Source organism: Salmo salar, unplaced genomic scaffold (assembly GCF_905237065.1).
Source record: "Salmo salar unplaced genomic scaffold, Ssal_v3.1, whole genome shotgun sequence".
NCBI lineage: Eukaryota > Metazoa > Chordata > Actinopteri > Salmoniformes > Salmonidae > Salmo > Salmo salar.
This window is the reverse complement of record NW_025548036.1, coordinates 23,274-95,362: the sequence shown is the minus strand read 5'-3', so window position 1 is coordinate 95,362 and position 72,089 is coordinate 23,274. Positions and strand designations below refer to the sequence as shown.

The window sequence follows — 72,089 nt, the reverse complement described above, 5'->3', positions numbered from 1 at the left end:
TCTGTAGTTCCTCACAGAGATCTATAGTTCCTCCTAGAGGTCTATAGTTCCTCCTAGAGGTCTATAGTTCCTCCTAGACGTCTATAGTTCCTCCTAGAGATCTATAGTTCCTCACAGAGATCTATAGTTCCTCCTAGAGGTCTATAGTTCCTCCTAGAGGTATATAGTTCCTCCTAGAGGTCTATAGTTCCTCCTAGAGGTCTATAGTTCCTCACAGAGATCTATAGTTCCTCTCAGAGATCTATAAAAACTTCCGGGTTTGGAGCGAGGAGTCGTGCTGCACTTCGCTCCGCAGGTAATATTACATTTCACTACATTACAACGGTTTGATTTGTTTGATCTGAGCAATTTTAGCTAGCTACATAGCTGTCTTTGCTGTCGTTGTATCAAAGATAGTGGTGTAGTTTAGAGAAATTATCGAGGTTAGCTAGCCAGCTATTTTCGTCCGACGCGACGCCGTTTTCCAAACCTAGTCATCACCACAGCCACTGCTAGCTAGCCTACATTACCAATAGCAGCACTGTAGCACTGTAGAAACTAAATACATTACAACGGAACGATTTGATTAGTGTAGTGTTAGCTAGCTACATAGTTGTCTTTGCTGTCTTTGTATCAAAGATAATTGTGTAGTTTACCGCCAACTTTAGAGAAATTATCGAGGTTAGCTAGCCAGCTCGCAGCGGCGCTCGTTTTCCTAACAGTCAACTCCACAGCCACCGCTAGCTAGCCAACTTTACCAATAGCAGCACTGTAGCACTGCAGAAACTAATACATTACAACGGAACGATTTGATTAGTGTAGTGTTAGCTAGCTACATAGCTGTCTTTGCTGTCTTTGTGTAGTTTAGAGTAATTTTCGAGGTTAGCTAGCCAGCTATTTTCGTCTGCCGCGACGCTGTTTTCTAAACCTAGTCAAACTTAGTCAACACCACTGCTAGCTAGCCAACTTTACCGACTAGCAGCACTGTAGAAACTCAATACATTACAAAGGAACGTCTTGATTAGTGTTACGTTAGCTAGCTACATAGTTGCCTTTGTATCATGATAAAGGTGTAGTACAGATAAACTATCGAGGTTACCTAGTCCCTGCGCCGCACAACCCACATGGAGTTCCAGGTCTCCGGCAGCCTCTGGAACTGCCGGTCTGTGGCCAACAAGGCAGAGTTCATCTCAGCCTATGCTACCCTCCAGTCCCTCGACTTCTTGGCGCTGACGGAAACATGGATTACCACAGAAAACACTGCTACTCCTACTGCTCTCTCCTCGTCTGACCACGTGTTCTCGCATACCCCGAGAGCATCTGGCCAGCGGGGGGTGGCACTGGAATCCTCATCTCTCTCAAGTGGACATTCTCTCTTTCTCCCCTGACCCATCTGTCTATCTCCTCCTTTGAATTCCATGCTGTCACAGTTACTAGCCCATTCAAGCTTAACATCCTTATCATTTATCGCCCTCCAGGTTCCCTTGGAGAGTTCATCAATGAGCTTGACGCCTTGATAAGTTCCTTTCCTGAGGATGGCTCACCCCTCACAGTTATGGGTGACTTTAACCTCCCCATGTCAACCTTTGACTCATTCCTCTCTGCCTCCTTCTTTCCACTCCTCTCCTCTTTTGACCTCACCCTCTCACCCTCTCACCCTCCCCCCCTACTCACAAGGCAGGCAATACGCTTGACCTCATCTTTACTAGATGCTGTTCTTCCACTAATCTCATTGCAACTCCCCTCCAAGTCTCCGACCACTACCATGTATCCTTTTCCCTCTCGCTCTCCTCCAACACTTCTCACTCTGCCCCTACTCGGGTGGTATTGCGCCGTCGCAACCTTCGCTCTCTCTCTCCCGCTACTCTCTCCTCTTCCATCCTATCATCTCTTCCCTCTGCTCAATCCTTCTCCAACCTATCTCCTGATTCTGCCTACTCAACCCTCCTCTCCTCCCTTTCTGCATCCTTTGACTCTCTATGTCCCCTATCCTCCCGGCCGGCTCGGTCCTCCCCTCCTGCTCCGTGGCTCGACGACTCACTGCGAGCTCACAGAACAGGGCTCCGGGCAGCCGAGCAGAAATGGAGGAAAACTAGGCTCCCTGCGGACCTGGCGTCCTTTCACTCCCTCCTCTCTACATTTTCTTCCTCTGTTTCTGCTGCTAAAGCCAATTTCTACCACTCTAAATTCCAAGCATCTGCCTCTAACCCGAGGAAGCTCTTTGCTACCTTCTCCTCCCTCCTGAATCCTCCTCCCCCCTCCCCCCTCCTCCCTCTCTGCGGATGACTTCGTCAACCATTTTGAAAAGAAGGTTGACGACATCCGCTCCTCGTTTGTTAAGTCAAACGACACCGCTGGTCCTGCTCACATTGCCCTACCCTATGCTTTGACCTCTTTCTCCCCTCTCTCTCCAGATGAAATCTTGCGACTTGTGACGGCCGGCCGCCCAACAACCTGCCCACTTGACCCTATCCCCCCACTCTCCTCCAGACCATTTCTGGAGACCTTCTCCCCTTACCTCACCTCGTTCATCAACTCATCCTTGACCACTGGATATGTCCCTTCCATCCTCAAGAGAGTGAGAGTTGCACCCCTTCTCAAAAAACCTACACTCGATCCCTCCGATGTCAACAACTACAGACCAGTATCCCTTCTTTCTTTTCTCTCCAAAACTCTTGAGTGTGCCATCCTTGGCCGGCTCTCTTGCTATCTCTCTCAGAATGACCTTCTTGATCCAAATCAGTCAGGTTTCAAGACTGGTCACTCAACTGAGACTGCTCTTCTCTGTGTCACGGAGGCTCTCCGCACTGCTAAAGCTAACTCTCTCTCCTCTGCTCTCATCCTTCTAGACCTATCTGCTGCCTTTGATACTGTGAACCATCAGATCCTCCTCTCCACCCTCTCCGAGTTGGGCATCTCCGGCGTGGACCACTCTTGGATTGCGTCCTACCTGACAGGTCGCTCCTACCAGGTGGCGTGGCGAGAATCTGTCTCCGCACCACGTGCTCTCAACACTGGTGTCCTCCAGGGCTCTGTTCTAGGCCCTCTCCTATTCTCGCTATACACCAAGTCACTTGGCTCTGTCATATACTCACATGGTCTCTCCTATCATTGCTACGCAGACGACACACAATTTATCTTCTCCTTTCCCCTTCTGATAACCAGGTGGCGAATCGCATCTCTGCATGTCTGGCAGACATATCAGTGTGGATGACGGATCACCACCTCAAGCTGAACCTCGGCAAGACGGAGCTGCTCTTCCTCCCGGGGAAGGACTGCCCGTTCCATGACCTCGCCATCATGGTCGACAACTCCATTGTGTCCTCCTCCCAGAGTGCTAAGAGCCTTGGCGTGACCCTGGACAACACCCTGTCGTTCTCCGCTAACATCAAGGCGGTGACCCGATCCTGTAGGTTCATGCTCTACAACATTCGCAGGGTACGACCCTGCCTCACAAAGGAAGCGGCGCAGGTCCTAATCCAGGCACTTGTCATCTCCTGTCTGGATTACTGCACCTCACTGTTGGCGGGGCTCCCTGCCTGTGCCATCAAACCCCTACAACTCATCCAGAACGCCGCAGCCCGTCTGGTGTTCAACCTTCCCAAGTTCTCTCACGTCACCCCGCTCCTCCGCACACTCCACTGGCTTCCAGTTGAAGCTCGCATCTACTACAAGACCATGGTGCTTGCCTACGGAGCTGTGAGGGGAAAGGCACCTCCGTACCTTCAGGCTCGGATCAGTCCCTACACCCAAAGAAGGGCACTGTGTTCATCCACCTCTGGCCTGCTCGCCTCCCTACCTCTGCGGAAGCACAGTTCCCGCTCAGCCCAGTCAAAACTGTTTGCTGCTCTGGCACCCCAATGGTGGAACAAGCTCCCTCACGACGCCAGGACAGCGGAGTCAATCACCACCTTCCGGAGACACCTGAAACCCCACCTCTTTAAGGAATACCTGGGATAGGATAAAGTAATCCTTCTAACCCCCCCCCAAAAGATATAGATGTACTATTGTAAAGTGGTTGTTCCACTGGATATCATAAGGTGAATGTATCAATTTGTAAGGCGCTCTGGATAAGAGCGTCTGCTAAATGTCGTAAATGTAAATGTAAATGAAACCAGGACACTTTGTCCCCAGATAAAACAGAAGATAATTGAACCAGGACACTTTGTCCCCAGATATAACAGAAGATAATTGAACCAGGACACTTTGTCCCCAGATATAACAGAAGATAATTGAACCAGGACACTTTGTCCCCAGATAAAACAGAAGATAATTGAACCAGGACACTTTGTCCCCAGATATAACAGAAGATAATTGAACCAGGACACTTTGTCCCCAGATATAACAGAAGATAATTGAACCAGGACACTTTGTCCCCAGATATAACAGATACTAAGGCTGTTTTCAGTCTGAACTCATCTTTGACCAAATGTGTAGCAGCAGTTTGTAACTGTATAGGAGAATAGCTGTGTACATAATCCTAAAACTATGGACTACATTTAAACACTTGAATATTGTCTTATTTTAGGGCGTGGACTGGTGTGGTCAGATAGCCTAGTGGTTAGTGTTCGTTAAGCCGTCAAGGTAAAAATCTGTCGGTGCCCTTAATTTAAGCAATGCACTTACATCTAATTGGTCAGATAGACTAGTGGTTAGAGTGGTGGGTCAGTAACTGGGTCAGTAACTGGTATGGTCAGATAGACTAGTGGTTAGAGTGGTGGGTCAGTAACTGGTAAGGTCAGATTGACTAGTGGTTAGAGTGGTGGGTCAGTAACTGGTATGGTCAGATAGACTAGTGGTTAGAGTGGTGGGTCAGTAACTGGTATGGTCAGATAGACTAGTGGTTAGAGTGGTGGGTCAGTAACTGGTATGGTCAGATAGACTAGTGGTTAGAGTGGTGGGTCAGTAACTGGTATGGTCAGGTAGACTAGTGGTTAAAGTGGTGGGTCAGTAACTGGTATGGTCAGATAGACTAGTGGTTAGAGTGGTGGGTCAGTAACTGGTATGGTCAGATAGACTAGTGGTTAGAGTGGTTGGTCAGTAACTGGTATGGTCAGATAGACTAGTGGTTAGAGTGGTGGGTCAGTACCTGGTATGGTCAGATAGACTAGTGGTTGGAGTGGTGGGTCAGTAACTAGTATGGTCAGATAGACTAGTGGTTAGAGTGGTGGGTCAGTAACTGGTATGGTCTGATAGACTAGTGGTTAGAGTGGTGGGTCAGTAACTGGTATGGTCAGATAGACTAGTGGTTAGAGTGGTGGGTCAGTAACTGGTATGGTCAGGTAGACTAGTGGTTAGAGTGGTGGTTCAGTAACTGGTATGGTCAGATAGACTAGTGGTTAGAGTGGTGGGTCAGTAACTGGTATGGTCAGGTAGACTAGTGGTTAGAGTGGTGGGTCAGTAACTGGTATGGTTAGATAGACTAGTGGTTAGAGTGGTGGGTCAGTAACTGGTATGGTCAGATAGACTAGTGGTTAGAGTGGTGGGTCAGTAACTGGTATGGTCAGATAGACTAGTGGTTAGAGTGGTGGGTCAGTAACTGGTATGGTCAGATAGACTAGTGGTTAGAGTGGTGGGTCAGTAACTGGTATGGTCAGATAGACTAGTGGTTAGAGTGGTGGGTCAGTAACTGGTATGGTCAGATAGACTAGTGGTTAGAGTGGTGGGTCAGTAACTGGTATGGTCAGATAGACTAGTGGTTAGAGTGGTGGGTCAGTAACTGGTATGGTCAGATAGACTAGTGGTTAGAGTGGTGGGTCAGTAACTGGTATGGTCAGGTAGACTAGTGGTTAGAGTGTTGGGTCAGTAACTGGTATGGCCAGATAGACTAGTGGTTAGAGTGGTGGGTCAGTAACTGGTATGGTCAGATAGACTAGTGGTTAGAGTGTTGGGTCAGTAACTGGTATGGTCAGATAGACTAGTGGTTAGAGTGGTGGGTCAGTAACTGGTATGGTCAGATAGACTAGTGGTTAGAGTGGTGGGTCAGTAACTGGTATGGTCAGATAGACTAGTGGTTAGAGTGGTGGGTCAGTAACTGGTGTGGTCAGATAGACTAGTGGTTAGAGTGGTGGGTCAGTAACTGATATGTTGCTGGTTTGAATACCTGAGCCGTCAAGGTAAAAATCTGTTGGTGCCCTTAAGCAAGGCACTTACACCTAATTTGCTTCAGGGGCGCCGTATGGCTGACCCTGTAAAACAACACATTTCTCTGCATCTATCTGGTGTCTGTGACAATAACACATTATAAAAAGCTAGCTAACATAAAGAAAATGACAGCATTGTTTTTTTTTAATTACAACAGTTAATTTAACAATGCTGGTTATAAATCTTGTTGACATACATCCAAGGACAGCTTGACTTGCATTACACTCTCACTGCAGAAAAATATTCTCATGAAATCACATGATTTCTAGTAAGAGAAAAGGATTCCTGTAAACACGGCCTGCTACAAGCAGGAAACAAGTTATGGACGAAGCAGAAATGTAACATATATGTTTGATAGTAACCCTGGATGATGAATGTGTGAACTATCTTGTCATCTTTGTGGGTAACCACATTGGAACATTCTAGTCTTTAAGGACATGAACTGGCAGAACAGGTTTCAGCAAAGTATGGAGTCATTGTTTTCAGGAAGGTGTACCCATGGCCAGTGGTGTAAAGTACTTCAGTAAAAGTACTATAAAGTACTACATAAGTCGTTTTTTGGGGGGTATCTGTACTTTACTTTTGAATTTATATTTTTGATAACTTTACATCACTACATTCCCAAAGAAAATAATGTACTTTTTAATCTATACATTGTACCTGACACCCAAAAGTACTCGTTACATTTTGAATGCTTAGACAGGACAGGAAAATGGTCTAATTCACTTATCAAGACAACACATTATCTAACTAGATTCTATACATTCACTGTTTCACAAAACGACAGCCTGGTTTGCTGGTTGTTTCAGGAGTCCCTAAAACAGCCAGAATGACAATTTCATACTCATGTCACAACAGCCATAAAGCTAGCCAGCTAGCTGGCTAATGTTAGCTAGTCAGCTAGCTGGTTAATGTTAGCTAGTCAGCTAGCTGGCTAATGTTTGCTAGTCAGCTAGCTGGCTAATGTTTGCTAGTCAGCTAGCTGGCTAATGTTAGCTAGTCAGGTAGCTGGTTAATGTTAGCTAGTCAGCTAGCTGGCTAGTGTTAGCTAGTCAGCTAGCTGGCTAATGTTAGCTAGTCAGCTAGCTGGCTAATGTTAGCTAGTCAGCTAGCTGGCTAATGTTAGCTAGTTAGCTAGCTGGTTAATGTTAGCTAGTCAGCTAGCTGGTTAATGTTAGCTAGTCAGCTAGCTGGTTAATGTTAGCTAGTCAGCTAGCTGGCTAGTGTTAGCTAGTCAGCTAGCTGGCTAATGTCAGCTAGTCAGCTAGCTGGCTAGTGTTAGCTAGTCAGCTAGTTGGTTAATGTTAGCTAGTCAGCAAGCTGGCTAATGTTAGCTAGTCAGCTAGTTGGCTAATGTTAGCTAGTCAGCTAGCTTGCTAAATCGCGATTTTCATAAATGAACTTTACGATTAAAAAAAAGCATAATCGTTTGTCTCTACATTAACTAACATTCCTGTCAACTGTACATGTTTTTGCATGATTCGTTATGACGTTATAATCCCTTACATTTGCTTCCATCCTAGTATTTCTGTCCGCCATCTTTGACCCAGATCAGTTCTGTGTAGGGGTACGCCTCTCTCCTAGTGTTTCTGTCCGCCATCTTTGATCCAGTTCAGTTCTGTGTAGGGGTACCCCTCTCTCCTAGTATTTCTGTCCGCCATCTTTGATCCAGTTCAGTTCTGTGTAGGGGTACCCCTCTCTCCTAGTATTTCTGTCCGCCATCTTTGATCCAGTTCAGTTCTGTGTAGGGGTACCCCTCTCTCCTAGTATTTCTGTCCGCCATCTTTGATCCAGATCAGTTCTGTGTAGGGGTACCCCTCTCTCCTAGTATTTCTGTCCACCATCTTTGATCCAGATCAGTTCTGTGTAGGGGTACCCCTCTCTCCTAGTATTTCTGTCCGCCATCTTTGATCCAGTTCAGTTCTGTGTAGGGGTACCCCTCTCTCCTAGTATTTCTGTCCGCCATCTTTGATCCAGTTCAGTTCTGTGTAGGGGTATCCCTCTCTCCTAGTATTTCTGTCCGCCATCTTTAGATCCAGATCAGTTCTGTGTAGTGGTTCCCCTCTCTCCTGGGGAGGGCGCTGGAAGATGGCGGTGAGTGTAGACGAGATTTCAGCTTGCTCCGAGTAACCTTAACTTTTATCCCTCTCAAACTTACTTAAATGTAACGGAACTTGGCTTATAGTAAACACAATAGAGAACAACACTTAGTTGACCGATAATTTGATTCATAACTTTGAGAAATGGAAGGAAAAAATGTGCGAAAGAGCAAAGGGAGGAGAAGGCAGTTGCTAGCTGAGCACTCATACGTTGGAGAAAAACCGCCACCTGACTCCTCAGGAGAAGAAATGGAGGATTCTGGACATTCGGTTGATTCTGACAATGCAGTCAATAGTCCTGCACCCAAAAAGACACATAAAGAATTATCTTTGCGCGAACTACAGATCAACATAATCGATGCTGTAAACGAAAGAGCCGACGGTCTGGAGAAAATGATACGCGAAAACACATCAAAAATAGTTGACCTCGAGACCTCTCTGAATCATGCATACAAGAGTATCGAAGAGCTTAAACTTGCAAACACTGCTACGTCTGAGAAATGCATTGCTCAGGAGAAGACCATCGCAGACATGCAAGAGCGCTTATCGGAAGCAGAGCGATACCGGAGAAGGTGGGGGCTACGGCTTTACGGTGTCCCCGAGAACCAGGATGAGAATGTGAAGCGCTTAGTAAGAGACATCTGTAACCGTGTGGCACCGGACTTTCCCGATGGATATATGGATATGGCTGTGGATGTCGCTCATCGGATTGGGAAGAAACAAGATGCCATCGTCAGCCGATCGATCATCATCCAGTTTGCTTTTCGCACAGCGAGAGATGCAGTTTGGAAGAAAGCAAAGGAAAGCGCCTTTCTGAAAGAAAGAAAACTTAGATTCGGTGAGGACTTGACTGCAGCAGACAAGGCAGCAAAGGCAAAATTGTGGCCTCTCGTACAACAGGCCCGAAATCAAGGAAACGGTGGATACTACAGGGGAATCAGAGCTTTTTTCGCCAACGGTAAAGAAATACGACCGGGGTGATTTGATTTGTTCTGTCGGTAGGTTTACAAGGTAGTTCCTTCCCCACTGCAAACTGAACGTTCTACTTTTGAAACATGGTGTTACTATTTTACAAGTTAAGAATTCTGTTAATACATATATGAAGCAACTTTTTATAGAGAGGGTAAAGTTGAGATTGCATAGGATTTTTCTTTCTATTCTATAGATATGGACTTGAAGTTTATGTCAATCAATGCCAGGGGGATACGTAACCTGTTGAAGAGAAAAGCTTTTTTTTAGTTTTGTAAGGACTGCAACGCAGATCTTGTATTCGTTCAAGAAACACATTCATGCAAAGAGGACTATAATTATTGGAAAAATCAGTGGGGCAGTGACATTTTTTTGGCCCACGGGACAAATCATTCAGCTGGGGTTGCAATTTTAGCACACAATTTCAAAGGGACATTTTTGTTTACTCAAATGGACTCCAATGGACATTGGCTAGTAGCGGTCATCAACCACATGGACAGATTATTTGTGTTGTGTAATGTATATGGATACTGTTCTAGTCCTCCAAATAACTTACTTCTAGAGGAAATTGAAGAAATTGTTAAAAATCTTCTGAGAAAATATCCATCCAGTCAGATAATAGTTGTTGGAGATTTTAATATGGTTTATTCTAATGAGACTGATAGATTGCCTCATAGGCCTAACATTGGTGTGAACAAGTTGGTGAATTTCTGCCAAAGCCTGGACTTAATTGACATATGGAGAGAAAAAAACCCTGGAGAGATACAATACACATGGAGTAATAGAGATCGTTCCTTACAATCAAGAATTGATTTGTGGGTGATAACCTCTAGTCTTGTGCCCAACACTGTAGAGGTGAAAATACTGCCTGCAGTCCTGACGGATCATAAAGTCATATGGTTGACTGTAAGAATATGCAGTAATGATGCTAAGAAATACTCTGGTGGTTACTGGAAACTAAATAACTCATTGTTATTGCATGATGATTTAAAAAATGTGATTAAGAATCTAATCTCTGTTTACTGGAGTTTAGCTACATCTAATGCAGAATATGGGAAATATTGGGAACTGCTGAAATTTAAAATCCGCTCAGCCTGTATTACTTATGGAAAACGGCTTGCTTTAAGAAGGAGATGTGAGGTAGCTGAACTCTCTAAGACAATTGCCGATATCACAGAGATTGAGCATCTTCATCTTAATGAGAAAGCTAAATTGAATGATTTACAGAATCAACTAGATACATTGTATGAGGAAAAGGCTAGAGGAGCTTTCATAAGATCTAGAAAACAATGGCTTGAAAAAGGTGAAAAGAACAGTAGATACTTTTTTAATTTGGAGAAGAGGAGAGGGGAACTCAACACACTTCGGAAACTTAAAATTAATGGGGTTACCACTGAGGATAGAGAGTTGTTATCAGAATTTACCACTAAATTTTATGAGAATCTTTACTCCTTAGATAACAATTTGAGTGACTCTAAGGATCTCCTTGATTCTATAGAGAATGTTAATTCGATTAGTGAAGAACTCAATCAGTCTTGTTGCCAAGATTTATCCATTATGGACATCCAGTACGGGGTTGCTCAGTTAAAAAAGAACAAATCTCCAGGTTGTGATGGATTAACCTCTGAATTTTACAAAACCTTCTTTGAAGAAATAGCACATTTTTTACTTGAAACCTTTAAGGAGGCTATAAAGAAGGGAGAACTACCTGCCTCTCTGAAGCAAGGGGTTATTACTCTTATACCTAAACCACACAAGGATCTCCTAAGTATTGATAATTGGCGTCCAATCACACTCCTAAATAACGACTACAAAATTATAGCCTTAATCTTTGCAAAAAGGTTAAAGTCTTGCTTAAATGATCTGATTGATGAATGTCAATCAGGGTTTATGAAAGGGCGCCATATATCTAATAATCTGAGGCTGATATTAGACTTGGTTGAGTATCGTGATCTATTAGATGACTTCCCTGTTATCCTATTTCTGGATTTTCAGAAAGCATTTGATACAGTAAGTCACAATTTTATCTTTGATTGTCTTAAGCATTTGAAATTTGGTCGTTTCTTTGTTGATGCTATTAGAACTCTGTATAATGGTGGCAATAGCTGTATCAAACTCTGTCATGGAACATCCTCAAGATTTAACATTTACAAAGGAATACGACAAGGTTGTTCAATTTCACCTTTTTTATTTTTGTTAGTTTCTCAAATGTTATGCTCATTAGTTCATAAAAGTCCATTTGAAGGCATTACATTCCAGTCCAGAGAGATCAAGATATCCCAACTGGCGGATGACACCTCACTTTTTTTGAAAAATGTATCTCAAGCTAGACTAGCATTGGATATCGTGAAGCAGTTCTCCAAAATCTCAGGCTTGACTTTAAATCTTTCCAAATGTGAGTTGTTTGTTGTGAAAGGAGCTGTCAACCCAGCAGATTGTAACATCTCTGAAAAAGATACTGTAACCTACCTCGGTGTAAAGATCACCAAAAATCTTAAGGCTATGAATGATCTTAATTTGAACCCTGTAACTGAATCTGTCAAAAAAAAAAATTCCTCATGGTTAGGGAGGGATTTAAGTCTTCAAGGAAGGGTGCTTTTATCCAAAGCTGAGGGGCTATCTCGTGCATCCTATCTTTTTTCATCTATTGACATTCCCAAATCCACTTGCTGTACCTTAGATAGGCTTTTGTACAACTTCATATGGAAAAACAAGCCACATAAGATAAAAGAGATGTTATCACCAACAGGGTTTGTGATGGCGGTCTAAATGTCTTAGATTTCACTCTCTTCAATCAGATATCAAAGGTCAACTGGATTAAAAGGTACATAAAAAATCCTCATAGCTTCTGGAATATTATACCTCATTTTGTTTTTCAGAAGTTCGGCGGGCTTAATTCTTTACTACAATGTCCATATATTGTGGGTAAAATTCCTGTGAAACTGGCGGTTTTTCACAAGCAGGCTTTAATGTGCTGGGCTTTGTTGTATAAACACAACTTTTCACCTCATAAATGTTTTATTTGGAACAATGGGTCAATATTACATAGAAATAAGATGTTATTTAACCATAAATGGTTCTCGAAAAACATTGTTCTTGTCAGCCAATTGGTTAATAACAGTGGGAATCTATTTACACAGAGAGAATTTATGGAAATATACAACTTTGAGGTTTCAAGCAAGGAATATGACACTGTTATTAAAGCTATACCTAGTGGGATAAAAACTTTACTTCAGAATAATGCATATTTTGGAATATCTCCGATTGTAAGCGATATTCAGGTGAATGGCATTGGTCTACTAGATACGAAATTCAACAATCGTTTAATAAGGGATATTTTCTACAGGAAGTCTATTCCCTCTGCGATATTTTGTTGGGCTTCATCGTTTGATGTAAACTGGCGCCGTGCTTGGCTCACTCCACACAGATTTATGGTGACCAATAAAGTAAAGGAGATCTCCTTTAAGATAATCCATAGATGCTATCCGTGTAATAGCTTGATTTCTAAATATATATTTGACGTTACCAGTGAATGCAGTTTTTGTGAACTAGAAACTGAATCTATTGAACACTTATTCTGTAATTGTTTATATAGTGAAGTATTTTGGACTGATGTAAAACTATATCTTAGCCGCAAATTGCATACAACCATTGTCTGAAAATAAAATCTGATCCTCAACAGCGTTTCCCTCCAGTCAGCAGACGGCGATGTGCGTCTTTCAGGCGATGCTGCAGCGTGACGTAATAATCTAGTGGACGGAACGGATCAACAACAACGAGTCAGCCACCTTGGTAGCCTACAGCCGAAACATTTAGACTGTTTCTGTGCATATTTGCCTCTGTGTTTTAAATATACTTCTGACATCTAGTTAATAGACACCATTTAAATGTTATAGGTACATTGTTAGTCAACTAGCTGGCTTGATAAGTTAGCCTAGCACTAAACTAGTCGCTCATGCTAACTAGCTAGCTAGCTAACATCCCCGACCATGAACTCACTGATGTATTCCTCGCCTGCTAAAGAAGAGGTCTGAACATGAGCTCCCTAAACTACTCCCCTCCTGTTAAAGAAGAGGAGGTCTGCTGGACGGAGAAAGAAGCTCTGGGGCTGAACATTGTCGTGAAAGAGGAGAAGGAAGAGGAGGATGTCACAGTAAAACAAGAAGTAGAGGGTGAGACTGTTACTGTGAAAGAAGAAGAGAAAGACGTTTCAGTGAAAGAAGAGGAAGACGCGTTCAGAGTGAAAGAGGAGGAGGATGTTACAGTAAAAGAAGAGGAGGAAGAGAAAGAGGAGGATGTAGTTTTTGGAGTGAAGGAGGAGAAAGAGGGAGAGATAACGGTCATATTGACAGAGGAGTCAGGAGATCTGATTACCATCAGTAAGTACTGTCTTAAAAACGGGCTCTAACTCTCCAAAGGTTTTGAACGAACGTGTTGTTTTAAAGCAGCATGCTACTGAAATTCTATACTTGAAGATGTTGTTCTGTACTATAGGAATTCATGTTATAATATAATGTTAAAGCTACATTTTAAAATGGATGATTAAAGCCCTGAATGCTGATTGGCTGACAGCCGTGGTATATCAGGCCGTATACCACGGGTATGTCATGTATTTTTACTGTTCTAATTATGTTGGTAACATGTTTATAATAGCAATAAGACACCTCAGGGGTTTGTGATAGATGGCCAATATACCACGGCTAAGTTCTGTATCCGGGCACTCTGTGTTGAGTCGTGCTTAAGAACAGTCTTTAACCGTGCTATATTGGCCATATACCACACTTCCTCTGGCCTTATTACTTAACTGTAACATGTGTATACCATCAGAGTCCCCCCACCACAAAATCACAACTTAATTGTCTCACAGAATGGCAAACATGTTATAAATGAAATTTTTGACGTGTGTCCATTGTAGGCCTTACGTAGAGTGTGTATACCCGCAAAAAGCAGATTTCTAAATAATGTTGGAGAAATACATAAAATAAGTGTCACGTCCTGACCATAGTAACTGGTTATTTTCTATGGTAGAGTAGGTCAGGGTTTGACAGGCGGTGTTTTGTGTTTTTCTATGTTTTCTATTTCTATGTGTTAGTTCTAGGTTTTCTATTTCTATGTTTTTTTGGGGGTTGATCTCCAATTGGAGGCAGCTGGTCCTCGTTGCCTCTGATTGGAGATCATATTTAAGTAGGGGTTTTTCTTCCTGGGTTTTTGTGGGCAGTTGCATTCTGTTTAGTCTCTGTACCTGACAGAACTGTAAGTTGATAATTTCCTTTTGTTATTTTGTCATTAGTGTTTTGAGTAAATAAATATAATAATGAACACTCAACACGCTGCGTTTTGGTCCCCTCTATACGACGCCCGTTACAATAAGAAGCATTATTGAAATGAAATGGACACGTGTTATGGGGAGACTGAACATATTAGCAAAAGGACAAGCGTTTTGGGGAGACTGAAAATATTAGCAAAAGGACAAGTGTTTTGGGGAGACTGAACATAATAGCAAAAGGACAAGTGTTTTGGGGAGACTGAACATAATAGCAAAAGGACAGTTTGTAAGTCTTCAAAATAACAATTTTGAAGGAAAGGTGTGGCTAAACAAAAAAATATAATTTAGAGAGATAGTAATGTCCATTATTACTTTAGAGATGAAGTGGGACACCAACAAAACGTTATTAACAATGGATCAACTGCAGCCTATAACACTGACTGGAATAGTAATATATATTATTATAGAGCTCTGATCAGCCTATAAACATGATCTATTATTATAGAGCTCTGATCAGCCTATAACATGACATTATCTATTATTATAGAGCTCTGATCAGCCTATAAACATGACATTATCTATTATTATAGAGCTCTGTTCAGCCTATAAACATGACATTATCTATTATTATAGAGCTCTGATCAGCCTATAAACATGACATTATCTATTATTATAGAGCTCTGTTCAGCCTATAAACATGACATTATCTATTATTATAGAGCTCTGTTCAGCCTATAACATGACATTATCTATTATTATAGAGCTCTGATCAGCCTATAAACATGATCTATTATTATAGAGCTCTGATCAGCCTATAAACATGACATTATCTATTATTATAGAGCTCTGTTCAGCCTATAAACATGACATTATCTATTATTATAGAGCTCTGCTCAGCCTATAAACATGACATTATCTATTATTATAGAGCTCTGATCAGCCTATAAACATGACATTATCTATTATTATAGAGCTCTGTTCAGCCTATAAACATGACATTATCTATTATTATAGAGCTCTGTTCAGCCTGTAAACATGACATTATCTATTATTATAGAGCTCTGCTCAGCCTATAAACATGACATTATCTATTATTATAGAGCTCTGTTCAGCCTATAAACATGACATTATCTATTATTATAGAGCTCTGATCAGCCTATAAACATGACATTATCTATTATTATAGAGCTCTGTTCAGCCTATAACATGACATTATCTATTATTATAGAGCTCTGATCAGCCTATAAACATGATCTATTATTATAGAGCTCTGATCAGCCTATAAACATGACATTATCTATTATTATAGAGCTCTGATCAGCCTATAAACATGACATTATCTATTATTATAGAGCTCTGATCAGCCTATAAACATGACATTATCTATTATTATAGAGCTCTGTTCAGCCTATAAACATGACATTATCTATTATTATAGAGCTCTGCTCAGCCTATAAACATGACATTATCTATTATTATAGAGCTCTGTTCAGCCTATAAACATGACATTATCTATTATTATAGAGCTCTGATCAGCCTATAAACATGACATTATCTATTATTATAGAGCTCTGCTCAGCCTGTAAACATGACATTATCTATTATTATAGAGCTCTGATCAGCCTATAAACATGACATTATCTATTATTATAGCGCTCTGCTCAGCCTATAAACATGACATTATCTATTATTATAGAGCTCTGTTCAGCCTATAAACATGATCTATTATTATAGAGCTCTGATCAGCCTATAAACATGATCTATTATTATAGAGCTCTGCTCAGCCTATAAACATGACATTATCTATTATTATAGAGCTATGCTCAGCCTATAAACATGATCTATTATTATAGAGCTCTGCTCAGCCTATAAACATTATCTATTATTATAGAGCTCTGATCAGCCTGTAAACATGACATTATCTATTATTATAGAGCTGTGCTCAGCCTGTAAACATGACATTATTTATTATTATAGAGCTCTGCTCAGCCTATAGACATGACATTATCTATTATTATACAGCTCTGCTCAGCCTATAAACATGATCTATTATTATACAGCTCTGCTCAGCCTATAAACATGACATTATCTATAATTATAGAGCTCTGCTCAGCCTAAAATACGACATTATGTAGCCTGGCAGGTAGGAGCCAGTAACCGAAAGGTTGCTGGATCAAATCCCCGAGCTGACAAGGTAAAAACGCTGTCATTCTGCCCCTGAGCAAGGAAGTTAACCCACTGTTCCCTGGCTGCCGATGACGTGGATGTCTATTAAGGCAGCCCCCACACCTCTCTGATTCAGAGGGGTTGGGTTAAATACGGGACACACATTTCAGTTGAATCCATTCAGTTGACTAGGTATCCCCCTTTCCCTATTGTAGAGCTCTGCTCAGCCTATAAACATGAGAGAAAGATTAGATTTTATGTTCTACATTATTATTATTATTAGGGCGGCCACCAAGTTTTTATTAAATTATGTAATGTTCTGAAAACTGACTTCAGGTTTTTGAGGAATCTAGCCTCACAGGAAGACAGTTTTATTTCATGGAGGTTTAATTCAGTTCTCTGTTTAATATTGAACTAAATACTCTGTTTGTCTTTGGTAGGAGAGGGACCAGACTCTCACTCTGACAGCGGGGAGACTCCTTCAGGGGAACCAGACCCAGAGACACCCAAACCAGCGAGACAACACCACTGTTCCCAGTGTGGAAAGAGTTTTAAGTGGTTAAGGAACCTGAAAGTACATGAGAGAACGCATACAGGAGAAAACCCTTACGAATGCTCCCACTGTGGAAAGAGTTTTACCAAGTTAGGGGAACCTAAAAGAGCATGAGAGGACACACACAAGAGAAAAGAGTTTCCAATGTTCCCAGTGTGGAAAGAGGTTTACCCAGTTACGGTACCTGAAACAACATGAAGAAATACACACAGAAGATAGGAAGACCTACCACTGCTCTCAGTGTGGAAACATATTTACTGGGTTAGGGAACCTGAAAATACATATGAGAAGACACTCTGGAGAGAAGCCGTACCACTGTTCCCACTGTGTAAAGAGTTTTACTCAGTTAGGGGAGCCTGAAACCACATGAGAGGGGACACAATGGAGAGAAGCCTTATCACTGTTCCCACTGTGGAAGGAATTTTAGGTGGTATGCGAGCCTGAAGGAGCATGAGAGAATACACACAGGAGAAAAGCCTTACCACTGTTCCAATTGTGAAAAGAGTTTTACCCATCGAGGGGAGTCTGAAAGCGCATGAGAGAATACACTCAGGAGAAAAGCCTTACAAATGTTCCCGATGTGAAAAGAGTTTTACCCGGTTAGGGGAGCTTGAAAAAGCATGAGAGAATACACACAGGAGAAAAGCCTTTCCAACATACTAATACACAGGAGGAGAAGACATACCACTGCTCTCATTGTGAAAAGACATTTTCCCAGTCAGAGGACCTGAAATCACATGAGAGAATAGAGAGGCTGTGTTCTGACTTATGTTTTTGATTGAGAAATTGTGTTTTTGTTCATTCTACATTAAATAATATTGTATGAATGAAATCATACTGAAAAATAGGTCTACATGTTTTCCCAGCTCAAGACATGATCATGTCGAAAATCGGATTAAAAGAGTAAAAAAAAATGTTTTGATTATGAACTTAAGATTGATTGAATGCAAGTGTAAACCCCTAAATGTTGTTCACTATATCATTGGGATATTTCAAACATGTTAATTATTAAATAGATTGATATTAGTATTTCTTCATTCAGATTGTCATTGTAAATGCGTATTGGTTCTCAATTGACATATCTGATTAAATAAATGTGAAATAAAGTAAATGCCATATTATTTTTGGGAAGTCTATTTGGTTCTATGTTGGGACTATAAGAATATTTTGAAGATAAATACACAAGGCAGAGTACGAGAGAGACAGAGGACGAGAGGTCAGTACAGTACTAACAACCAATGGAAATAGTGTTTTTTCCTGTAATAGGGAGTTATTGATCAGTGGTTCAGCAACATGGGAGGATGTAGATGTACACTACCGTTCAACAGTTTGGGGTCACTTAGAAATAACCTTGTTTTTAAAAGAAAGCCATTTTTTGTCCATTAAAATAGCATCAAATTGATCTGAAATACAGTGTAGACATTGTTAATGTTGTAAATGACTATTGTAGCTGGAAACAGATGATTATTAATGGAATATCTACATAGGCGTACAGAGGCCCATTATCAGCAACCATCTCTCCTGTGTTCCTATGGCACGTTGTGTTAGTTAATCCAAGTTTATCATTTTAAAAGGCTAATTGATCATTAGAAAACCCTTTTGCAATTATGTTAGCACAGCTGAAAACTGTTGTTATGATTAAAGAAGCAATAAAACTGGTCTGCTTTAGACTAGTTGAGTATCTGGAGCATCAATGTAACCTCTCAAATTCATAGACAGGTGTCGCGTCTATTTTTACCCAAAAGTAGTTTTTTACCTGGAGACTGTAGTGCTACTTTCTCAAAATGAACATAAATGCTGTAGGGGAGGGTTCTGGTGTTTTACCAGGAGACTGGGGCCGATCCCCATTTAGGAATGTATGTCTTGCTTACTCACACTCTGCATGTGTTGATACCTGGCTGAAAACCCTCACAGTTGTTGGCCAACAGATTTTGTCATGGAGTTTTCATTCAATAGGGTTTAGAGTACATTTCATCTTAAGCCATTCTTTTAAATACGGTAATACCTTTAATTAGAATGTTGTGCCTTTAAATACCTTTTCATTCTAATTTTGTTGACGGACTCAATAGAATACACGGAGTCAGAAACTAGGGATCAATTCAAGAAAGTCATCATTCGTCTCTGTTTCAACACCAACTGGTAGATTTAAAAATACTCTGATCTTGTAGATTATTTAGGTACATTTTTGGGTTAGGAAAGTATGTATGAATCATAAAAACAATAGTCCTATAAATCTACCCTAATTCTTACTAATCATGGAAGTTTGATGACAACGGCCCAATCCTACATTTACATAAGTGTTCAGACCCTTAACTCAGTACTTTGTTGAAACACCTTTGGCAGCGATTACAGCCTTGAGTCTTCTTGGGTATGACACTAGAAGCTTGGCACACCTGTATTTGGGTAGTTTCTTCCATTCTTCTCTGCAGATCCTCTCAAGCTCTGTCAGGTTGGATGGGGAGCATCGCTGCACAACTATTTTCAGGTCTCTCCAGAGATGTTTGATCGGGTTCAAGTCCGGGCTCTGGCTGGACCACTCAAGGACAACAGTGCAATAATATGTAACAACTTCACAACAAATACACACATCTAAAGTAAAGGAATGGAATTAAGAATATATAAATATTTGGACGAGCAATGTCAGAGTGGCATAGACTAAAATACAGTAGAATAGTATAGAATACAGTATATACATATGAGATGAGTAATACATAGACAGATACAGTAGAATAGTATAGAAGACAGTATATACATATGAGATGAGTAATACATAGACTAAGATACAGTAGAATAGTATAGAATACAGTATATACATATGAGATGAGTAATACATAGACTAAGATACAGTAGAATAGGATAGAATACAGTATATACATATGAGATGAGTAATGCATAGAGAGATACAGTAGAAAAGGATAGAATACAGTATATACATATGAGATGAGTAATACATAGACAGATACAGTAGAATAGGATAGAACCTAGTCTGTTCATTATATACTTCTACATTATGTATTGTTACACCATGTAGGAGCAGTATAGACCTAGTCTGTTCATTATATATATCTACATGATGTATTGTTACACCATGTAGGAGCAGTATAGACCTAGTCTGTTCATTATATACATCTACATGATGTATTGTTACACCATGTAGGAGCAGTATAGACCTAGTCTGTTCATTATATACATCTACATGATGTATTGTTACACCATGTAGGAGCAGTATAGACCTAGTCTGTTCATTATATACATCTACATGATGTATTGTTACACCATGTAGGAGCAGTATAGACCTAGTCTGTTCATTATATACATCTACATGATGTATTGTTACACCATGTAGGAGCAGTATAGACCTAGTCTGTTCATTATATACATCTACATGATGTATTGTTACACCAACACAAAAAAAGGAAATTATATTATTTTATACTAATACAATTGCTCAGAGAAAGAGATTTAGTTTAAAATGTAATTCTCAAAAGGTTGGGGTCTGAATTATTGCCTCCCATGTTTTCAATACTCCAGCACCCTCCCCTTGGGAGGATAATGACACTGAAATGTTTAATGAGATTAGAGAACACATTGGGTGGGATCTTAGACCCTTCCTCCATACAGAATCTCTCCATGTCCTTGATTTATTTTGTCTGCGCTTGTGGACTGCCCTGTTCAATTCAAACCACAGGTTTTCATTGGAGTTCAAGTCCGAAGACTGAGATGGCCATTAAAAATGTTGATTTTGTACCCAATTAACCATTTCTTTGTGGATGTTGATGTGTCTTGCTGGAAGATCCCCTTATGGCCAAGTCTCAGCCTCCTAGCAGAGAGGTAACCAGGTTTTTGGCAAAAATATCCTGGTAGTGGGTAAAGTTAATTTATTTATTTCATACAGTAATTTTTGCTCATCATTATCAAGGGTACCAATAACTAGGTGCTTATTTTGATATCTAGTTATTTCACTGAATCAGAAATACAGATGTGGAGTAGATGTAGAGTTTGTTTTAAATTCTCATAAAAAATCTGAACTAATCAAACACTTGTTGCTCTTTGTACTTGTTGATATAATATTCATATTTAATGGAGAGAAAAAAAACGTTTCCCTAAACTGCTTTATAATATTATAATTCAATGAAGAATAAAAATAGTTTTCCCTCCTCAACTGCGTTTCCTCCCTCCAGACAGCAGATGGCGATATGTGTCTTTCAGGCGATGTTTCTAGTGTGACGTATAATCTAGTGGACGGAACGCTTCTTCAACAACTGCAGCCACCTCGGTAGCTCGCTAGCCGACAAAGTCTGAACATTCAAGTTCTTTAGACACTTTCCTGGTTTAACTGTAACTGTGATTTAAACATACTTATGTGTAAACAACTAGCTACCGCATTTAATTTAATATTTACGTTGTAAGTCAACTAGCTGGCTGGTTAAGTTAGCACTAGCCTAGCTAGCTAACATCCCCGACCATGCGCTCACTAAGTTACTCTCCTCCTGCTAAAGAAGAGGGCTGTTGGACGGAGAAAGAAGCTCTCGTGAAAGAGGAGGAGGAAGAGGAGGCTGTTACAATACAAAAACAAGTAGAGGGTGAGGCTGTTACCGTGAAAGAAGAAGAGAAAGACGTTTCAGTGAAAGAAGAGGAAGACGCCTTCAGAGTGAAAGAGGAGGAGGATGTTACTGTGAAAGAAAAGGAGGAAGATGCAGTTTTTGGAGTGAAAGATGAAGAGGGGGAGATTACTGTCACATTAGAGGAGGACGAAGAAGAGAAGACTGGAGAACTGATTAACACTAGTAAATACAGTGAGTACTATCTAATAAAACAGGAACATTGATCTGATTAACACCAGTAAATACAGTGAGTACTATCTAATAAAACAGGGACATTGATCTGATTAACACCAGTAAATACAGTGAGTACTATCTAATAAAACAGGAACATTGATCTGATTAACACCAGTAAATACAGTGAGTACTATCTAATAAAACAGGGACATTGATCTGATTAACACCAGTAAATACAGTGAGTACTATCTAATAAAACAGGGACATTGATCTGATTAACACCAGTAAATACAGTGATTACTATCTAATAAAACAGGGACATTGATCTGATTAACACCAGTAAATACAGTGAGTACTATCTTATAAAACAGGGACACAAACTCTGCAGTTGTTGAACTAATGTGTGATTTTTAAAAGGGCATTCTACACTTGAATATATTTTTGTACGGTATGAATTGTCCATGAAGTCCTCCAGGGATTTTTAAACTTTTCCTGTTGAAAAGTGATATATAAATACAGTAAAGTATAAACACACTAATGGGAAACAAATAAATGTTTTGAGCAAAATAGTGTTTTTTTACAACTGCAAACTAGAAGGAGTGAGTGATGTCATAGTAAGGCCTTCAAGGAGTTGGCTTGATGGGAAGTCGTGATGTCATCCAATAGGAGGCTGATCTTCATGTGAATATTCATTATTCTTTTTAAAATCCTTCCTGTTCTGTCAAGTTGGTTGTTGATCATTGCTAGAAAGCCGTTTTCAAGTCTTGCATTGACTTTCAAGATGATTTAAGTCCAAACTGTAACTAGGCCACTCAGGAACATTCAATGTCATCTTGGTAAGCTCCTCCAGTGTAGATTTGGCCTTGTGGTTTAGGTTATTGTCCTGTTAGGACGTTTTTTGTATTCAGATCTCTGAAATGCTCTCTACCTACGTAACATTTAGTGTCTCCTTATGTTACGCTGGCAAAACAGTTTTTATGGGCACAGAAATCCTAAATAATTTCAGAGTTTGCTAAATCCAATGGTTCTAACCGAGAGTCACCTTAACTTTATTGACAACACCCAAATAGATACTGTCATTAACGTCGTTCTTCAATAATTACACATAATACTTAATACTGTAGCTGTTTAGTTACAGTCACATGTTCAACTATCATCAGCTGATCCAGGAAATCATTTTCTGAATGACAGTCACATGACAAACATCAGGACATGCAACAACAACCAAAGTGCTTCTTCATTCATTACTCTGGTAAAGACAGTTATGCCGTGCTCCACGTTGGATCCAACATCCCTAACAAATTGATGTTTATAAAGTGTTATTGTCTGCTTGATTTACAGTAGGGTCTTGTTAGTCTGTTTGGACACAGAGATACTTAGCTCATAATGTGTAGAGAAATGTTCCTTGATGGATAGGCTATTGTACAACACACAGAGCTATTTTCCTTTATTCAGGACATTTAGAATGACAACACATTACAGAGTAGCCTAGTGGGATTATTCACAAAATTATCTGGTGATCAGGTTATGAAATGTCATGACAAAAACATTTTAGTTTCCATGTTTCACCTGAAATATTAAATGATTTATAGTCCTAGGTCTATGTTATTGTTAGGTGAAGTTATGGGTCTTACAGTAGGTCTACGTTATTGTTAGGTGAAGTTATGGGTCCTACAGTAGGTCTATGTTGTTGTTAGGTGAAGTTATGGGTCCTACAGTAGGTCTGTGTTGTTGTTAGGTGAAGTTATGGGTCCTACAGTAGGTCTATGTTATTGTTAGGTGAAGTTATGGGCCAATTTGTTAAACACTTAGTGTACAAACCCTCATTGTCAGGCTGATGGAAAAGCCAAAGAGCATTTTACTGGTTGAAGTGTTTTTTAAGTATAAATCAGTTGATATGCGACAATAACACAAACATATTAAGCAGGTGATTCAAGCGAGTCTTACAATTATAATCCATATTTAATGTGAAATGCACTCATAAGCAACCTGTAAATGGAGGCTATTTTTACTGTCAGCCTATGAGAACTCCCCCTGAGTTTTCCCCCACGGTGGTGAATTAGTGAATAGACACAGAGCTTAATGTGAGTTTCCTTGAGTAGCACTCCTGATCTTGCGCTGTATTATTCAGAATACATTGTGAAAACTAAAATCTTTGCTCACTATTTTTTGCTCCAGGCATATATACTACATCCATAACTAGTGGTTTCCTCATTACCAGATATACTACATCCATAACTAGTGGTTTCCTCATTAGCAGATATACTACATCCATAACTAGTGGGTTCCTCATTACCAGATATACTACATCCATAACTAGTGGTTTCCTCATTACCAGATATACTACATCCATAACTAGTGGTTTCCTCATTAGCAGATATACTACATCCATAACTAGTGGTTTCCTCATTAGCAGATATACTACATCCATAACTAGTGGTTTCCTCATTACCAGATATACTACATCCATAACTAGTGGTTTCCTCATTACCAGATATACTACATCCATAACTAGTGGTTTCCTCATTACCAGATATACTACATCCATAACTAGTGGTTTCCTCATTATCAGATATACTACATCCATAACTAGTGGTTTCCTCATTACCAGATATACTACATCCATAACTAGTGGTTTCCTCATTACCAGATATACTACATCCATAACTAGTGGTTTCCTCATTACCAGATATACTACATCCATAACTAGTGGTTTCCTCATTACCAAATATACTACATCCATAACTAGTGGTTTCCTCATTACCAGATATACTACATCCATAACTAGTGGTTTCCTCATTACCAGATATACTACATCCATAACTAGTGGTTTCCTCATTAGCAGATATACTACATCCATAACTAGTGGTTTCCTCATTACCAGATATACTACATCCATAACTAGTGGTTTCCTCATTACCAGATATACTACATCCATAACTAGTGGTTTCCTCATTACCAGATATACTACATCCATAACTAGTGGTTTCCTCATTACCAGATATACTACATCCATAACTAGTGGTTTCCTCATTAGCAGATATACTACATCCATAACTAGTGGTTTCCTCATTACCAGATATACTACATCCATAACTATTGGTTTCCTCATTACCAGATATACTACATCCATAACTAGTGGTTTCCTCATTACCAGATATACTACATCCATAACTAGTGGTTTCCTCATTACCAGATATACTACATCCATAACTAGTGGTTTCCTCATTACCAGATATACTACATCCATAACTAGTGGTTTCCTCATTACCAGATATACTACATCCATAACTAGTGGTTTCCTCATTACCAGATATACTACATCCATAACTAGTGGTTTCCTCATTACCATATATACTACATCCATAACTAGTGGTTTCCTCATTAGCAGATATACTACATCCATAACTAGTGGTTTCCTCATTACCAGATATACTACATCCATAACTAGTGGTTTCCTCATTAGCAGATATACTACATCCATAACTAGTGATTTCCTCATTACCAGATATACTACATCCATAACTAGTGGTTTCCTCAGCAGATATACTACATCCATAACTAGTGGTTTCCTCATTAGCAGATATACTACATCCATAACTAGTGGTTTCCTCATTACCAGATATACTACATCCATCACTAGTGGTTTCCTCATTAGCAGATATACTACATCCATAACTAGTGGTTTCCTCATTACCAGATATACTACATCCATAACTAGTGGTTTCCTCATTACCAGATATACTACATCCATAACTAGTGGTTTCCTCATTACCAGATATACTACATCCATAACTAGTGGTTTCCTCATTATCAGATATACTACATCCATAACTAGTGGTTTCCTCATTACCAGATATACTACATCCATAACTAGTGGTTTCCTCATTACCAGATATACTACATCCATAACTAGTGGTTTCCTCATTACCAGATATACTACATCCATAACTAGTGGTTTCCTCATTACCAAATATACTACATCCATAACTAGTGGTTTCCTCATTACCAGATATACTACATCCATAACTAGTGGTTTCCTCATTACCAGATATACTACATCCATAACTAGTGGTTTCCTCATTACCAGATATACTACATCCATAACTAGTGGTTTCCTCATTAGCAGATATACTACATCCATAACTAGTGGTTTCCTCATTACCAGATATACTACATCCATAACTAGTGGTTTCCTCATTACCAGATATACTACATCCATAACTAGTGGTTTCCTCATTACCAGATATACTACATCCATAACTAGTGGTTTCCTCATTACCAGATATACTACATCCATAACTAGTGGTTTCCTCATTACCAGATATACTACATCCATAACTAGTGGTTTCCTCATTACCAGATATACTACATCCATAACTATTGGTTTCCTCATTACCAGATATACTACATCCATAACTAGTGGTTTCCTCATTACCAGATATACTACATCCATAACTAGTGGTTTCCTCATTACCAGATATACTACATCCATAACTAGTGGTTTCCTCATTACCAGATATACTACATCCATAACTAGTGGTTTCCTCATTACCAGATATACTACATCCATAACTAGTGGTTTCCTCATTACCAGATATACTACATCCATAACTAGTGGTTTCCTCATTACCAGATATACTACATCCATAACTAGTGGTTTCCTCATTACCATATATACTACATCCATAACTAGTGGTTTCCTCATTAGCAGATATACTACATCCATAACTAGTGGTTTCCTCATTACCAGATATACTACATCCATAACTAGTGGTTTCCTCATTAGCAGATATACTACATCCATAACTAGTGATTTCCTCATTACCAGATATACTACATCCATAACTAGTGGTTTCCTCAGCAGATATACTACATCCATAACTAGTGGTTTCCTCATTAGCAGATATACTACATCCATAACTAGTGGTTTCCTCATTACCAGATATACTACATCCATAACTAGTGGTTTCCTCATTAGCAGATATACTACATCCATAACTAGTGGTTTCCTCATTACCAGATATACTACATCCATAACTAGTGGTTTCCTCATTACCAGATATACTACATCCATAACTAGTGGTTTCCTCATTACCAGATATACTACATCCATAACTAGTGGTTTCCTCATTAGCAGATATACTACATCCATAACTAGTGGTTTCCTCATTACCAGATATACTACATCCATAACTATTGGTTTCCTCATTACCAGATATACTACATCCATAACTAGTGGTTTCCTCATTACCAGATATACTACATCCATAACTAGTGGTTTCCTCATTACCAGATATACTACATCCATAACTAGTGGTTTCCTCATTACCAGATATACTACATCCATAACTAGTGGTTTCCTCATTACCAGATATACTACATCCATAACTAGTGGTTTCCTCATTAGCAGATATACTACATCCGTAACTAGTGGGTTCCTCATTACCAGATATACTACATCCGTAACTAGTGGTTTCCTCATTACCAGATATACTACATCCATAACTAGTGGTTTCCTCATTACCAGATATACTACATCCATAACTAGTGGTTTCCTCATTACCAGATATACTACATCCATAACTAGTGGTTTCCTCATTAGCAGATATACTACATCCATAACTAGTGGTTTCCTCATTACCAGATATACTACATCCATAACTATTGGTTTCCTCATTACCAGATATACTACATCCATAACTAGTGGTTTCCTCATTACCAGATATACTACATCCATAACTAGTGGTTTCCTCGTTAGCAGGGAGGAGTTTCTACAATCAAATTGTGTGTGCATTGCTCTCGTGCTGCAATTTTAGCAAACACAGAAAGGGGCCTATATTGGAGACCAAAAGTTGTCTGGCACACTGCTTAGAGTTTCAACAACTTGAATAACTTATTTCTAGCCTACAATCATCAATGTTACTACTAATGTGAAAACAAGACTAAATATGACTATTGTTGCTATCTTGACTGTCTTAATTTTCAAATTTAACAGATGACAATTGTTGTACAGTTTCATGGGTACGCTCTGGACATCACCCTTTACCTCAAATAAATAGTGGATTTCTGCTGTTGTGGGCCTTTAACCATCTGTCTGACTTTGTTGTTCACACAGGAGAGAGACGGGACTATCGTGGATCCTCTGTGGAGCCTCAACAACATCATGATGCTGACGAGGCAGAGAGGAGTCTCTCCAGATCAGAACACCTCAAGAAACACCAGCAGAGACCCACAGGGAAGAGAACTCACTGCTGCTCTGACTGTGGGAAGAGATTCAACTCTTCATCAAACCTTAAAATACATAAAAGAATTCACACAGGAGAGAAATCTTATAGCTGTGATCAATGTGGGAAGAGTTTTACTACATCTAGCTATCTAACAATACACCAGAGAACACACACAGGAGAGAAACCTTACGGCTGTGATCAATGTGGGAAGAGATTTATTCTGCTACAAACCCTGAAATCACATCAGAGAATACACTCTGGAGAGAAACCTTATGGCTGTGATCAATGTGGGAAGAGTTTTACTCAGCTAAGCAACCGGATAGTACACCAGCGGGGACACACAGGAGAGAAACCTTTTAGCTGTAGTCAATGTGGGAAGAGTTTTACTCAGCTAAACAGCCTGATAGTACACCAACGGACACACACAGGAGATAAACCTTATAGCTGTAGTCAATGTGGGAAGAGTTTTTCTACATCTAGCTATCTAACTATACACCAGAGAACACACACAGGAGAGAAACCTTATGGCTGTGATCAATGTGGGAAGGGTTTTATTCGGTTACAAACCCTGAAATCACATCAGAGAATACACACAGGAGAGAAACCTGTAATCAATGTGGGAAGAGTTTTAATCAGCTAAACAGCCTGATAGTACACCAGAGAACACACACAGGAGAGAAAAGATTTTAAATGTGATCAATGTGGGAAGAGTTTTGGTACATCTGGATGTCTGACGACACACCAGAGAACACACACAGGAGAGAAACCTTATAACTGTAGTCAATGTGGGAAGAGTTTTACTACATCTAGCCAGCTGACTTTGCACCAGAGAACACACACAGGACATAATCCTTATAGCTGTACTCAATGTGGGAAGACATACTCTGATAAAAGTTATCTGATCAAACATCAGAAAATACATGAAGGAGTTGTTTCATGATATCAATGAAATAATGTCACAATGTAGAATGTTTTAACATTGCAGTAGGAGTATTTTAGTGATGTCACAATGTAGAACCCTAAACGTTTGTCCCCTGTTCTATTGATTTCAACATGATATGGATATTAGCCTCAGGGGGAAAATCCAGGCTCTGAAATGGAAGAGTTACTATTTATGTGATTTAACAAAAAGTGACGAACACAAAAATAGTTTTGTTGGTGACCCACTTGAATCACAATTCAACACTTCAAAATGTAGCTAGCTGTTTTCTACAAATTGTCCTCTAACCAGGGATGTACACATTATTCCCAGATTCCATGTGGTTTTTGAGCTGTTAGTTTTAACAGGACGTGCAACCTCATCTCCCTCCTCTCACCCAAATGATTTCAACATGATATCGATGAGTTATGACAAATAAGTGTTGTGTTCCTTTGTTTAGGGACCCCTACATTTAAATGCATCAGTCCAAAATGTAGCTGACTGTCTTCTTCAGGTTGTCCTCTAATCAGTGAGGTAAAATATATCTCCATTTCCATGTGTTTTTTGTTTTGTTGTGTTAGTTTCAAGAGCAGATTCAACCTGATTTCCCCCAAATGGATATAAGATTTGTGTTTTGCGTTTAGCCAGTGCGTTGCTATGGATCTTTATTTATTTTGGCTGCATGTTTTTCCGTATTGGAGATGAGTTTTGTTTGGGCTCGTTCCAAGGGGACGAGAGTTCTAGAAGCTAGTGGGATTTAGAAAGAGGAGAGTTCTAGAATTTAGTGAGTTTTAGGAAGACGAGTGTTCTAGAAGCTAGTGGGATTTAGGAAGACGAGTGTTCTAGAAGCTAGTGGGATTTAGGAAGACGAGAGTTGTAGAAGCTAGTGGGATTTAGAAAGATGAGAGTTCTAGAATTTAGTGAGTTTTAGGAAGACGAGTGTTCTAGAAGCTAGTGGGATTTAGGAAGACGAGTGTTCTAGAAGCTAGTGGGATTTAGGAAGACGAGTGTTCTAGAAGCTAGTGGGATTTAGGAAGATGAGTGTTCTAGAAGCTAGTGAGTTTTAGGATTCTATAGAAAGAAAAAGGAGAAACAAATAATACTATTGTATATTATTATTTAGAAATACGTGTTTTTTCTTGTTTTTAATTGTTGACATCCAGTAGACACCATGTTTATATTGGTGAAGGTGAATCATTGTAGTTGATTATAATGTGAAATGGAAGTTGTTTTCTGTTGGTGGTGAGCAAATTTGTCCAAAAGAAATGTAGGATATATTTGTTGTCTTAAGGTGTTACAGGCTTTGGTTTTTCCATTTATGTTTTGAGGTTGGACTTTAGCACGTCTAGCTCGTTAGCACGTCTAGCTCGTTAGCACGTCTAGCTCGTTAGCACGTCTAGCTCGTTAGCCCGTCTAGCTTGCTTGCTTAGTTAGCTATGTAGTCCTCTCTTATCTATGTTGGTTGTTAGCTGTACTAACTGATATGTGTTTAATTGTAAGGGACACTTCATGTTTTATGGATAATACGGAAATGTACAGAGGGGTGAGCTCCATTCCTGACAGGCTGATCAGATTCAATCAGGATGCTGCCTAGTTGGCTGTTTCTATAGGTAAAGTTAACTGTATGGGTGCAGATTAGCTGCCAGTGTTTTATAGGCTGATACATATACTGTATCCAGAGTTGGTGAGCTCTATTCCTGACAGGATGATCAGATTCAATAGCAGCCTCAGAGGATGTTGCCTTGTAGGCTGTTTCATATGTAAGGCACCTAGCATGTGGCCAAATGCTGAAGATTGTATAGATTAGAACAGGACTGTGCATTTTTGTGTTTTTTTTTTCTTTACTGTAATTGTGTTTTATTTTTACACATTTGGAACCAAAGGCCATGTATGTTGGATTTGTTGTTGATCACTGGCAGCAATTTCAGGTTGCTAAAAAAGCTTTTACTGAAGCAATTCTGTCACTTCCTGTTTGTTTCTACTGTACATTCTATAAAGTAAAGATGACTCATTTTGAATGGTGCCAAAGCAAACAAACAAAACAAACACAAAATGCCACAACCAAACAATATGATGCATGGAGAGAGTCTTCAATGAATGGGGAAGTGGGGTATTTATCCCGGGACACACCCGAGCCAAGGTGTGTCCCATTTCGCTAACGACCCTCCAGGCTCCGCCCACCGACATCCTATTAAGGAAAACAAAGAGAAAGAATTCGGCAGACAGAGTGGGAGGGTCGTCACAGTATGTTGCCAAAAATGCACACATTCGACACTCAACACAAAAATCTAGAGTGGTTTACAGCTATTATACTAAGTGGTTTACAGTAAAATCTAGAGTGGTTTACAGTAAAAGGAAACTGAATTATAAAAAACAATGGATTTTATATTGTCTATTGTCTGCAGGTAGAACTGAAACATGAAAAGTAATGCAGTTTATGTAATGCCATCAACTGTTAGTATTTTGAAAGTCGTTGTGCTATGATTGATTATATGTTCCTCTTGGATAGAAAACATGTGTTAGTGTTTTGACAGAATGGACGTGGTCCATTCTGGACGACTTGGTCAAGTCAAATTCAATATATCAATATTCATATATTATACTTCTACATTTAACATTTCATATGATAATGTAATTGTATCATAGTTCCACTATAGTGTAGTGATCCTCTACATTTCATATGATAATGTAATTGTATCATAGTTCCTCTAAAGTGCAGTGATCCTCTACATTTCATATGATAATGTAATTGTATCATAGTTCCACTTTAATGTAGTGATCCTCTACATTTCATATGATAATGTAATTGTATCATAGCTCCACTAAAGTGCAGTGATCCTCGCTATATGAGCCACTTCACAATTCCAACCAAGTGACCCAATTGGTGCCAATGGCGCGATGCGTAGGTTGTTGGCCTTTTACATGTGCGACCTGGGTTCACTTCCCTGCCCAGCTGTTTGCTACATTGGTGTCAGAAGTGGTATGGTGTCTGTGAGGTCATCAGAATGGACCGGATGTGTGAGGGGTCTGAGTAGTCGAAGCACGGGACTAATTAATCTAACCACACTGTCCAATTTCAAAAAGGCTTTACAACGAAAGCAAAACATTAGATTATGTCAGCAGAGTACCCAGCCAGAAATAATCAGACACCCATTTTTCAAGCTAGCATATAATGTCACAAAAACCAAAACCACAGCTAAATGCAGCACTAACCTTTGATGATCTTCATCAGATGACACTCCTAGGACATTATGTTATACAATTCATGCATGTTTTGTTCAATCAAGTTCATATTTATATAAAAAATCAGCTTTTTACATTAGCATGTGACATTCAGAACTAGCATACCCACCGAAAACTTCCGGTGAATTTACAAAATTACTCACGATTACTCACATTTTGCAATATTCTGAGTAGATAGCCCGGCCATCATGGCTAGCTATTTTGACACCCACCAAGTTTGGCACTCACCAAACTCAGATTTACTATAAGAAAAATTGGATTACCTATGCTGTTTTGGTTCCAAATAATCCATAGTTATATCCAAATAGCTGCTTTTGTTCTTGTGTTCAAGACAGTATCCGAAGGGTGACGCCGGCGTGTATCGTGACAAAAAATTCTAAATATTCCATTACCGTACTTCGAAGCATGTCAAACGCTGTTTAAAATCAATTTTTATGCGATTTTTCTCGTAAAAAGCGATAATATTCCGACCGGGAGACCTTGTTTTTGTTCAAACACTGAAAATAGAAAATGGAGTCTTCACATGCACGCGCGCACCAGTGTCATTGTTCTCAGAACAACCACTTTCCAAAAGCCCTACTGTTTTTCGCCCAGGGACTGCAGAGTTATCATTCCCCGTTCTGGCGCCTTCTGAGAGCCTATGGGAGCCTTAGAAAATGTCACGTTACAGCAGAGATCCTCTATTTTTGATAAAGAGGCTACAGAAGGCCAAGAAATGTTCAGACAGGGCACTTCCCATATAGAATCTTCTCAGGTTTTGGCCTGCCGTATGAGTTCTGCTATACTCACAGACACCATTCAAACAGTTTTAGAAACTTTAGGGTGTTTTCTATCCAAATCAAATCATTATATGCATATTCTAGTTTCTGGGCAGGAGTAATAACCAGATTAAATCGGGTACGTTTTTTATCCGGCCGTGAAAATACTTCCCCCTATCCTAAACAGGTTAACAAACAGTGTCATATTATTATTATTATTATTATTATTATTATTATTATTGTTGCTGTACTGTCTATAACTACCTTAACAAACAGTACTTATTATTATTATTATTATTGTTGCTGTACTGTCTATAACTACCTTAACAAACAGTGACTTATTATTATTATTATTATTATTATTGTTGTTGCTGTACTGTCTAGAACTACCTTAACTAACAGTGACTTATTATTATTATTATTATTATTATTGTTTCTGTACTGTCTATAAATACCTTAACAAACAGTGACTTATTATTATTATTATTATTATTATTATTATTGTTGTTGCTGTACTGTCTAGAACTACCTTAACAAACAGTGACATAATTATTATTATTATTATTATTATTATTGTTGTTGTTCTGTCTATAACTACCTTATTTAACTAACAGTGACTTATTATTATTATTATTATTATTATTGTTGTTGCTGTACTGTCTAGAACTACCTTAACAAACAGTGACTTATTATTATTATTGACAGTTACCATGGAGATGAAATGTCACACCTACAAGTTAATGTGATGCATTAAATCACCTGACTGTTTCTATGTCTGTTAGTAAATGTTTTATTTATCAAAGAGATAATGAATAAATGAGAACAATTGACAATCAAGAATTAGTTGTTACTGTGTTAACCACAACCAACATGCAGGATCTCTGTTTAGGGGTCAGTGCTCTAAAATGAGTCTCTCTGGGGAGAGAGAAGAGGGGGGCCCTGCCTCTAAAATGAGAATCTCTGGGAGACATGACAACAAAGCTAAGAGGTAAGATGACAGTTTTATGAATAATTTATTAAGTTTATTTCCAAAATAAATAGCTATGTTAAGATGAATGCAGTTACTGTAAATCTCTCTGGATAAGAGCATCTGCTAAATCAGGGGATCTCAATCCGGGGTCTGTGGAGGTACTGCAGGGGCTCTACGGCACCCTGACTGTACTCGTTGCAATGTAACACATTTGATAGAATTTTCACATGACACGACCACTTTTCCTACTCTTAATTATTGCCTAATATAATGGAATGCATATTTTCTTTACCAATTCTGATCGTTGTTACAATAACAATTTTGACAATTTTACCGTTATATCAACACACTCTTCACTCCCGTTTAACAACTCTAAATAGCTTTAGCATAGTAGGCATCAAGTCCCTTGCCAATAATGTTGCCTACAACGTTGCATACAATGTTCATTTTCATCAAACACATATTACGCCCGAGATGCCTTCAATTTGCCTAATTTATAGCCATGCCCAATTTAGGATTATTTTTTAACAACGTGATGTTGCGCTCCAAAGGGATATCTTGAAATAACATGATGTAGATAATTAAATAATCAAAAGAAAAACGTGTTTATTTTACACTTTTACAGTGGGGGAAAAAAGTATTTGATCCCCTGCTGATTTTGTACGTTTGCCCACTGATAAAGAAATGATCAGTCTATAATTTTAATGGTAGGTTTATTTGAAAAGTGAGAGACAGAATAACAACAAAAAAATCCAGAGAAACGCATGTCAAAAATGTTATAAATTCATTTACTACCAGCAGCATCCTAGTTATCCTAGCTAGTCGGTACAGCTAGGTAAGCTAGCTAGCTACTCTACCAGCAGCATCCTAGTTATCCTAGCTAGTCGGTACAGCTAGGTAAGCTAGCTAGCTACTCTACCAGCAGTATCCTAGTTATCCTAGCTACCAGTACATCATCACCGGCTGCCTGCATTTCTTGTGGACCGATGGAGCTCCCCAGTTGTTTCTTCCACCTGTTCAATCCCGTGGAGGGCTTGTCCCTCTATCGTTGACGGATGCTGGCTACCTCTGTCAGGTTCTCCTCTCTTCACTAGATGGACGGTAACTTTAGTGTTTAACCCCTCTGTATCCAAGGACTAATCTTTTGAATATTATTTTCAGGGCGCCTCAAGTAGGCTGGACACATGACGTTTTTTTTAATTCTCAGCTGCCTCACCAATGTCTGTAGGTGAATTAATAACTTTTAATTGCTAAATATTTTCAATAGATGGCAGCATAAGACCACGAAGCATCAGTTATAGGCTACAAGCAGCAATATGATTGAAATAAAATAGCATGCAACCACAGACTATATGTCCCCTGATTTTCTAAAATGGTCACTCATTACTTTAGTTAGCTATATATCTCGTATTAGGCCTGTGTTGCTTTTGGGAGAGCAAATAAATAGTGACTATAGCAGGTATTGAACCCCTGGTAAATGATCACTACTCAGAACTTCAACCTCAGTATACATACATTATGAAACATCATCTTAATATCTGATATTGCGAGTAAACAACCTCGGAATAGAAAAGATGAGCATGTCTTCCAGCCCGCCAATAAATGACATAATTCAACCCTCCCGGTTAGTAAATTTACCTCAACATTTTACCTTTAAATTAAATTTACCTCCACATGCCCCTGGCTTGCTCGAGAAGGCAGAGCGGGTCGATGCTGGTTGATGAATTAGAGAATGAATGTACTGGGAAAATATGTTTTTCTCGACCAGAGGTGACTGAATTAATGTTCAGGCTTAATGATAATCGTTATATTAATGAAGTGTAAAACATGAGCATAAAAACAGGGAATAATAAACATCAACGATCGTTATATTACTTCACAGTAATCTGTTAACCTCTTGGGGCTAGGTGGGACGCTAGCGTGCCACCCGTGGTGCACTCCATCAACAGCAGGTGCATTTCAAGAGCGGCAAATTTGAATCCAAATAAATGTCAAAATTAAAATTTTTCAAAAATACAACTATGTTACACCATTTGAAAGATAAACATCTCCTTAATCTAACCACGTTTTACGATTTCAAAAAGGTTTTACGGCGAAAGCATAAATTTAGAGTATGTTAGGACAGTACATTTACAAGAGTTGTGTGTAATGTTTTGTCAAGTCAAAGACAGGGTCACCAAAACCATAAAACCAGCTAAAATGATACACTAACCTTTTACAATCTCCATCAGATGACACTCCTAGGACATTATGTTAGACAATGCATGCATTTTTAGTTCTATCAAGTTCATATTTATATACAAAAACAGCGTTTTACTATGGCATTGATGTTGAGGAAATCGTTTCCCTCCAATAACCGGCAGTCAAGTCAGCGTCACAAATTAAATAATTAAAATTAGAAAACATTGGTAAAATATTATATTGTCATTTAAAGAATTATAGATTTACATCTTTTGAACGCAATCAACTTGCCAGATTTAAAAATAACCTTACTGGGAAATCACACTTTGCAATAATCTGAGCACTGTGCCCAGAAAAATACGCGTTGCGATACAGACTAGACGTCATGTTGGGGAGATCTAAAATCGAAAATACTATGTAAATAATCCATTACCTTTGATTCTCTTCATCAGATGTCACTTCCAGGTATCACAGGTCCATAACGAATGTAGTTTTGTTCAAAAAAGCTCATCATTTATGTCCAAAAATCTCCGTCTCGTTAGCACATGATGTAAGCCAGCCGGACTCTCGTCATGAACGAGGGGAAAAATATATTTCCGTTCGTTCAAACATGTCAAACGTTGTATAGCATAAATCATTAGGGCCTTTTTAACCAGAACATGAATAATATTCAAGGTGGACGAATGCATAGCCTTTTATAACGTATTGGAACGAGGGTACCCAACATGAAGTAGCGCGCCAGGTGTCTAATGGGACATCACCGTTCCATGGCTCTTGTTCGGTCAGATCTCCCTCCAGAAGACTCAAAACACTTTGTAAAGGCTGGTGACATCTAGTGGAAGCAATAGGAAGTGCCAAAATATTCCTAAACCCCTGTGTTTTTCAATGGGATAGGTTTAAACTCAATACAACACATCAGGTATCCACTTCCTGTCAGAAAATGTCTCAGGGTTTTGCCTGCCAAATGAGTTCTGTTATACTCACAGACACCATTCAAACAGTTTTGGAAACTTTAGAGTGTTTTCTATCCATATATAATAAGTATATGCATATTCTAGTTACTGGGTAGGATTAGTAACCAGATTAAATCGGGTACATTTTTTTTATCCAGACGTGCAAATGCTGCCCCCTAGACCCAACAGGTTAAATGCTTTTTCAGTCCTTCCTCTTGCGTTAGCAGTGTGGAAATGGACAGAAAGAAGCCACACAGGAGTTTTCCTGTGAGGGGAGTGGCGATGCATCCAGGGAAAAAGCTAAACTAGTATTCTGAAATATCATTTGTGGTCTTATGCTGCCATCTATTGGAATTATGTAACAACTGCAGTAGTACTGAAACATGTGTTATTCCTTACTAGAGTAGTAATTACTCAGAATTACTAGTTCATTTTATCACTTACAATCATAAAATAACAACTTATACCATAACAAACAATTAAACTGACATAAACCAAAATCACTATATATGTTGGGGACCCCTTCCCGCTCTGATCCCGGTAACGGGATTGCTTGACAAGATACCATGGCGGGAAATTCAAAACTGCATGAATCAAATAATTTCCATTTCTCAAGCAATCAACTATTTTTCACCATTTGAAAGATAAACATCTCCTAAATCCAACCACATTGTCCGATTTCAAAGAGGTTTTACGGCGAAAGCATAAAGTTAGGTTATGTTAGGAGAGTACATTGAAAATAGCTGTGTGTAATGTTTTGTCAATGCAAAGACAGGCGTCACCAAAAGCAGAAAACCAGCAAAAATTATGCACTAACCTTTGACAATCTTCATCAGATGACACTCCTAGGACATTATGTTAGACAATACATGCATTTTCTGTTCCATCATGTTCATATTTATATCTAAAAACAGCATTTTACATCGGCGCGTGATGTTCAGAAAATGTGTTCCCCCAAAAACTGCCGGTGAATTTTCTAAAATACTCATTATAAAACGTGGATAAAATATTAAACTGTTATTCAAAGAATTATAGATTAATATCTCGTGAAAGTAACCGCATTGACAGATTTCAAAATAACTTTACTGGGAAAGCACACTTTGCAATAATCTGACTACTGCACTCAGAAAAATACACTAGGCTATACAGTTAACTGGCATGTTGGAGTCATCTAACATCATAAATAACATTAGAACTATTCCCTTACCTTTAATAATCTTCATCAGACGGCACAGGAATCCCAGGTCCACAACAAATGTTGTTTCTTTCGACAAAGTTCATAATTTATGTCCAAATAACTCCAAGTTGTTCCATGTTGTTAGCGCTGTTCGGTAGGCTACTCAAAATGTAGGGCGGGGAGGGAAAAGTCACGACAAAAAGTAAAAAAAAAAATCTATTTACGTTCGTTCAAACATGTCAAACGTTGTTTAGCATCAATCTTTAGGGCCTTGAGAACGTGAAACGGATAAATATTTCAACAGGACCTCTCCTGTGTCTTGATAAACGTTTGAAATACAAAGTCTCATCTCACATGAGCGCGCAATAATGAAGTGACGACATCCCAGGGACGTCAACTTCCCTTCCTTCTCATCCGGTCTCTGTTCATCATAGACGCTTCAAACAACTTTATAAAGATCGTTGACATCTAGTGGAAGCCGTAGGAAGTGCAAAATGAATCCTTTGTCACTGTGTGTTCTATTGGCAATGACTCAAAGATAGTACAGCCACAAAATTCTAATTTCCTGCTTGTATTTTTCTCAGGTTTTTGCCTGCCATATGAGTTCTGTTATACTTACAGACACCATTCAAACAGTTTTTAGAAAATTCAGAGTGTTTTCTATCCAAATCCGTTAATAATATGCATATCCTAGCTTCTGAGTTGGTGTAGGAGGCAGTTAAAAATGGCCACATATTTTTTTCAAAATTCTCAATACTGCCCCCTAGCCCTAACTAGTTTTAACCCACTGTTCCTTGGCTGTCATTGAAAATAAGAATTTGTTCTTAACGGACTTGCCTAGTTAAATAAAGGTAAAATAAATAATCTTCTGTATACCACCCCTACCATTTCACAACACAACTGATTGGCTCAAATGTATTAAGAAGGAAATTAATTAACTAATTAACTTTTAACAAGGTACACCTGTTAATTGAAATGCATTCCAGGTGACTACCTCAAAAAGCTGGTTGAGAGAATGCCAAGAGTGTGCATAGCTGTCATCAAGGTGGCTACTTTGAAGAAACTCAAATATAAAATATATTTTGATTTGTTTAACACTTTTTTTGGTTACTACATGACTCCACATATGTTATTTCATAGTTTTGATGTCTTCACTATTATTCTACAATGTAGAAAATAGTAAAAATAAAGAAAAACCCTGCAATGAGGAGGTGTGTCCAAACTTCTGACTGGTACTGTACATATGGACATACTATGAAGTATGTGCATCAATAGACTCTGAAGGATTCAAGTGGAACTGAGATGAAGTGAATCAGTAGGCCTATGTGATTATGTTACAATTAAGTTACACTTGTTAAATCCACTTCAATCAGTGTAGATGAAGGGGAGGAGACAGGTAGGAATCAAGAATGGTCCACACAAAGGACATCCAGCCATCTTGACACAACTGAGGGAAGCATTGGAGTCAACATGGGCCAGCATCCCTGTGGGACGCTTTCCACACCTTATGTGTCCATTTCTTAATGAGTTGAGGCTGTTCTGAGGACAAAAAAAGAGGGGGGACACTCAGTATTAGGAGGGTGTTCTTAATGTTTTGTACACTCAGTGTATGTCTTTTGCTTTATGTAATGCCATATATTTTAATGCTTTATGTAATGTATTTAATCTATTGATATATAATTTTGATACATTTTGAAATGTAGTTACATGGTGATTCATTATGTTTTTCAGAATCCCCAACCAAACTCTGAGACCAGTCTCTCCAGTACCCAGTCATCTGTCCATGAAGAGTGACTCCTCTATGCATCATCCTGTACAGTTTAGTGATGGATCAGGGACCTTTGACCCCAGGTAAGTTACCGGTCAGAATTGATGATATTACTATTGAAGAGGAGAACCTTCAAGATCTGAAACCAGATGTATTTTGTGTATCTGAGTATATACTGTAAAGCATCTGCTTATCATTTGTTGTTTATGTCATATATTTTTTATACAGTAAGTGCACAAAACATTATGAACACCTGCTTTTTCCATGACGTAGATTGACAAGGTGAATCCAGGTGAAAGCAATGATCCTTATTGATGCCACTTGTTAAATCCTCTTCAATCAGTGTAGATGAAGGGGACCAGACAGGTTTAATAGGGATGCATCGATATGACATTTTTGGCCGATACCCATATCCGATATTGTCCTTGCCAAACAACCCGATATCCGATATTTTCCTTGCCAAACAACCCGATATCCAATATTTTTCTTGCCAAACAACCCGATATCCGATATTTTCCTTGCCAAACAACCCGATATCCGATATTTTTCTTGCCAAACAACCCGATATCCGATATTTTCCTTGCCAAACAACCCGATATCTGATATTTTCCTTGCCAAACAACCCGATATCCGATATTTTCCTTGCCAAACAACCCGATATCCGATATTTTCCTTGCCAAACAACCCGATATCCGATATTTTTCTTGCCAAACAACCCAATATCCGATATTTTCCTTGCCAAACAACCCGATATCCGATATTTTCCTTGCCAAACAACCCGATACCGATAACCGATATTTAAAATTTTAGCTGCCTTCTCAGCATTCTACTACAGTTAAATAGTTGAAACACACACACACACACACACACACACACACACACACACACACACACACACACACACACACACACACACACACACACACACACACAGACCAAAAAGTTATTTTGTTGGCATTTACGTACAGTGAGGGGAAAAAGTATTTGATCCCCAGCTGATTTTGTACGTTTGCCCACTGACAAAGTAATGATCAGTCTATAACTTTAATGGTAGGTTAATTTGAACAGTGAGAGACAGAATAACAACAACAAAAAATCCAGAAAAACGCATGTCAAAAATGTTATAAATTGATTTGCATTTTAATGAGGGAAATAAGTATTTGACCCCCTCTCAATCAGAAAGATTTCTGACTCCCAGGTGTCTTTTATACAGGTAACGAGCTGAGATTAGGAGCACACTCTTAAAAGGAGTGCTCCTAATCTCAGTTTGTTACCTGTATAAAAGACACCTGTCCACAGAAGCAATCAATCAATCAGATTCCAAACTCTCCACCATGGCCAAGACCAAAGAGCTCTCCAAGGATGTCAGGGACAAGATTGTAGACCTACACAAGGCTGGAATGGGCAACACGACCATCGCCAAGCAGCTTGGTGAAAAGGTGACAACTGTCGTGTCTTTGGCTATGCCGGATTAAGTGATATGACATGCTAACTTAGAAAATGATTTCTCTGTAATTAATATTACCTGATTAAGCTAATCATGTAAATGTAATTAACTAGAAAGTCGGGGCACCACGGAAGAACGTTTATAGAGCCGTTATCTTCCGAATAAACTCTTAAAATACTTAGTAATATTTTACATCGATAGCAGTCAATGTTAACCCTTGTCTTATTTTCAGTCTCATAATGAAAGTTGTAAATTCTTGGTTATCTTCACGAAACCTGGCTAACAAGTTGAATCAGCAATACAAAATTGGGTTTAATTATTTATTTACTAAATACCTAACTAATCACACAGAATTACAAATACACAGAATACAATGATGTCATACAGAAAACATCCCTGGTGGACGGAACCTGTATGAAAGCTGGTTACACAAAGGAAAGGGGGTTGGGCTTGAATGAAAGAGCGGGAAGATTTAGGAACAAAGAAACAGCAGCTATGCTATCGTAAATACATTATCTTATGCATTCTAAATTACCGCCCATTTGGAAAAGGAAAATGCAATAAATATTTACTCTGAGCTGCGCTTCGGTAGATTGGTCGTAGATGCTGGCCGGGTTGGCCAACAGACCTTCCGTACTCGGAAGTACTGGAACCACCTGGTTATCTTTTCGTCAAAGGATTATATAGTGGAGAGGGGGAGGGAGGTGTTTCATCGTTTATAACCCCTGTCTCTTCACAGGGTTGGGCCACTGATCGAGCAGGGCACTTTCCTTATGAAAACCCAAATCTCTCATTCGGAAGCTAAAATTACATTTCATCTCCTAACAAACATTTTCAATATCAAACATTTCAATTGCATAACAATTCCATGTGACTCTGATAACTACTGGGCGTATACTTTCTCAGATACAGTTTATGTCGTCCTGTCAACAGTCATAATGTCTCAGATGACAACCGAACTGACATACATACTCATTACGTTCCCAAGCATATTTCCAACTGGTTTTATTAACAAAATATGTGGTACCTTTCCCCATTTGTTTGATGTTCCAAGACTCTCTATATTTAACACAGGCTATTCAAGTCCTTCAGTAGATTCAGAGAGGGGGAGAAAGGTATTTATGGGGGGGGGTCATAAACCTTACCCACAGGCCAACGTCATGACACAACAGTTGGTGCGATTATTCGCAAAAGGAAGAAACACAAAAGAACTGTCAATCTCCCTCGGCCTGGGGCTCCATGCAAGATCTCACCTCGTGAAGTTGCAATGATCATGAGAACGGTGAGGAATCAGCCCAGAACTACACGGGAGGATCTTGTCAGGCTGCTGGGACCATAGTCACCAAGAAAACAATTGGTAACACACTACGCCGTGAAGGACTGAAATCCTGCAGCGCCTGCAAGGTCCCCCTGCTCAAGAAAGCACATATACATACCCGTCTGAAATTTGCCAATGAACATCTGAATGATTCAGAGGACAACTGGTGAAAGTGTTGTGGTCAGATGAGACCAAAATGGAGCTCTTTGGCATCAACTCAACTCGCCCTGTTTGGAGGAGGAGGAATGTTGCCTATGACCCCAAGAACACCATCCCCACCGTCAAACATGGAGGTGGAAACATTATGCTTTGGGGTCTTTTTCTGCTAAGGGGACATGACAACTTCACCGCATCAAAGAGATGATGAATGGGGCCATGTAACGTCAAATCTTGGGTGAGAACCTCCTTCCCTCAGCCAGCCACCTCTGTGATTGCCAACAAGGGTTTTGCCACCAAGTACTAAGTCATGTTTTGCAGAGGGGTCAAATACTTATTTCCCTCATTAAAATGCAAATCAATTCATAACATTTTTGACATGCGTTTTTCTGGATTTTTTTGTTGTTATTCTGCCTCTCACTGTTCAAATAAACCTACCATTAAAATGATAGACTGATCATTTCTTTGTCAGTGGGCAAACGTACAAAATCAGCAGGGGATCAAATACTTTTTTCCCCCACTGTATGTCGCCATTACCATTAAAACATAATCAAAACCTATTTATTTTACTTTCTTGCTGCCGGGCGCACCGATTTGTATCAAGAACTGCAACGCTGCTGGGTTGTTAATGCTCAACAGTTTCCCGTGTGTCTCAAAAATGGTCCACCACCCAAAGGACATCCAGCCCACTTGACACAACTGTGGGAATCATAGGAGTCAACATGGGCCAGCATCTCTGTGGAACGTTTTCTACACCTTGAAGAGTCGATGCCTTGACAAGTTGAGGCTAATTGTAGGGCAAAAAGAGGAGGGACACTCAGTATTAGGAGGGTGTTCTTAATGTTTTGTACACTCAGTGTATGTTTTTTGCTTTATGTAATGCCATATATTTTAATGCTTTATGTAATGTATGTAATCTATTGATATATAATTTTGATACATTTTGAAATGTAGTTACATGGTGATTCATTATGTTTTTCAGAATCTCCAACCAAACTCAGTCTCTCCAGAGATCAGTCTCTCCAGTACCCAGTCATCTGTCCATGAAGAGCTACTTCTCTATGGATCAGCCTATGCATTTTAGTAATGGATCAGGGACCTTTGACCCCAGGTAAGTTACCGGTCAGAATTGATGATATTACTATTGAAGAGGAGAACCTTCAAGATCTGAAACCAGATGTATTTTGTGTATCTGAGTATATACTGTAAAGCATCTGCTTATCATTTGTTGTTTATGTCATATATTTTAAGACACTGTGTTTACAAAACATTATGAACACCTGCTCTTTCCATGACGTAGATTGACAAGTTGAATCAAATCAAATTTTATCAGTCACATGCGCCGAATACAGTGAAATGCTTTCCTACAAGCCCTAACCCACAATGCAGTTTAAAAAAGTATGAATGAGAATAAGAGATAAAAGTATAGAGCAGCAGTAAAATAACAATTGCTAGACTATATACAGGGGGTACCGGTACAGAGTCAATGTGCGGGGGCACTGGTTAGTCGAGGTAATATGTACATGTAGGTAGAGTTATTAAAGTGACCATGCATAGATGATGACAGAGAGTAGCAGCGGCGTATAGGGGAGGGGGGGGGCAATGCAAATAGTCTGGGTAGCAATTTGATTAGGTGTTCAGGAGTCTTATGGCTTGGGGGTAGAAGTTGTTTAGAAGCCTCTTGGACCTAGACTTGGCGCTCCGGTACCGTTTGCCGTGCGGTAGCAGAGAGAACAGTCTATGACTTGGGTGGTTGGAGTCTTTGACAATTTTTAGGGCAATTCCTCTGACACCGTCTGGTATAGAGGTCCTGGATGGCAGGAAGCTTGGTCCCAGTGATGTACTGGGCCGTTCGCACTACCCTCTGTAGTGCCTTGCGGTCGGAGGCCGAGCAGTTGCCATACCATGCAGTCATGCCACCAGTCAGGATGCTCTCAATGGTGCAGCTGTAGAACCTTTTGAGGATCTGAAGACCCATGCTAAATCTTTTCAGTATTCTTTGGGGGAATAGGTTTTGTCATGCCCTCTTTACGACTGTCTTGGTGTGCTTGGACCATGTTAGTTTGTTGGTGATGCGGACGCCAAGGAACTTGAAGCTCTCAACCTGCTCCACTACAGCCCCGTCGATAAGAATGGGGGCGTGCTTGGTCCTCTTTTTCCTGTGGTCCACAATCATCTCCTTGGTCTTGATCACGTTGAGGGAGAGGTTGTTGTCCTGGGACCACACGGCCAGGTCTCTGACCTCCCTATAGGCTGTCTCATCGTTGTTGGTGATCAGGCCTACCACTGTTGTGTCATCAGCAAACTTAATGATGGTGTTGGAGTCGTGCCTGGCCGTGCAGCCATGAATGAACAGGGAGTACAGGAGGGGACTGAGCACGCACCCCTAAGGGGCCCCCGTGTTGAGGATCAGCGTGGCGGATGTGTTGTTACCTACCCTTACCAGCTGGGGCGGCCCGTCAGGAAGTCCAGGATCCAGTTGCAGAGGGAGGTGTTTAGTCCCAGGGTCCTTAGCTTAGTGATGAGCTTTGAGGGCACTATGGTGTTGAACGCTGAGCTGTAGTCAATGAATATCATTCTCACATAGGTGTTCCTTTTGTCCAGGTGGGAAAGGGCAGTGTGGAGTGCAATAGAGATTGCATCATCTGTGGATCTGTTGGGGCTGTATGCAAATTGCAGTGGGTCTTGGGTTTCTGGGATGATGGTGTTAATGTGAGCCATGACCAGCCTTTCAAAGCACTTCATGGCTACAGATGTGAGTGTTACGGGTCGGTAGTCATTTAGGCAGGTTACCTTAGTGTTCTTAGGCACAGGGACTATGGTGGTCTGCTTAAAATATGTTGGTATTAAAGACTCGGACAGGGAAAGGTTGAAAATGTCAGTGAAGACACTTGCCAGTTGGTCAGCGCATGCTCAGAGTACACATCCTGGTAATCCGTCTGGCCTTGCGGCCTTGTGAATGTTGACCTGTTTAAAGGTCTTACATTGACTGCTGAGAGCGTGATCACATAGTCGTCCGGAAGAGCTGGTGTAGTTGTATTCGATCTCAGTCCTGTATTGATGCTTTGCCTGTTTGATGGTTCATTGGAGGGCATAGCAGGATTTCTTATAGGCTTCCAGGTTAACTCAGTAACACTTTTAGAATATTGAGGTCATATGAAAACATTGTCCAAAACTCCAAAATATACCGTAACCCTAAAGATATTTATTTATTAAATGCATTTTAAGTTATGTAAACCAAAATGTTTTTCTATGTAGGCATCAGTATTTTGTCTCCCCCATACCCCAACTTCTTATCTTGCCAAATTTTTAAGGAGTTTTGTTTACACACCTCCTTGACAGTTTTGTTTACTCCCGCTCCTTGAAACATGAAAAGCTATGATCCCTTGTTGATGTCACTTGTTGAATCCACATCAATCAGTGCCAGGCGCACAGATTAGTGTTAAGACCTGCAACGCTGCTGGGTTTTTCCACGCTTAACAGTTTCCCATGTGTCTCAAAAATGGTCCACCACCCAAAGGACATCCTGCCCACTTGACACAACTGTGAGAATCATAGGAGTCAACATGGGCCAGCATCTCTGTGGAACGATTTCGACACCTTGAAGAGTCAATGCCTTGACGAGTTGAGGTTAATTTTAGGGCAAAAAGGTGGGGGGGGGGCACTCAGTATTAGGAGGGTGTTCTTAATGTTTTGTACACTCAGTGTATGTTTTTTGCTTTATGTAATGCCATATATTTTAATGCTTTATGTAATGTATGTAATCTATCGATATATAATTTGGATATATTTTGAAATGTAGTTACATGGTGATTCATTATGTTTTTCAGAATCTCCAAGCAAACTCAGTCTCTCCAGAGATCAGTCTCTCCAGTACCCAGTCATCTGTCCATGAAGAGCTACTTCTCTATGGATCAGCCTATGCATTTTAGTAATGGATCTGGGACCTTTGACCCCAGGTAAGTTACTGGTCAGAATTGATGATATTACTATTGAAGAGGAGAACCTTCAAGATCTGAAACCTGATGTATTTTGTGTATCTGAGTACATACTGTAATGCATCTGCTTATCATTTGTTGTTTATGTCATATATCTTTTATACAGTGAGTGAACAAAACATTATGAACACCTGCTTTTTCCATTACATAGATTGACAAGGTGAATCCAGGTGAAAGCTATGATCCCTTATTGATGTCACTTGTTAAATCCACTTCAGTCAGTGTAGATGAAGGGGAGGAGACGGGTTAAATAATTAGCATCAAGCCTTTAGGTACGTCACTAGATGTTTGTTGTTGTTGTTGTTGTAATGTGTAATTTCTTGTAACTGAGTTTATTAGAGGAATTACTGCACCCTCCTTTATCTCTGTAGTGGATGGTCTACTCTGCCAGAGGATCAGTATCTCTCTCTCCTTTATCTCTGTAGTGGATGGTCTACTCTGCCAGAGGATCAGTATCTCTCTCTCCTTTATCTCTGTAGTGGATGGTCTACTCTGTCAGAGGATCAGTATCTCTCTCTCCGTTATCTCTGTAGTGTATGGTCTACTCTGTTAGAGGATCAGTATCTCTCTCTCCTTTATCTCTGTAGTGGATGGTCTACTGTGTTAGAGGATCAGTATCTCTCTCTCTCCTTTATCTCTGTAGTGGATGGTCTACTCTGTTGGAGGATCAGTATCTCTCTCTCCTTTATCTCTGTAGTGGATGGTCTACTCTGTTAGAGGATCAGTATCTCTCTCTCCTTTATCTCTGTAGTGGATGGTCTACTCTGTCAGAGGATCAGTATCGCTCTCTCCTTTATCTCTGTAGTGTATGGTCTACTCTGTTAGAGGATCAGTATCTCTCTCTCCTTTATCTCTGTAGTGGATGGTCTACTGTGTTAGAGGATCAGTATCTCTCTCTCTCCTTTATCTCTGTAGTGGATGGTCTACTCTGTTGGAGGATCAGTATCTCTCTCTCCTTTATCTCTGTAGTGGATGGTCTACTCTGTTAGAGGATCAGTATCTCTCTCTCCTTTATCTCTGTAGTGGATGGTCTACTCTGTCAGAGGATCAGTATCTCTCCTTTATCTCTGTAGTGGATGGTCTACTCTGCCAGAGGATCAGTATCTCTCTCTCCTTTATCTCTGTAGTGGATGGTCTACTCTGTATCTCTCTCTCCTTTATCTCTGTAGTGGATGGTCTACTCTGTTAGAGGATCAGTATCACTCTCTCCTTTATCTCTGTAGTGGATGGTCTACTCTGTTAGAGGATCAGTATCTCTCTCTCTCCTTTATCTCTGTAGTGGATGGTCTACTCTGTTAGAGGATCAGTATCTCTCTCTCCTTTATCTCTGTAGTGGATGGTCTACTCTGCCAGAGGATCAGTATCTCTCTCTCCTTTATCTCTGTAGTGGATGGTCTACTCTGTATCTCTCTCTCCTTTATCTCTGTAGTGGATGGTCTACTCTGTTAGAGGATCAGTATCTCTCTCTCCTTTATCTCTGTAGTGGATGGTCTACTCTGTTAGAGGATCAGTATCTCTCTCTCCTTTATCTCTGTAGTGGATGGTCTACTCTGTTAGAGGACCAGTATCTCTCTCTCCTTTATCTCTGTAGTGGATGGTCTACTCTGTTAGAGGATCAGTATCTCTCTCTCCTTTATCTCTATAGTGGATGGTCTACTCTGTTAGAGGATCAGTATCTCTCTCTCCTTTATCTCTGTAGTGGATGGTCTACTCTGTTAGAGGATGAGTATCTCTCTCTCCTTTATCTCTGTAGTGGATGGTCTACTCTGTTAGAGGATCAGTATCTCTCTCTCCTTTATCTCTGTAGTGGATGGTCTACTCTGCCAGAGGATCAGTATCTCTCTCTCCTTTATCTCTGTAGTGGATGGTCTACTCTGTATCTCTCTCTCCTTTATCTCTGTAGTGGATGGTCTACTCTGTTAGAGGATCAGTATCTCTCTCTCCTTTATCTCTGTAGTGGATGGTCTACTCTGTTAGAGGATCAGTATCTCTCTCTCCTTTATCTCTGTAGTGGATGGTCTACTCTGCCAGAGGATCAGTCCAGGTGTGCAGTGTGTCAGCAGGTTCTGAGGGATCCGGTCTCCATCACCTGTGGACACAGGTTCTGCAGACAGTGCATCACCAGATACTGGGAGAAACCTGCTCCTTCAGGAGACTATGACTGTCCTCAGTGTAGAAAGAGATCCAGAACACTTCCTGTACTACAGCACCTGAGGGAACCCAATGATGCAAGAGGCTCTGAAAACAGTAAGAACACTTGCAGACCTGTGCTAAGTCAATACCTCAATATGATTTAAATGTAGTTAACTACAATAATATGAGATAATATAAGTTACTGTAGTTGTGGAGGCCCACATTTCATCCTGTCAATGACTGTGTCTGATACACATCCCTTTTACTCTTCCCTTGTAGTGGATGTCAGCCTGCAGAGAGCTATAGTAAACCATAAAGACAGTCTGAAAAGGAGGTATGAATGTGTGATAGAAGGTATGGAAACAGCAGGGAACCAAACTCCCCTCAACAGGATTTACACAGAGCTCTACATCACAGAAGGAGATAGTGAAGGTGTTAACAATGAACATGAGGTGTGGCATCTAGAGACAGCATCCAGGACACCAACCTCACATGACACAGCAATCCACTGCAATGACATCTTTAAACCCTTACCTGGCCAAGAGAGAAGCATCAGAACTGTGCTGACGAAGGGTATCGCTGGCATCGGAAAAACAGTCTCTGTGCAGAAGTTCATCCTAGACTGGGCTGAAGGGAAGGCAAACCAAGATGTGGAGATCATATTTGTGCTTCCTTTCCGGGAGCTGAACTTGATCAAAGATCTCCAGTACAGTCTTCTCAGACTTTTAAATGACTTCCACACAGAACTAGACATAGGCAATGCAAAGAAACTCACTGCCTGTAAAGCTATATTCATCTTTGATGGTTTGGATGAAAGCAGACTTCCATTGGATTTCCAGCACAATGAAAAGGTGTCTGATGTCACTCAGACATCATCTGTTGATGTTCTGCTGACAAACCTCATCAAGGGGAATCTGCTTCCCTCTGCTCTCCTATGGATAACCTCCCGACCAGCAGCAACCAATCAGATCCCCCCTGAGTGTGTTAACCAGGTGACAGAGGTACGAGGGTTCAATGACCCACAGAAGGAGGAGTACTTCAGGAAGAGATTCAGTGATGAGGACCTGGCCAACAGAATCATCTCACACATAAAGACATCAAGGAGCCTCCACATCATGTGCCACATGCCGGTGTTCTGTTGGATTTCTGCAATAGTCTTTGAACACATGTTGAGTACAGACAAGAGGAGAGAGATGCCCACGACTCTGACTGAGATGTCCATACACTTCCTGCTCATTCAGACCAGCCTGAAGAACCAGAAGTATCATGGAAGAGATGTGATGGATCAAGAGGAGCTCATGGAGTCAGATAAGGAAATTCTTCTGAAGCTGGGGAGGCTGGCGTTTGAAAATCTGGAGAAGGGTAATCTCATGTTCTATGAAGAAGACCTGAAAGAGTGTGGCCTTGATGTCAAAGAAGCCTCAGTGTACTCAGGAGTGTGCACACAAATCTTTAAAGAAGAGTCTGTGTTATTTCAGAGAGTGGTGTACTGCTTTGTTCATCTCAGCATTCAGGAGTTTCTCTCAGCTGTCTACATGTACCATTGTTACACAGCCAGGAACATGGATGCACTGAAGCCCTTCCTCAAGAGAAAGTCTAGAGGTGTGTCTGAAGAGCTAACCTTGCATGAGCTGCTGAAGAGTACCGTGGATAAAGCCTTGGAGAGTAAGAATGGACACCTGGACCTTTTTGTCCGCTTCCTTCATGGCATGTCACTGGTGTCCAATCAGAAACTCCTACGAGGTCTGGTGACACAGACAGAAAGCAGTCCGGAGAGCGTCCAGAAAACAATCCGGTCCCTTAAGGTGATGCAGAGGAAGAACATCTCCCCTGAGAGGTGCATCAATCTCTTCCACTGTCTGATAGAGATGAAAGACCATTCAGTACAGGAGGAAATCGAAGTGTACTTGAGGTCAGAAAAGAGATCCAAAAACCTCACACATGCTCAGTGTTCAGCACTGGCCTACATGCTGCAGATATCAGAGGAGGTTCTGGATGTGTTTAACCCAAAGGAATACAAGACATCAGAGGAGGGTCGTAGGAGACTGCTCCCAGCTGTGAGAGGCTGCAGGAAAGCTCTGTAAGTATTACTGTAAATATCGCACACCAAAATAAATTGTAGTTATAACAGTATTTTCATTGGCTGACTGTCTCTGTAAGTACTCATGTGACTATCCCTCAGACCAAACTTTACTGAATGTAGGAACAACAGTATTTTCATTGGCTGACTAAACTTTCTATCAGCTGAAAACTCTTAAACTACAATACAAACTGATCAGTAAAGTTGTAGCATTGAGCCATGAATGCACAGCGTGTACATTATTCGTGCACCATAACTGTGTAAGCTAGGAAAGCTGAGAATAACTTTTTAATACAACCTGTCTGTCATTGTATTTCTTCTGTGTTTGCAGACTCACTGGCTGTAAACTCACAGACTCATTCTGTGAAGTGTTGGCCTCAGTTCTCAGTTCAAACCCCTCACACCTGAGAGAGCTGGATCTGAGTAACAATGACCTGAAGGATCCAGGAGTGAAGCTGCTCTCTGCTGGACTGGGGAATCCCCACTGTAAACTGGAGACTCTGAGGTCAGTATTATATTTAGTGTGGACTGTATACTCAATACAATCTAAATCTGATACCTCACTGTCTGTCTTTTGACTGATACTGCTTTTTAACCTCTCTAGGGCAGGTGGCACGAAATCGTCCCACCTACGTAACAGCCAGTTGAATCCTGTGGCGCGATTTTCAAATACCTTAGAAATGCTATTACTTCAATTTCTCAAACATATGACTATTTTACAGATATTTAAAGACACGACTCTCGTTAATCTAACCACACTGTCCGATTTCAAAAAGGCTTTACAACGAAAGCAAAACATTAGATTATGTCAGCAGAGTACCCAGCCAGAAATAATCAGACACCCATTTTTCAAGCTAGCATATAATGTCACAAAAACCCAGAAGACAGCTAAATGCAGCACTAACCTTTGATGATCTTCATCAGATGACACACCTAGGACATTATGTTATACAATACATGCATGTTTTGTTCAATCAAGTTCATATTTATATAAAAAAACAGCTTTTTACATTAGCATGTGACGTTCAGAACTAGCAAACTTCCAGCGAATTTACTAACAATTTACTAAATTACTCACGATAAACGTTCACAAAAAGCATAACAATTATTTTAAGAATTATAGATACAGAACTCCTCTATGCACTCGATATGTCCGATTTTAAAATAGCTTTTCGGTGAAAGCACATTTTGCAATATTCTCAGTAGATAGCCCGGCATCACAGGGCTAGCTATTTAGACACCCAGCAAGTTTAGCACTCACCAAACTCCGATTTACTATTAGAAAAGTTTGATTACCTTTCCTGTTCTTCGTCAGAATGCACTCCCAGGACTACTACTTCAATAACAAATGTTGGTTTGGTCCAAAATAATCCATAGTTATGTTCCAACAGCGGCGTTTTGTTCGTGCGTTCAAGACACTATCCGAATGGTAAATAAGGGTCAAGCGCACGGCGCATTTCGTGACAAAAGATTTCTAAATATTTCATTACCGTACTTCGAAGCATGTCAACCGCTGTTTAAAATCAATTTTTATGCCATTTTTCTCGTAAAAAAGCGATAATATTCTGACCGGGAATCTGCAATTAGGTAAACAGACGAAAGAAAATATATCACTGGGTCGACTCGGGCACGCGCCTAATTCCTTTGTCCTCTGATCGGCCACTTGGCAAAGGCGATAATGTGTTTCAGCCAGAGGCTACCTCGATATCGTTCAGCTTTTTCCCGGGCTATGAGAGCCTATGGGAGCCGTAGGAAGTTTCACATTACAGCTAAGATCCTGACTCTTCAATAAACAGAGACAAGAAGAACGACCACTTGTCAGACAGGCCACTTCCTGCATGAAATCTTCTCAGGTTTTTGCCTGCCATATGAGTTCTGTTATACTCACAGACACCATTCAAACAGTTTTAGAAACTTTAGGGTGTTTTCTATCCAAAGCCAATAATTATATGCATATTCTAGTTACTGGGCAGGAGTAGTAACCAGATTAAATCGGGTACGTTTTTTTATCCGGCCGTGTAAATACTGCCCCCTAGCCCTAACAGGTTAAACTGGTCTGGTCAGTCAACCCAAATATTTGTACAATACATGTTTCTCTCTACAAGCAATACTTCCATAATTTGTAATTTCTTATAATGATACATTCATTCATTTATAAATATATATTGCAGGTTTCAGGACACTGATTTATCTGAACATGTTGAACAAATATATATTTTCACCACCAAAGAATATCAGTGTGATTTTAATATGATTGTACTCTTTGCAGGCTGTCAGGCTGTCTAGTCACAGAGGAAGGCTGTGCTTCTCTGGTCTCAGCTCTGAGGTCAAACCCCTCACACCTGAGAGAGCTGGACCTGAGTAACAATGACCTGAAGGATTCAGGAGTGAAGCTGCTCTCTGCTGGACTGGAGGATCCACACTGCAGACTGGAGACTCTGAGGTCAGTATTCCTGTAGTTGGTCAACAAGTGATAACTGTTCACCAGATCCACATGTGTTTACCAGACACACATAGTCCACACCATATGTGTTTGGACAGTGAAGCTTACAGTTTCAAATGTGGTGCTATGCTCCAGCATTTTGGATTTGAGATACAATGTTTCATATTAGGTGACAGTACAGAATGTCACCTTTTATTTGAGGGTATTTTCATACATAGCTGTGTTACTGTTAAGAAAGGAAAGCACTTTATGTATTTAGTTCTCCCATTTGAAAAAGTTGGACATATTCGGACAAATTCACTTATATTGTATTAATTTAGTCATAAATTTAGTAGTTGTACCATGTTCCATGCCTGCAGTGATTACATCAAGCTTGTGATTCTACTAACTTGTTGAATGCATTTGCAGTTTGTCTTGGTTGTGTTTTGGATGATGTTTTTCCTAATAGAAACTGAATGGTGAATAATGTCCTGTCATTTTGGAGTCACTTCACTTGTATTGTCAGTAAGAATAGAACATGTTTCTGAACACTTCTACATTAATGTGGATGCTACCATGATTATGAATAATCATGAATGAATCGTTAATGATGATAAATGGGAAAGTTACAGAGGCACAAAGATCAGACCCCCTTTGTTATTGGTGTTATTCTGTATACTTCTGGCCCTTCTCTGGACACTGTGTTAACTAACCTCCAGACGAGCTTCAATGCCATACAACTCTCCTTCTGTGGCCTCCAACTGCTCTTAAATACAAGTAAAACTAAATGCATGCTCTTCAACCGATCGCTGCCTGCATCTGCCCGCCTGTCCAGCATCACTACTCTGGACGGTTCTGACTTAGAATATGTGGACAACTACAAATACCTAGGTGTCTGGTTAGACTGTAAACTCTCCTTCCAGACTCACTATAAGCATCTCCAATCCAAAGTTAAATCTAGAATTGGCTTCCTATTTCGCAACATAGCATCCTTCACTCATGCTGCCAAACATACCTTTATAAACTGACCATCCTACCGATCCTCGACTTCTGCGATGTCATTTACAAAATAGCCTCCAATACCCTACTCAATAAATTGGATGCAGTCTATCACAGTGCCATCCGTTTTGTCACCAAAGCCCCATATACAGTGGGGGAAAAAAGTATTTGATCCCCTGCTGATTTTGTACGTTTGTCCACTGACAAAGAAAGGATCAGTCTATAATTTTAATGGTTTATTTGAACAGTGAGAGACAGAATAACAACAAAAACATCCAGAAAAACTCATGTCAGAAATGTTATAAATTGATTTGCATTTTAATGAAGGAAATAAATATTTGACCCCCTCTCAATCAGAAAGATTTCTGGCTCCCAGGTGTCTTTTATACAGGTAACGAGCTAAGATTAGGAGCACACTCTTAAAGGGAGTGCTCCTAACCGCAACTTGTTACCTGTAAAAAAGACACCTGTCCACAGAAGCAATCAATCAATCAATCAGATTCCAAACTCTCCACCATGGCCAAGACCAAAGAGCTCTCCAAGGATGTCAGGGACAAGATTGTAGACCTACACAAGGCTGGAATGGGCTACACGACTATCGCCAAGCAGCTTGGTGAGAAGGTGACAACATTTGGTGCGATTATTCGCAAATGGAAGAAACACAAAAGAACTGTCAATATCCCTCGGCCTGGGGCTCCATGCAAGATCTCACCTCGTGGAGTTGCAATGATCATGAGAACGGTGAGGAATCAGCCCAGAACTCCACGGGAGGATCTTGTCAATGATCTCAAGGCAGCTGGGACCATAGTCACCAAGAAAACAATTGGTAACACACTACGCCGTGAAGGACTGAAATCCTGCAGCGCCCGCAAGGTCCCCCTGCTCAAGAATACATATACATGCCCGTCTGAAGTTTGCCAATGAACATCTGAATGACTCAGAGGACAACTGGTGAAAGTGTTGTGGTCAGATGAGACCAAAATGGAGCTCTTTGACATCAACTCAACTCGCCGTGTTTGGAGGAGGAGGAATGCTGCCTATGACCCCAAGAACACCATCTCCACCGTCAAACATGGAGGTGGAAACATTATGCTAAGGGGGTGTTTTTCTGCTAAGGGGACAGGACAACTTCACTGCATCAAAGGGACGATGGACGGGGCCATGTACCATCAAATCTTGGGTAAGAACCTCCTTCCCTCAGCCAGGGCATTGAAAATGGGTCGTGGATGGATATTCCAGCATGACAATGACCCAAAACACACGGCCAAGGCAACAAAGGACTGGCTCAAGAAGAAGCACATTAAGGTCCTGGAGTGGCCGAGCCAGTCTCCAGACCTTAATCCCATAGAAAATCTGTGGAGGGAGCTGAAGGTTCGAGTTGCCAAACCTCAGCCTCGAAACCTTAATGACTTGGAGAAGATCTGCAAAGAGGAGTGGGACAAAATCCCTCCTGAGATGTGTGCAAACCTGGTGGCCAACTACAAGAAACGTCTGACCTCTGATTGCCAACAAGGGTTTTGCCACCAAGTACTAAGTCATGTTTTGCAGAGGGGTCAAATACTTATTTCCCTCATTAAAATGCAAATAATTGTATAACATTTTTAACATGCGTTTTTCTTGATTTTTTTGCTGTTATTCTGTCTCTCACTGTTCAAATAAACCTACCATTAAAATTATAGACTGATTATTTCTTTGTCAGTGGGCAAACGTACAAAATCAGCAGGGGATCAAATACTTTCCCCCACTGTACTACCCACCACTGCGACCTGTACGGTCTCGTTGTCTGGCCCTCGCTTCATACTCGTCGCTAAACCCACTGGCTCCAGGTCATCTACAAGACCCTGCTAGGTAAAGTCCCCCCTTATCTCAGCTCGCTGGTCACCATAGCAGCACCCACTTGTAGCACGCGCTCCAGCAGGTATATCTCTCTGGTCACTCCCAAAGCCAATTCCTCCTTCGGCCGCCTCTTCTTCCAGTTCTCTGCTGCCAATGACTGGAACGAACTACAAAAATCTCTAAAACTGGAAACACTTATCTCCCTCACTAGCTTTAAGCACCAGCTGTCAGAGCAGCTCACAGATTACTGCACCTGTACATAGCCCATCTATAATTTAGCCCAACTACCTCTTCCCCTACTGTATTTATTTATTTAGCTCCTTTGCTCCCCATTATTTCTACTTTGCACTTTCTTCCACTGCATATCTACCATTCCAGTGTTTTACTTGCTATATTGTATTTACTTTACCACTATGGACTTTTTTTGCCTTTACCTCCCTTATTTCACTTCATTTGCTCACCTTGTATATAGACTTATTTTTCTACTGTATTATTGACTGTATGTTTGTGTAATATCCTTGTTTGAACCAAGTATTGAGTTTATTTGTTATAATGAATTGGTATTATATTTAAAAGATGATTGAATTGCTCCTAAACTGTAATGTTGTTAATGCATTATGCTTTTTGAAGAAATATTTATTTAATGTATAAGTGAATAGTTTGTTTTACTTTGAAGTTTACGTTTTGACCAATAAGGTCGCTTGTTAAGTTGTGGCCAATGGGAGTTGAACTGGTTAACGGGAGGGAAAAAGACGTTGATGAAAGGATGGACGTTTTACCTCAGGACGGTTGGTGAAGAAAAATTATAAAAGAAGACGACAGAACTACAACAAAACCCATAGCTACTAAGACATGAAGGGAAATACATGTTTTATTTAATAAAAGAGTTGTTATAATTTAGCTAAAACTTAGTAAAGACTGAAGCTACCGTCTCGTAGTGGAGGTATTAGCCAGCCTAGAGGTTAGCCTAGCATCGTGTGACACCGGGAGATAATTGCTTGGGAAGCTTAACGAGTTCGTGTTGCCATGGGGATATCGGTTACTAAGGAGTACTGTCTGCATGGGTCGCTGTGCTGCCTTGGACTTGGTGAGGAAACCTGCATGGAACTGCCATACTTCGCTGAGGGAATATCTACCAAGTAGTGAGTAACCACAATGTGAGGGGCTTAATTTGGACACGGGTTGTGCACGACTCATTGGGGTTTATTATTATTTATTTTTTCTTTTGATGTTGTGTCTGAACATGTATTTGTGTTTGAAAATGTTTTAATACACATATGGAACATTATGTATGTTGCCTTGGTGGAGTCATTAATTGTTTTAATTTAATGCATGGGATGGTTTATCCTGATTCAATAACAGAAACCTATAATCATTTCATCTGAAGTTAATACCCTATTGTCATAACCCTAGATAGTTTACAATAGGAATTCTTATTGGAGATGTCCTTCTCACCTAACATCCCATGCTGCTGAGATACTCTACATATGTTAATATTGTGAAAGTCATATTCAAGCCTGGTGAGAGGGTTACATTTGTTTAACTCCATGTGTTACTCTGTGTTGTTATATGTGTCGAACTGCTTTGCTTTATCTTGGCCAGGTCGTAATTGTAAATGAGAACTTGTTCTCAACTTGCCTACCTGGTTAAATAAAGGTGAAATAAATAAATAAATTGGTAATGATGAGAGGTTAGCATGTTTTGTTGTAGCCTCTGTTATTGGTAATGGTGAGAGGTTAGCATGTTTTGTTGTATCCTCAGTTATTGGTAATGGTGAGAGGTTAGCATGTTTTGTTGTAGTCTCTGTTATTGGTAATGGTGAGAGGTTAGCATGTTTTGTTGTAGCCTCTGTTATTGGTAATGGTGAGAGGTTAGCATGTTTTGTTGTAACCTCTGTTATTGGTAATGGTGGGAGGTTAGCATGTTTTGTTGTAGCCTCTGTAATTGGTAATGGTGAGAGGTTAGCATGTTTTGTTGTAGTCTCTGTTATTGGTAATGGTGAGAGGTTAGCATGTTTTGTTGTAGCCTCTGTTATTGGTAATGGTGAGAGGTTAGCATGTTTTGTTGTAACCTCTGTTATTGGTAATGGTGGGAGGTTAGCATGTTTTGTTGTAGCCTCTGTAATTGGTAATGGTGAGAGGTTAGCATGTTTTGTTGTAGTCTCTGTTATTGGTAATGGTGAGAGGTTAGCATGTTTTGTTGTAACCTCTGTTATTGGTAATGGTGGGAGGTTAGCATGTTTTGTTGTAGCCTCTGTAATTGGTAATGGTGAGAGGTTAGCATGTTTTGTTGTAGCCTCTGTAACTCTCTCACTCATTATTATTCATGATCTTTCTCAATCATGGTAGTCACAGGGTTGATGTAGTCATTGCAGTCAAAGAATATGGGACCAAATACTAAACTTTTGACTAATTTAATACACTATGAGTGAATTGGTCAGAAAACATATGACTTTTTTAAATAGGGGGACTAGATGCATGAAGTGCTTTCATTTTTCTAAATGGTGAAACAGATATGTATGAAAATATCCTCAAATAAAAGGTGACATTATATACTGTCACCTCATATGAAACATTTGATCTGAAATCCAAAATGTTGGAGTTTAGAGCCACATTTAAAATGTTATCTTCACTGTCGAAATAGATATGTTGTGGACTGTATACTCAATACAATCTAAATCTGATACCTCACTGTCTGTCTTTTGACTGATACTGCTTTTAAACTGGTCTGGTCAGTCTACTCAAATTTTTGTACTATACATGTTTCTATCTGCAGGCAAAACTTTGATAATTTGTAATTTATAATATGATACTTTAATTTACGAATAGATATGGAAGGTTTCAGGACACTGATCTATCTAAATATGTTGAAAAAATATACTGCTACTATTTTCACCACCAAAGAATAGCAGTGTGATTTTAATATGATTTGACTCTTTGCAGGCTGTCAGGCTGTCTAGTCACAGAGGAAGGCTGTGCTTCTCTGGCCTCAGCTCTGAGGTCAAACCCCTCACACCTGAGAGAGCTGGACCTGAGTAACAATGACCTGAAGGATTCAGGAGTGAAGCTGCTCTCTGCTGGACTGGGGAATCCCCACTGTAAACTGGAGACTCTGAGGTCAGTATTATCAGATATGAAAGTACTTTATGCATGTAGTTCTCCCATTTGAAAAAGTCGTAATTATTCGGACATATTACTTATAGTGTATTAAAGTAGTCATAAGTTTAGCATGTTGTCCCATATTCCATGCCTGCTGTCACGTTTCTCTAAGACAGAACGCAGAAGCAGACCAGGACAAGGTGAGTAAAATGAAGGTGAGTATTTATTGGTAGTCTTGATGTGTAATTTGAGTGATCCAGGAGACAGAGCGGCAGCGGAGGTGAGTTGATGAGAGTAGATGGGTGGATTCAATGACGTCACTGTATCCACCGACGGCCAGGCAAGGGAGTTGAATGTTCCGGGAGGATGACTGTAGACAGAGTAAACGGGGGGTGAGTAACCAGTAACAAGGACAAAACAACAAGACTAGCTCAGGAAACATGAGGCTGTTCGTTGCTAACGATCCAGCAGGGAATGGATGTCAGCTCAGGGCTTATGAAGAGGTGATGATCAGGACCAGGTGTGCAGAAGGTTGATGAGATGCAGGTGTAGGGTAATCACTAGATCTCCCGCCTAACTTCGTCGCCTGGCAACCAGATAGGGTAATAATATCACTAGATCTCCCACCTAACTTCATTGCCTAGCAACCAGATAGGTTTCTGAACGCACCCTTAGACTCCAAACAGAAAACAGTCAGCTCAGGCAGAAACAGACTCAGGAAGCGGGATTCCTGACACCTGCAGTGAGGCTTGTGATTCTACTAACAAAGATCAAACCCCCTCTGTTATTGGTAATGGTGAGAGGTTAGCATGTTTTGTTGTAGCCTCTGTTATTGGTAATGGTGAGAGGTTAGCATGTTTTGTTGTAGCCTCTGTTATTGGTAATGGTGAGAGGTTAGCATGTTTTGTTGTAGCCTCTGTTATTGGTAATGGTGAGAGGTTAGCTTGTTTTGTTGTAGCCTCTGTTATTGGTAATGGTGAGAGGTTAGCATGTTTTGTTGTAGCCTCTGTTATTGGTAATGGTGAGAGGTTAGCATGTTTTGTTGTATCCTCTGTTATTGGTAATGGTGAGAGGTTAGCATGTTTTGTTGTATCCTCTGTTATTGGTAATGGTGAGAGGTTAGAATGTTTTGTTGTAGTCTCTGTTATTGGTAATGGTGAGAGGTTAGCATGTTTTGTTGTAGCCTCTGTTATTGGTAATGGTGAGAGGTTAGCATGTTTTGTTGTAGCCTCTGTTATTGGTAATGGTGAGAGGTTAGCATGTTTTGTTGTAGCCTCTGTTATTGGTAATGGTGAGAGGTTAGCATTTTTTGTTGTATCCTCTGTTATTGGTAATGGTGAGAGGTTAGCATGTTCTGTTGTAGTCTCTGTTATTGGTAATGGTGAGAGGTTAGCATGTTTTGTTGTAGTCTCTGTTATTGGTAATGGTGAAAGGTTAGCATGTTTTGTTGTAGTCTGTTATTGGTAATGGTGAGAGGTTAGCATGTTTTGTTGTAGCCTCTGTTATTGGTAATGGTGAGAGGTTAGCATGTTTTGTTGTAGCCTCTGTTATTGGTAATGGTGAGAGGTTAGCATGTTTTGTTGTATCCTCTGTTATTGGTAATGGTGAGAGGTTAGCATGTTTTGTTGTAGCCTCTGTTATTGGTAATGGTGAGAGGTTAGCATGTTTTGTTGTAGCCTCTGTTATTGGTAATGGTGAGAGGTTAGCATGTTTTGTTGTAGCCTCTGTTATTGGTAATGGTGAGAGGTTAGCATGTTTTGTTGTAGCCTCTGTTATTGGTAATGGTGAGAGGTTAGCATGTTTTGTTGTATCCTCTGTTATTGGTAATGGTGAGAGGTTAGCATGTTTTGTTGTATCCTCTGTTATTGGTAATGGTGAGAGGTTAGCATGTTCTGTTGTAGTCTCTGTTATTGGTAATGGTGAGAGGTTAGCATGTTTTGTTGTAGTCTCTGTTATTGGTAATGGTGAAAGGTTAGCATGTTTTGTTGTAGTCTGTTATTGGTAATGGTGAGAGGTTAGCATGTTTTGTTGTAGCCTCTGTTATTGGTAATGGTGAGAGATTAGCATGTTTTGTTGTAGTCTCTGTTATTGGTAATGGTGAGAGGTTAGCATGTTCTGTTGTAGACTCTGTAACTTTCTCTCTCATTATTATTGATGATTCATTCATGATTTGTATTAATCATGTTATCATCAGGATTAATTTAGTGTTTAGAAACATGTTATCTACTCACTTAGACAGAAAATTATCCAGTCATCATCCACCATTTTATTATTGGGCAAAACACAACCAAAACAAACTGCAAATGCAACCAACTAGTTTACAACCAAACACTAATCTTTTGACTACTTTAATACACTATAAATGAATTGGTCAAAATACTTATGACTTCTTCAAATAGGGGGACTAGATACATAAAGTGCTTTCATTTTTAAACGTGAAACAGATATGTATGAAAATATCCTCAAATAAAAGGTGACATTTTATACTGTCACCTCAAATGAAACATTTGATCTCAAATCCAAAATGTTGGAGTTTAGAGCCACATTTAAAATGTTATCTTCACTGTCAAAATAGATATGGTGTGGACTGTATACTCAATACAATCTAAATCTGATAACTCACTGTCTGTCTTTTGACTGATACTGCTTTTAAACTGGTCTGGTCAGTCTACTCAAATATTTGTACTATACATGTTTCTATCTGCAGGCAAAACGTTGATAATTTGTAATTTATAATATGATACATTAATTTCTGAATAGATATGGAAGGTTTCAGGACACTGATATATCTGAATATGTTGAAGAAATATACTGCCACTATTTTCACCACCAAAGAATAGCAGTGTGGTTTTAATATGATTTGACTCTTTGCAGGCTGTCAGGCTGTCTAGTCACAGAGGAAGGCTGTGATTCTCTGGTCTCAGCTCTGAGGTCAAACCCCTCACACCTGAGAGAGCTGGACCTGAGTAACAATGACCTGAAGGATTCAGGAGTGAAGCTGCTCTCTGCTGGACTGGGGAATCCCCACTGTAAACTGGAGACTCTGAGGTCAGTATTCCTGTAGTTGGTCAACAAGTGATAACTGTTCACCAGATCCACATGTGTTTACCAGACACACATAGTCCACACCATATGTGTTTGGACAGTGAAGCTTACAGTTTTACATTTGGTGCTATGCTCCAGCATTTTGGATTTGAGATAGAATGTTGGATATTAGGTGACAGTACAGAACGTCACCTTTTGTTTAAAGGTGTTCATACATATACAGTCGTGGCCACAAGTTTTGAGAATGACACAAATATTAATTTTCACAAAGTCTGCTGCTTCAGTGTCTTTAGATATTTTTGTCAGATGTTACTATGGAATACTGAAGTATAATTACAAGCATTTCATAAGTGTCAAAGGCTTTTATTGACAATCATATGAAGTTGAAGCAATGAGTCAATATTTGCAGTGCTGACCATTCTTTTCCAAGACCTCTGCAATCTGCCCTGGCATGCTGTCAATTAACCTCTGGGCCACATCCTGACTGATGGCAGCCCATTCTTGCATAATCAATGCTTGGAGTTTGTCGGAATTTGTGGGTTTTTGTTTGTCCACCTGCCTCTTGAGGATTGACCACAAGTTCTCAATGGGATTAAGGTCTGGGGAGTTTCCTGGCCATGGACCCAAAATATCAATGTTTTGTTCCCAGAGCCACTTAGTTATCACTTTTGCCTTATGGCAAAGTGCTCCATCATGCTGGAAAAGGCATTGTTCCTCACCAAACTGTTCCTGACTGGTTGGGAGAAGTTGCTCTCGGAGGATGTGTTGGTACCATTCTTTATTCATGCTGTGTTCTTTGGCAAAATTGTGAGTGAGCCCACTCCCTTGGCTGAGAAGCAACCCCACACATGAATGGTCTCAGGATGCTTTACTGTTGGCATGACACAGGACTGATGGTAGCTCTCACCTTGCCTTCTCCAGACAAGCTTTTTTCCGGATGCCTCAAACAATCAGAAAGGGGATTCATCAGAAAAAATGACTTACCCCAGTCCTCAGCAATCCAATCCCTGTACCTTTTGCAGAATATCAGTCTGTCCCTGATGTTTTTCCTGGAGAGAAGTTGCTTCTTTGCTGCCCTTCTTGACACCAGGCCATCCTCCGAAAGTCTTCGCCTCACTGTGCGTGCAGATGCACTCACACCTGCCTGCTGCCATTCTTGAGCAAGCTCTGTACTGGTGGTGCCCCGATCCCGCAGCTGAATCAACTTTAGGAGACGGTCCTGGCGTTTGCTGGACTTTCTTGGGCGCCCTGAAGCCTTCTTCACAACAATTGAACCGCTCTCCTTGAAGTTCTTGATGATCCGATAAATGGTTGATTTAGGTGCAATCTTACTGGCAGCAATATCCTTGCCTGTGAAGCCCTTTGTGTGCAAAGCAATGATGATGACACGTGTTTCCTTGCAGGTAACCATGTTGACAGAGGAAGAACAATGATTCCAAGCACCACCCTCCTTTTGAAGCTTCCAGTCTGTTATGCAAACACAATCAGCATGACAGAGTGATCTCCAGCCTTGTCCTCGTCAACACTCACACCTGTGTTACCGAGAGAATCACTGACATGATGTCAGCTGGTCCTTTTGTGGCAGGGCTGAAATGCAGTGGAAATGTTTTTTGGGGATTCAGTTCATTTGCATGGCAAAGAGGGACTTGGCAATTATTTGCAATTTATCTGATCACTCTTCATAACATTCTGGAGTATATGCAAATTGCCATCATACAAACTGAGGCAGCAGACTTTGTGAAAATTAATATTTGTGTCATTCTCAAAACTTTTGGCCAAGACTGTATTTTTTACCGTTTAGATATGAAAGCACTTTATGCATCTAAACTCAACAAAAAAGAAACATCCCTTTTTCAGGACCCTGTCTTTCAAAGATAATTCATAAAAATCCAAATAACTTCACAGATCTTCATTGTAAAGGGTTTAAGCACTGTTTCCCCATGCTTGTTCAATGAACCATAAACAATTAATGAACATGCACCTGTGGAACGGTCGTTAAGACACTAACAGCTTACAGATGGTAGGCAATGAAGGTCACAGTTATGAAATCTTAGGACACGAAAGAGGCCTTTCTACTGACTCTGAAAAACACCAAAAGAAAGATGCCCAGGGTCCCTGCTCATCTGCGTGAACGTGCCTTAGGCATGCTGCAAGGAGGCACAAGGACTGCAGATGTGGCCAGGGCAATAAATTGCAATGTTCGTACTATGAGACGCCTTAGACAGCGCTACAGGGAGACAGGACGGACAGCTGATCGTCCTCACAGTGGCAGGGTCACGTGTAACAACACCTGCGCAGGATCGGTACATCCGAACATCACACCTGCGGGACAGGTACAGGATGGCAACAACTGCCCGAGTTACACCAGGAATGCACAATCCCTCCATCAGTCCTCAGACTGTCCTCAATAGGCTGAGAGAGGCTGGGCTGAGGGCTTGTAGACCTGTTGTAAGGCAGGTCCTCACCAGACATCACCGGCAACAACGTCACCTATGGGCACAAACCCACCATCGCTGGACCAGACAGGACTGGCAAAAAGTGCTCTTCACTGACGAGTCGAGGTTTTGGCTCACCAGGGGTGATGGTCGGATTCGCGTTTATCGTCGAAGGAATGAGCGTTACACCGAGGCCTGTACTCTGGAGCGGGATCGATTTGGAGGTGGAGGGTCCGTCATGGTCTGGGGCAGTGTGTTACAGCATCACCGGACTGAGCTTGTTGTCATTGCAGGCAATCTCAACGATGTGCGTTACAGGGAAGACATCCTCCTCTCTCATGTGGTACCCTTCCTGCAGGCTCATCCTGACATGACCCTCCAGCATGACAATGCCACCAGCCATACAGCTTGTTCTGTGCGTGATTTCCTGCAAGACAGGAATGTCAGTGTTCTGCCATGGCCAGCGAAGAGCCCGGATCTCAATCCCATTGAGCACATCTGGGACCTGTTGGATCGGAGGGTGAGGGCTAAGGCCATTCCCCCCAAAATGTCCAGGAACTTGCAGGTGCCTTGGTGGAAGAGTGGGGTAACATCTCACATCAAGAACTGGCAAATCTGGTGCAGTCCATGAGGAGGAGATGCACTGCAGTACTTAATGCAGCTGGTGGCCACACCAGATACTGACTGTTACTTTTGATTTTGACCCCCCTTTGTTCAGGGACACATTATTCCATTTCTGTGAGTCACATGTCTGTGGAACTTGTTCAGTTTATGTCTCAGTTGTTGAATCTTGTTATGTTCATACAAATATTTACACATGTTAAGTTTGATGAAAATAAACGCAAATGACAGTGAGAGGACGTTTCTTTTTTGCTGAGTTTAGTTCTCCTATTTGAAGAAGTCTTAATTATTTGGACAAATTAATTTAGTCAAAAGTTTAGTGTTGGGTCCAATATTCCATACCTGCAGTGATTACATCAAGCGTGTGATTCTACTAACTTGTTGAATTCATTTCCAGTTTGTCTTGGTTGTGTTTTGGATTATATTTTTCCTAATAGAAACTGAATGGTGAATAATGTCCTGTCATTTTGGAGTCACTTCACTTGTATTGTCAGTAAGAATAGAAGATGTTTCTGAACACTTCTACATTCATGTGGATGCTACCATGATTATGAATAATCAGGAATTAGTCGTGAATAATGAGGAATGAGAAATTTACAGAGGTACAAAGATCATACCCCCTCTGTCATTGGTAATGGTGAGATGTTAGCATGTTTTGTTGTAGCCTCTGTTATTGGTAATGGTGAGAGGTTAGCATGTTTTGTTGTAGCCTCTGTTATTGGTAATGGTGAGAGGTTAGCATGTTTTGTTGTAGCCTCTGTTATTGGTAATGGTGAGAGGTTAGCATGTTCTGTTGTAGCCTCTGTTATTGGTAATGGTGAGAGGTTAGCATGTTTTGTTGTAGCCTCTGTTATTGGTAATGGTGAGAGGTTAGCATGTTTTGTTGTAGCCTCTGTATTGGTAATGGTGAGAGGTTAGCATGTTTTGTTGAAGCCTCTGTTATTGGTAATGGTGAGAGGTTAGCATGTTTTGTTGTAGCCTCTGTTATTGGTAATGGTGAGAGGTTAGCATGTTTTGTTGTAGCCTCTGTTATTGGTAATGGTGAGAGGTTAGCATGTTTTGTTGTATCCTCTGTAACTCTCTCACTCATTATTATTCATGATCTTTCTCGATCATGGCAGTCACAGGCTTGATGTAGTCATTGCAGTCAAAGAATATGGGACCAAATACTAATCATTTGACTAATTTAATACACTATGAGTTAATTGGTCAGAAAACATATGACTTCTTTAAATAGGGGTACTAGATACATAAAGTGCTTTCATTTTTCTAAATGGTGAAACAGATATGTATGAAAATATCCTCAAATAAAAGGTGACATTATATACTGTCACCTCATATGAAACATTTGATCTGAAATCCAAAATGTTGGAGTTTAGAGCCACATTTAAAATGTTATCTTCACTGTCAAAATAGATATGGTGTGGACTGTATACTAAATACAATCTAAATCTGATACCTCACTGTCTGTCTTTTGACTGATACTGCTTTTAAACTGGTCTGGTCAGTCTACTCAAATATTTGTACTATACATGTTTCTATCTGCAGGCAATACTTTGATCATTTGTCATTTTTAATGATACATTAATTTACGAATAGATATGGAAGGTTTCATATGTTGAAAAAATTATACCGCTACTATTTTCACCACCAAAGAATAGCAGTGTGATTTTAATATGATTTGACTCTTTGCAGGCTGTCAGGCTGTAAACTCAGAAAGACATCCTGTAAAGTGTTGGCCTCAGTTCTCAGTTCAAACCCCTCACACCTGAGAGAGCTGGACCTGAGTAACAATGACCTGAAGGATTCAGGAGTGAAGCTGCTCTCTGCTGGACTGGAGGATCCACACTGTAAACTGGAGACTCTGAGGTCAGTATTATCAGATATGAAAGTACTTTATGCATGTAGTTCTCCCATTTGAAAAAGTCGTAATTATTCGGACATATTACTTATAGTGTATTAAAGTAGTCATAAGTTTAGCATGTTGTCCCATATTCCATGCCTGCTGTCACGTTTCTCTAAGACAGAACCCAGAAGCAGACCAGGTGAGTAAAATGAAGGTGAGTATTTATTGGTAGTCTTGATGTGTAATTTGAGTGATCCAGGAGACAGAGCGGCAGCGGAGGTGAGTTGATGAGAGTAGATGGGTGGATTCAATGACGTCACTGTATCCACGACGGCCAGGCAAGGGAGTTGAATGTTCCGGGAGGATGACTGTAGACAGAGTAAACGGGGGGGAGTAACCAGTAACAAGAACAAAACAACAAGACTAGCTCAGGAAACATGAGGCTGTTCGTTGCTAACGATCCAGCAGGGAATGGATGTCAGCTCAGGGCTTATGAAGAGGTGATGATCAGGACCAGGTGTGCAGAAGGTTGATGAGATGCAGGTGTAGGGTAATCACTAGATCTCCCGCCTAACTTCGTCGCCTGGCAACCAGATAGGTTTCTGAACGCACCCTTAGACTCCAAACAGAAAACAGTCAGCTCAGGCAGAAACAGACTCAGGAAGCGGGAATCCTGACACCTGCAGTGAGGCTTGTGATTCTACTAACAAAGATCAAACCCCCTCTGTTATTGGTAATGGTGAGAGGTTAGCATGTTTTGTTGTAGACTCTGTTATTGGTAATGGTGAGAGGTTAGCATGTTCTGTTGTATCCTCTGTTATTGGTAATGGTGAGAGGTTAGCATGTTCTGTTGTATCCTCTGTTATTGGTAATGGTGAGAGGTTAGCATGTTTTGTTGTAGTCTCTGTTATTGGTAATGGTGAGAGGTTAGCATGTTTTGTTGTAGCCTCTGTTATTGGTAATGGTGAGAGGTTAGCATGTTTTGTTGTAGACTCTGTTATTGGTAATGGTGAGAGGTTAGCATGTTCTGTTGTATCCTCTGTTATTGGTAATGGTGAGAGGTTAGCATGTTCTGTTGTATCCTCTGTTATTGGTAATGGTGAGAGGTTAGCATGTTTTGTTGTAGTCTCTGTTATTGGTAATGGTGAGAGGTTAGCATGTTTTGTTGTAGCCTCTGTTATTGGTAATGGTGAGAGGTTAGCATGTTTTGTTGTAGCCTCTGTTATTGGTAATGGTGAGAGGTTAGCATGTTTTGTTGTAGCCCCTGTTATTGGTAATGGTGAGAGGTTAGCATGTTTTGTTGTAGCCTCTGTTATTGGTAATGGTGAGAGATTAGCATTTTTGTTGTAGCCTCTGTTATTGGTAATGGTGAGAGGTTAGCATGTTTTGTTGTAGCCTCTGTTATTGGTAATGGTGAGAGGTTAGCATGTTTTGCTGTAGCCTCTGTTATTGGTAATGGTGAGAGGTTAGCATGTTTTGTTGTAGTCTCTGTTATTGGTAATGGTGAGAGGTTAGCATGTTTTGCTGTAGCCTCTGTTATTGGTAATGGTGAGAGGTTAGCATGTTTTGTTGTAGCCTCTGTTATTGGTAATGGTGAGAGGTTAGCATGTTTTGTTGTAGCCTATGTTATTGGTAATGGTGAGAGGTTAGCATGTTTTGTTGTAGCATCTGTTATTGGTAATGGTGAGAGGTTAGCATGTTTTGTTGTAGCCTCTGTTATTGGTAATGGTGAGAGGTTAGCATGTTTTGCTGTAGCCTCTGTTATTGGTAATGGTGAGAGGTTAGCATGTTTTGTTGTAGTCTCTGTTATTGGTAATGGTGAGAGGTTAGCATGTTTTGTTGTAGTCTCTGTTATTGGTAATGGTGAGAGGTTAGCATGTTCTGTTGTATCCTCTGTTATTGGTAATGGTGAGAGGTTAGCATGTTCTGTTGTATCCTCTGTTATTGGTAATGGTGAGAGGTTAGCATGTTTTGTTGTAGTCTCTGTTATTGGTAATGGTGAGAGGTTAGCATGTTTTGTTGTAGCCTCTGTTATTGGTAATGGTGAGAGGTTAGCATGTTTTGTTGTAGCCTCTGTTATTGGTAATGGTGAGAGGTTAGCATGTTTTGTTGTAGCCTCTGTTATTGGTAATGGTGAGAGGTTAGCATGTTTTGTTGTAGCCTCTGTTATTGGTAATGGTGAGAGGTTAGCATGTTTTGTTGTATCCTCTGTTATTGGTGATGGTGAGAGGTTAGCATGTTTTGTTGTAGCCTCTGTTATTGGTAATGGTGAGAGGTTAGCAGGTTTTGTTGAAGCCTCTGTTATTGGTAATGGTGAGAGGTTAGCATGTTTTGTTGTAGCCTCTGTTATTGGTAATGGTGAGAGGTTAGCATGTTTTGTTGTATCCTCTGTTATTGGTAATGGTGAGAGGTTAGCATGTTTTGTTGTATCCTCTGTTATTGGTAATGGTGAGAGGTTAGCATGTTTTGTTGTATCCTCTGTTATTGGTAATGGTGAGAGGTTAGCATGTTTTGTTGTAGCCTCTGTTATTAGTAATGGTGAGAGGTTAGCATGTTTTGTTGTGGCCTCTGTTATTGGTAATGGTGAGAGGTTAGCATGTTTTGTTTTAGCCTCTGTTATTGGTAATGGTGAGAGGTTAGCATGTTTTGTTGTAGCCTCTGTAACTTTCTCTCTCATTATTATTCATGATTCATTCATGATTTGTATTAATCATGTTATCAGGATTCATTTAGTAGTGTTCAGAAACATGTTATCTACTCACTTAGACAGAAGATTAATCCAGTCATCATCCACCATTTTATTATTGGTGCAAAACACAACCAAAACAAACTGCAAATAAGACCAACTAGTTTACAACCAAACACTAATCTATTGACTACTTTAATACACTATAAATGAATTGGTCAGAATACTTATGACTTCTTCAAATAGGGGGACTAGATACATGAACTGCTTTCATTTCTAAACGGTGAAACAGATATGTATGAAAATATCCTCAAATAAAAGGTGACATTATATACTGTCACCTCATATGAAACATTTGATCTGAAATCCAAAATGTTGGGGTTTAGAGCCACATTTAAAATGTTATCTTCACTGTCAAAATAGATATGGTGTGGACTGTATACTCAATACAATCTAAATCTGATACCTCACTGTCTGTCTTTTGACTGATACTGCTTTTAAACTGGTCTGGTCAGTCTACTCAAATATTTGTACTATATATGTTTCTATCTGCAGGCAAAACTTTGATAATTTGTAATTTCTAATATGATACCTTAATTTCTGAATAGATATGGCAGGTTTCATGACTGATATATCTGAATATGTTGAAGAAATATACTGCCACTATTTTCACCACCAAAGAATATCAGTGTGATTTTAATATGATTTGACTCTTTGCAGGCTGTCAGGCTGTCTAGTCACAGAGGAAGGCTGTGCTTCTCTGGTCTCAGCTCTGTGGTCAAACCCAACACATTATTTGTAAATGGGTAACAGCGTAAACAGAGAAAGCTAAGCGTATCATTTTAATACAACCTGTCTGTCATTATATTTCTTCTGTGTTGGCAGACTCTCATGCTGTAAACTCAGAAAGACATCCTGTAAAGTGTTGGCCTCAGTTCTCAGTTCAAACCCCTCACACCTGAGAGAGCTGGACCTGAGTAACAATGACCTGAAGGATTCAGGAGTGAAGCTGCTCTCTGCTGGACTGGAGGATCAACACTGCAGACTGAAGACTCTGAGGTCAGTATTCCTGTAGTTGGTCAACAAGTGTTTTGTTGTATCCTCTGTTATTGGTAATGGTGAGAGGTTAGCATGTTTTGTTGTAGCCTCTGTTATTGGTAATGGTGAGAGGTTAGCATGTTTTGTTGTAGTCTCTGTTATTGGTAATGATGAGAGGTTAGCATGTTTTGTTGTAGTCTCTGTTATTGGTAATGGTGAGAGGTTAGCATGTTTTGTTGTAGCCTCTGTTATTGGTAATGGTGAGAGGTTAGCATGTTTTGTTGTGGCCTCTGTTATTGGTAATGGTGAGAGGTTAGCATGTTTTGTTGTAGCCTCTGTTATTGGTAATGGTGAGAGGTTAGCATGTTTTGTTGTAGTCTCTGTTATTGGTAATGGTGAGAGGTTAGCATGTTTTGTTGTAGCCTCTGTTATTGGTAATGGTGAGAGGTTAGCATGTTTTGTTGTAGCCTCTGTTATTGGTAATGTGAGAGGTTAGCATGTTTTGTTGTAGCCTCTGTAATTGGTAATGGTGAGAGGTTAGCATGTTTTGTTGTAGCCTCTGTTATTAGTAATGGTGAGAGGTTAGCATGTTTTGTTGTAGCCTCTGTTATTGGTAATGGTGAGAGGTTAGCATGTTTTGTTGTAGCCTCTGTTATTGGTAATGGTGAGAGGTTAGCATGTTTTGTTGTAGCCACTGTTATTGGTAATGGTGAGAGGTTAGCATGTTTTGTTGTAGCCACTGTTATTGGTAATGGTGAGAGGTTAGCATGTTTTGTTG

General features: G+C 40.1%; 2 protein-coding genes and 1 long non-coding RNA gene across 3 annotated transcripts; all 3 read left to right on the top strand.

The window, feature by feature from the left end:
* The first annotated feature begins 21,874 nt into the window (after positions 1–21,874).
* LOC123732608 (uncharacterized) lies at positions 21,875–28,916 on the top strand. Its single transcript, XR_006763304.1, has 2 exons — positions 21,875–21,972; positions 28,073–28,916. It is a non-coding gene; the product is annotated as an uncharacterized lncRNA (long non-coding RNA).
* A 5,058-nt stretch (positions 28,917–33,974) lies between these two features.
* On the top strand, positions 33,975–62,719 carry LOC123732609 (NACHT, LRR and PYD domains-containing protein 12-like). The gene is made up of 10 exons (XM_045711880.1): positions 33,975–34,092; positions 40,117–40,236; positions 44,057–44,185; positions 46,905–47,033; positions 49,084–49,319; positions 49,485–51,285; positions 51,617–51,790; positions 53,555–53,728; positions 59,485–59,658; positions 62,515–62,719. The coding sequence occupies exons 1-10, from the start codon at positions 34,010–34,012 to the stop codon at positions 62,702–62,704; spliced, it is 3,210 nt and encodes a 1,069-aa protein (XP_045567836.1). The 5' UTR covers positions 33,975–34,009; the 3' UTR covers positions 62,705–62,719.
* A 3,607-nt stretch (positions 62,720–66,326) lies between these two features.
* On the top strand, positions 66,327–71,332 carry LOC123732610 (ribonuclease inhibitor; the record flags this gene model as incomplete). The annotated part of the gene is made up of 3 exons (XM_045711881.1): positions 66,327–66,343; positions 67,515–67,610; positions 71,159–71,332. Coding segments are annotated over exons 1-3 (287 nt in total), but the record flags the coding sequence as incomplete, so codon positions are not given.
* Between the last annotated feature and the right edge of the window lie 757 nt (positions 71,333–72,089).

Coding starts and splice junctions, on each gene's coding strand:
- LOC123732609 (XM_045711880.1), top strand. CDS start 34,010: ATGAGTCTCTCTGGGGAGAGAGAAGAGGGGGGCCCTGCCTCTAAAATG. Junction 53,729..59,484: donor TGCAGACTGGAGACTCTGAG/GTCAGTATTCCT, acceptor GACTCTTTGCAG/GCTGTCAGGCTGTCTAGTCA. Junction 59,659..62,514: donor TGTAAACTGGAGACTCTGAG/GTCAGTATTATC, acceptor GACTCTTTGCAG/GCTGTCAGGCTGTCTAGTCA.